Source organism: Passer domesticus, chromosome 4 (genome assembly GCF_036417665.1).
Source record: "Passer domesticus isolate bPasDom1 chromosome 4, bPasDom1.hap1, whole genome shotgun sequence".
Taxonomy (NCBI): domain Eukaryota; kingdom Metazoa; phylum Chordata; class Aves; order Passeriformes; family Passeridae; genus Passer; species Passer domesticus.
In genome coordinates this window covers 50,027,224-50,099,312 of record NC_087477.1, presented here as the reverse complement: position 1 = coordinate 50,099,312, position 72,089 = coordinate 50,027,224, and the positions used below count along the sequence as shown (strand labels likewise).

Below are 72,089 nucleotides of genomic sequence, written 5' to 3'. Positions count from 1 at the left end.
AAAACCAAAAATACTAATACTAGTTTTACCTGGCAAGAGTTTGTACTGAGGGTGGTCTGCAGAAGTCTCACACAGTGAGAAGACACCAAGGGCTGGACAGAGCCTGTTCCTTCCAGCTCCAAAACAAGCCCACACCAGGGCACTGCTGAGGCTCTCAGCAGATGGCAGCATATTTTAGACAGGGTAAAATACACCAGGCAGCAGCTGTGACAGAGAGAGAGAAGAATGACAGAGAAATGACTATGCAGACATCCAGGTCAGTGAAGAAGTGGGAGGACGTATTCCATGTGTCAGAGCAAAGAATCCCCTGCAGCCTGTGCAGGTTCTGGAGGAGCCAGTTGCTCTGCTGCAGCCCATTGATGACACCAATGGAACAATTATCCACTCTGCAGCCTCTGGAGAACCCTTGATGGAACAGGTGATGTGTCCTGAAGGAAGCTGCAGCCCATGGAGAACCCAGACTGGAGCAGGCTCCTGGCAGGACCTGTGGCCTGTAGGTGACATATACTGGAGCTGTCTATTCCTGATAAACTGTAATCTGTGGAGAGGACCCACGCTGGAGCAGCTTTTGAAAAAACACAACACATGGAAAGGACCACCAACAAAGCAGTGTGTGAAGGATTGCATCCCATGGGAGAGACTGCAGGCTTGATCAAGGGAATCTTGTGAGGAAGAAAGAGCAGTAGAGCAGGAGTGTAATGAACAGACCATAAACCATGGTTCCTCACCCTCTCTGAGCTGCCTTGGAAGGGAGACTGTGGATGAATCAGGAATGAAACTGATGTTTGGAAGAAGGGAGAGGTTGGGGAAGATGTTTTCGGTTTTGCCTTTTTTTGTCGTTTTCCTACTCTATTTTAAATTTACAATACATTGAATTAATTTTCCCCAAATCAAGTCTGGTTTGCCTCTGATCATAACTGGCAAGTAAACCCACAAGCTTTTTCATCCTGTCTGGGAGGCGATGGAGGGTAATGAGAAAGCAGCTGGATGGGTACCTGGCAGTCAGCCAAGGTCAACACACCACAATAGTTTAAAACCATAAATCTTCCTTTAAGTCACATTTTACAGTAACATCAACTGAATTATTAAAAAAAAAAAAAAAAAAAAAAAGCAAAAACGGGAAAGATGACCATGTATGTACATTTGCAGCACTTATGTCTTTTTTAAAATGTAGAATTTATTTCATACAGATATCATCAGATACATCAGTGAGGCTGACACATCTTACAGGCTATGTTCCCATATGGATAAGAAGTTCAGCATACCTATGTGCTCTTTCCTATACCCCAATTTTGTCCTTTATTGGTACCTAAAAAATGTTAAGAAGATAAGGGTATAAATCTTTCTGTAAAAGTGATTACAGCATTTACTTCTGAGGGGAAAGAAGAATGTAAAGGGTAGTAGCCAGAATCTGGAATCCATGATCTTGATGTCTTCACTGTTGTATCATACACAAGAAATTGTTCTTCTGCATGAGTTGCAAGGTTCCTCTGCCGAATTGTGGAAATCCTTTGCTGAAATGAAATCTAATTACTTTTCTTATGAATGACTATCAGCAACTTCAGAAAATATAAAGCACATGACCAACAGAAAAATCACTTGACGCAATAAAAAGGTACAATTGTGCACAGACTTCTCTATCTCAAAGCTCATAAACTTTTGCTATGACAAACGAAGAGACGGGAACTTCTACTGGAGCTACAGAAAACACATCAACAACAAACTGATCTAATCACATTGGTTGTTATAAGGGATCCCTGGAGTAATACCAACACCTCTCCATATTTGTAACTAATTCCATTTCCCCTGGACATTTGGTTCAAGGCCAAGCAGCTTCAGCATGGATCATCACACGTGAGCTCAGTCGCTCACGAACTCTGTTGGAGACACTAAGACAGCAGGAACCTGAACAGCAAGCAGAGTGGTGTTTGACTTTGAATGGATTCTCTGGCTTTTAAAATTGCATCCTTAGAGAAAGCTCCCATATACTATTGCTATGTTAAATCCTGAGATAAATGATTAGTCAACTCCTGCCAGTGCACACTGTTTTCAACATGAATGAATGTAAAATCATCAGGCTGTGTCACTGAATATCAGCAGTTACGCTACATCTGTTTAGGCGACAGGTACTTTCCTTTATCTGTGAAAACATACATAAAATTAATACTAAAATGGAAAAAGTCATTACTAAACAAGTGAGCTTCAGATGGCTACTAAGAATTGATGATTTCCTATTATGAGAACTTAAAAGTAGTTACTACTACACTGGAGCAGGGTATTAGGATGAAAATACTGCTGCTAATAAAACAGACATGGCTAATCTGTCTCTCTAGATCAAAGCCTTCTTTCAACAACATAACCAAAAGTTCTTGATCTCCTTGGAAATTAAGTTAATTTAAAAAAAAAAATCTGGGTAAGGATTCTACCAGTAATTTTTGTGTCATTGCTTAGAAAAATAACATTAGTGAAAAGGTCAAAGAAATCATATAATCTCTCTTCCAAGCAGAAAAATAATTGTAATGACTAATAATTAAATAGATTTTCTCATATATATTTTTTCCACTCCACTGTGCTTCAGAACCCTTTTTCTAAGTGGACTGATTCCACTGTGTTATGTAGCACTAGAAAGGTTTTGTAGACTTATGCAACAGTTGTTAGTATAGTATAAAAAGCCCACTACAGTATTAGTATAACTTTTGGTATATGTTTTTAAGTTAGGTTACTTTTGTATAACTTCCATGAGTATTTCAGAAAGCTAAGGACATTTCTGACTTTTCTTGCTCATTATAGTAAGTGTAAAACAAAACTTTTCATTTGTCTGACACAGGAACTGTTTTTTAGAATATATATGTAATATTTTCGGTCCTGACAAGAAAATACCCACCTAGTCGTCAGATCAAACATTAGTTAAACCTGAAAAATTGCTTAGAATTTTGAGAAGGAACTCATAAGGGTTTCCAATATTTCTTAGTTTACTTCAGTGAACTAATTAAACCTAATACTTTGGGGTATACTACAAGCCCATTCAGACACTGCCACAAATGCTGTGCTTCAGGGTGGAAAGAATGTGAATCCAGTATTATGTAGAGACCATTAAAACTGCTAGTTTTGAAAGTAATCAACCTTTAAAGAAGAGAAGAAATGTTGAATTTTTCCCTTAATAAGCAAGCTGTGTAGAAAGTCCTGTTCAGAGAAAATGCTAGGAAATGCTAAAATAACAACTGTCCCACATTATCTCAGCATTAAGGTAATTCTAAGAGAGAGATATGAGCTTTTGACTTCAGGTTAATCTTAAAAACTATCTAGAAATGGGAAAAATATGAACTAAACCCTCTTTCAAGAAAATGAACGAAAAAGTGTATTTGTTTATCACATAAGTTGTTCATCTACTTGTGACACAAACAGAAAATTTTCTTTTCATTACTACATCAATCTCAGGATGCGGAGGAAAAAATCACTACTGAAACTGGCAAAGATTTAGAAAATAAATATTTATGGACAGAAATGTTGAGATAGTATTAGTCAGTGCTATGAAAATAAATTACTAGGCTCCACTACCATTTAAATCCATTCAAATCAAGGACTCTGTGAAGATCAGTGATGACAGATACCCACTGGCTTAGAGGGGAGGTAATTTGGATCAGGAACCATATTTATCCTCATCTTACTTACATTACTAAGATTAAAGAAAATCTTAAGCATCACTATCACACTGTTAATGCAAATGTTTTTCTGTCCTAATCATGGCCTTAATAAATAAGTATTTTAAAAATACTTGGATGAAAGGGTGTAACTTATAATCATCTCATATTATCACTTTGTAATATATCATAATTTCACAACAGTCATGCTACATGTGTGGCTCTCTACCACACAAAATTCATAGCTTTTAAGCCTATTCCCCCTCAAATTCATCATGCATTTTGAGTATGAAACTAGATTTTAATTCTGCTTTCTTTGTATCTTGATTATGAAATCCATTGAAAAGACAGTGGCCCCAAAGAGATCTAAAAGCAGATGTTCATCACTCTTTAGTCATCAAGCTAGCTAGTTACTCAAACAGCAGGCATAGCTATATGTTAAAACTGATGCTGATGATGTTTTAGGGACAATTACTAGTTTAAGCACCAGTTGAAAACCTGGATGATATATGAGCTGATGCAATTATCAGCTAATGTAGACAACCAAGGCATCCAAGAACCATTTTGCATACTATATATTTGATTTTATTCAACAAAATATTGAAAGGATAAGAGCTATAGAATAAGCTGTATATTTTATACAAAGAGACAATTTTCTATCTTTTGATGGTGGGACATGAAGTTACTTTGGCTGAAATTAAGCAGCTGTAAAAGAGCAATATGTAGTTTCTCTACCCACCTATCTGTATAATTTTTTAATTTGTTCATTTAGTTGAAATTGTTTAAATGGCTTGGGGTTTTTGTTGGTTTTTTTTTTTTTTTTAATATATACACATATGCAGCTTTCACTCTTGATATTTTAAAAGTGTAGGGTTTTGCATGTGAATGTAGTCTTATTCTAGATCATAGAATAAGGCTGTAACTTTCATATGGTACATGGCACTTGTAAATAGCATGCTCAGAAGGTAGTGGTGAGGAGCTGCATTATCACAGTAGAAGACTACAAGAAGTCTTCTTGTAGGACATAACTGGAACTCCAGAGGGAGGGGAGTAAAATTTTCCATAGCAGAAAGAAATAGAGTCCTCAGATTTCTGGAAGCTTTAGTTCATCTTTTCTCTAAACACCATTCATTTACTCATTCCTTCTGCAAGCTTTGTAGGTACCTTGAACTAAAAAGGAATTCTTTATCCTCCCTTCTTAGTCACTTTGTATATATCAGGTCACTGTGACTACTGACAGCCACATGAATATCCATGTCACTGAGGTCTTTGTGTTTTCTGTTATTTTTCAATTTTCTGACTCTGTTGGAGACATTGGACAATCTAATTGTCTCCTAATGTATTAATTCTTTTTATTTCATCACATTCTAGATGTGCACAGGCCAGTAACATTCTCAGCAAAGACTTTGTCTGTTCTGGCTTGGAAAACATAACTTCAGTGTACCTACAATGGTTAGAATCTCTTCCAGACATAGTTGGTCCTCTTCCTTATTTCTTATTGTGTCACATATCATCATCTAAGGTCACTGACTTTTCTGCAAGAGTAATGAGGTCAGATTCATCCATATTTTTTCTATGGTGTTTAGCCATCAAGTAAGTCACTGCAAAATAAAATACTCAACAAAATTGCATTTTCTCTCCTTCCATGGGCTTGGGTTGAAGGACTTATTCTAAATCATTCTTCCTAGTTTAACTTTTGTATGTGGGGTTAAGTATCCTAAAGGAAGAAATGTCTAACACGGTGGTACTTGACTCCAAGTAAGATCCTTGTACAATAGCACAAGCAAAAAAAAGAGGATGTAGAATTATTCTCCTTTCATCTCTTCTCACACAATCTTGTCCAGGGAAAGATGGATCTCGTACATGTTTGCTTTGGGTTCATCTCTCATTTTCCTGTTGATTCAATAAAGAACTAAACATCATAAAAGAGAAGAAAGGAAGAAAAAGCCAAACACTTCAGACACTGCATTTCAGATGAGACAGTGGCAAATGTCTGTTTAAAAATAAGTACATTAAACACATAGGTGTTAAAAAGAAGCTTATGTACACTGTAATTTGAATGTATGTTGCTTTGATTTTTTATTATAATTTTTAAAAATATTATTATTTTATTTTTTTCCATGTTTTACCAAAGGGCAGTAGTCTTTTTTTACAGTGATGAATGCATGGTTTTAGCCATAAAACACACCCTGAATGTTTAGTTTGAAATATTAAACTCTTTGGGGGATTTATTGCCTTCTTCACATATGTCTTCAGAAGTATTTATAAATATAAAAAATGAAGATAAAACATAATTTAAATTGAGTCCCTCTACAAATTATAAATGTTTGCCATTGCTGTAATATACAGTAAAATATTATCAGACATATGGTATTGTTATGTGAACCATATGCCTTCATCACTTGCAGAGCATATGTTAAGAGTTTAAAATAAGCAGCATTATAAAAATATGATGGGCTTTAAAAATATATCATTTGTACCCAAAAAAAAACCCTTCCTTTTTTTTCTTTTTACTGAAATGTGTCTGACAAAACTTCCACCTGCCAGCTACTGCAGCTGTGTAATACTAAGAGTACCTTGTCTTTTTGCCTGCTTCCATCTCCACTGGGAATGGTTGAAATTATTTCATGTCATACCCAAAACATAAGGAAATATGTTTTATTGAAAAATCACTGATGTTGTGAAAAATAGTAGATAGGGTGCATGCATACTGTTGTATGTGACTAAAACAGGATGAAAAACATTCTGCTGTGAGTCATGGACTCCTGTTTTGGAACATGACTAGGGAAAAATAAGATGGGCAAAACTGTAAAGCAATTTACTATTGCTTCACCTTTAAACTCCTCTTGAAAAGATTTGTTCCTTTAGAAGTGGGAAGATTATGAAGAAGCTCAAAAAGGGACAAGTCCTATTCTTCCCATCTTCTCTGTCAACAGTTTACTGCTGGGATGAAAAGCCTAATTCTGTACAGACTCAAATAATTGTTCCTGTCACCATGGTGCCTTATTTTAGTTTTACTGAGTCTTATATTTCCAGTCACATGTATTGTTATCAAATCTCTTTTGTTGTGTTAACATTAGTTCAGCTGAGATTTTATTAGTGTTTAAAATCCATCATCTTTCTTCACAAAATAGGTAATTAATAATGTGTAAAACAGGCAAAAAATTAAAAATCTTACTGTGTTGCTTAATAAGCTACCTGGTATTTTGACATTTCTGAAAAAGAAAAATATTCAACCTCAACACAATCATGCATTGTTTGTTTCAGCTAAGATCCTTTTTATTACAGTTTTCAGGCTTTCATTCTCTCTTAGTCTATCCTTCTTTCTGTCTTTATTTTCTTTCTTCTTTTAGATTCTGTAGTATTACTGCTATAAAAATATTGACAAATGAGGCTTGCCATTAAGGGGAAGTAATTTGTAACGGGGAGGGATGTTACAGCAGTCCTTTGAATTATTAGAAAGCAGTGTTTCTTTTGAAATTGAAATGTGTGCAATTTCATGAAAAGAAGTGCACAATTATTTGGGTTTGTCCCTTGCTTTATCTTCCTGCATGTCAGCATTTTGAAATAAGGTTGTACAACTAAAACACACTTCTGAGTTTTTTGGTCAAATAAAATGAATGTTCTGAAAATTTTTAAATTTTTATTCTTCTATTAAAACTAGTTTGACTATTTTTTGCTTTATCTAAATTGATAGTTTCCTAACTATAATACTGATTTTAAATTAAGATATATTTTTCTTTGAAATTGTTCATTTTCTAAACTCACAACTTGGCAAATCAGCAGGAACTGCAAACCATTTCTGTAATAATAAATTCGTATTTATTATCTTTGGTTTAGGAGAAGTTATTCTAAACATTGCATTTACCTATGTGTAAGAAATCATGTGGTATAATATTGTCCTTCCACTCCTGATTCTCCTTCAATTGAGCCTTCTTCTCTTTGACTCAAATATTCATTTCTACTCCAAAACACTTTACCTTTCTAGTTTTTCTCAACTTTCTTTATTTTAGAAATTATTTGTTCAGTCAATTCCTTTATTTGTTCTTCTTATAGCATTGCTTTGTAGGTAAGTTCCATTACAAAGGCTTTAAAACCAGAATCTTTTAAGGACCTTTAATAGGCCTTGATAAAGGTCCTAACATATTTTTTGGGGGGAAGCATGCAAATGCTTTATGGACTGATGACTTAGATTTCATTAAAAAGGCACATTGGTTGTAAATGGTATGTAAAGGCATAGGTCTTACTGCAGAGAAGAGGGAAGAAATTTATGAAAGCCATGTTCCTTATCAAAATGTTACCAGATCTTAGGAATGGTTCAAAGCTTGTGGGTTGATTTTTATATATTTATTCCTGATCTATATAAATGAAAATGTAAAGTTGTCAGAAATCCAATAAAAAAAGAGAGTCTTAATTCCCATTCCTAGACATCTGGTATTAGTACATGTTTATAGAAAATGATTTGACATTTTGGCATTTTTCCATTAACGCTAATTGTATTAGGAGTAACAAAAATGTCAGTTCAAAATTCTGGGTACAAGACAGAATTGAGAATATGCTCATTCCATATGCATATGTTAAACTGCAATGTCTATTTATTGTTTGGTCCAGTGACAACCAGAGCATTAAAACTGCACTTGCAATTGCAAGCACAACATGGTCAGGATAAATATTGATGAATTAGAATGAATTGTAGGGGGAGACAGCTTGGGTGTCATCCAGCAAGGGTACACATGTAAGGATGACTTTGTGGAAAGGGCACCTGAGGAAAAGGATTTACAATTTGCTTTTCAGTACAAGTTAGGAAAAAGGAACATCACTTCTTCCTTGAATGTATGAGTGCCTACCACTTCTTCTGCCAAGAAGATGATAGCAAAAATACAACCCTAAAATCTTCAGCAATTCAGCACGGTGGGACACAGGTTTTCTCTTTCATTGCAGCTTTCCAGAAAAAGAGATTAGGTTAAATTTTTAGGTGAAATGAATTGCCCTATGCTGTGGTATGGCATTTTGAATCTGATCAATCACACTAGACTCTGTTTCCCATCAGAGAGCGTGCGTTATCATTCCAGTCACCTTGCATTAGAAAATGACATATCATGTTGGAAATTTGAATCAAAAGGACAACCATTTTTAAAAGCTGCAGAATTACTTTCCTGTGAGAGGACTATCTTTATCAAATGAGGGTTGATTTTTTAATATTTTTTAATGCAATGTTACTTATAAATTTGGGGATTTAATAAAAATGTTTAAACCAGAAAACTATTTTCTCTGTATCTATCACTATTTTTTGTATGCCCCGACATCAGAAAATACTGTTGCAAATCTTATTTCATCAGAAGCCTAACTAGCATCTTCAATACTTTTAAACACCTTCTTGTCTCTGCAAGAACAGGAACACTGTCTTCAAGTAGCACCTACTTTCCCCTTCCTGAATGTCTAATCCCAGTGGAGCAGAATCAAACTGGACATGGAAAAATTGTGAACAAGTTCCACTAAGGACCTTTGTCCAGAAATTAAAGAATTAAGCCTAAATATTTGAGTTTGTAATGGAAATAGATGTCTCCAGTTGCCATTTATTTTTAAAACTTTTTATTTTTTTGCCATTTTCTATTTCAGATTGTCTACAGTTCTTTCCCACTTAGAAAGAAGAAAACATGTCTGATAACCTATTTGACTTAGGTATAGTTAAAAAAAAAATTAAAACAAATCAACCAAAAAAAAAAAAACCACCAAACCCCAGCAACAACAACAACAAAAAACCAAAAACCAAAAACCAAAAACCAAAAACCAAAAACCAAAACCAAACAAAAAAACCCCAAAACAACAACAGCAAAAAACAAACAAACAAACAAAAAAAAAACAACAACAAAAAAACCCAACCAACCAAACAAAAAAACCAAAAAACCCCAGGGTTTATATGAAGTGTCCAGAAATTAGAGAAGGAAATACTCTTTTTGTTGAGGTTCTTACCTCTGTGGATACATATAACAACTGGACACATCAGTGTATCGCATCTTTAACTCCATACACACACAACATTGCTTTGCACTGTTCACTGCCCTGGTCTACTGAATGCATAGTGAGCAATAATGACTTTTGCTGCTCTGTACATCATCAGACCTTTCTGCAAATCTGTCATTATAAGAAACTGTAACATTTTCAATAATTAAGCAAATTGTGTGTCATGGGCTCATTGGTAACAGCTACCTTGGTAAAAGGTAAGATGACCCCTTTTTGGCTTGGTCCATCTCCTTCACTCAGGTAATCATCTCATATACTTTTACCTATCCCTCCACTGATTTATAATTAAAGTTTTTTGTAATTTTGAGAGGAATAGAAAGACTTGTGCCTGACTGCGGGTAAGGCTTGCCTTGCAGATTGCAAGTAATTTTGTGAGGTCACACCAGGAGACTCTGGGTTCTGAAAAATCCTCCCCAAAAGTGGTCTAATCTGAAATCACAGGAAAGATAAACAGCTGCTGATTTCTTGTACTGCTGGGTGCTGATTTCTCCTGCACCTGGTACTGCATCTCAGACTGCAAAGAAATACTTCCTGTCTTGATAATGGAAGAAACTATTGTAAGCTGCCTGAGTTTAAAAGCTGCAAACTGCGTTCTTTCCAAGCAGAATATTCTACTACAATTTAAATCCAATTGTTAGAAATTCTGCAGTGGTTTAAAAACCGGCTATTTCTTGACTGAAAAATGCAGATGCTATAGCAAAAGCTAGAGTCAGACTCAAGAGACAATGAAAACAAATAATTTAGATAGAGCCGTTATCACTGTTGCATTAAAAAGCACTTGAAAAATCCCCAGATCTATAAACCACAGGTAGATTTCACTCTGATTTTAAAAAAATAGGATAATCTTAATTTCTGAGCATGATTCATTGCCTTTTACAGTGTTATGGCAGGTTGCATCTGATCAGTCAAAGTGGATTACATTGCACATCAAAGCAAATGTTATCATTCCAGTCACATCAGATTAGAAGATGACATATCATGTTGGCAATTTGGAGTCAAGTCTTTTGAAGGGTAATTTTCGAGTGTGGGATTAAAATATCCATTCCAGTCAAAGGTCAATAGGTACACTTCAGATATCAAATGTGTGGTATTTGGCACATTTTCCTTCCTTTATATGCTGGGTTGATGAAGCCAGATGCAATTGAGACGAAGCAGGGAGAAATAAAGCAAAAGGACACAATTTTAAAATACCAGTGTCTAAACTACGACTAAGAAATTTGGGAGCAAGTAGGGACAGAAAAGTGAAAATTTAGGCATGGAATACATATGATCACAGAGAAAAAAAAAAAAAAAAGAGGCACTAATCTAATTTTGCAGTGATCATTAGGATTTTTTTGCAAAGCCTGTATCATACTACATATGCAAACCTATATCCAGTATGTATGCATATGTCAGCAGCCACCTTTCAATTTCACATTTTTTAAAACAATTGCATTTGAGATAAATATTTGGTATCTTGGTAGTTAGAGGCAGGACTTGCAGTCTAGAGATGGGGATGGCAGAACTGCTTTAATTGTACCTTGGTCTCTAAATCTTGTGAAGCTTTCCTGTGTCATAGGTCAGCTCCATCTCTCCTTTGAAAACTACTAAACAAAACACTTCCTTCCTTCTCCAAACTGGTTGTCTAGATCTGTGAGATATCTGGAAAAGCAATTGCTGGCAAAGTGAAAATGTAGCCCATATGGGTAGCAGGAGGCCAGGTGGATTGTGCACTGTCATCTCTGGTTTGTTCACTGATACTGAATGCTGTTTTGAACACTTCAGTGGCAGTCCTGTCCCTTGACAGTAGTGCTCCCCAACATCCAGAAATTTTAAATCTGCTCTGATAGTAGATAGGTGGGGTTTTACCCTAAATCAGTGGAATTCTACATAAATCTGGGTATCTAAATTTAAAACTATGCTTATTTAGAGTTCTGTTACAGCTGGCAGTGTAATAAAAAGTAAAATCCCATGGAAAAGTGTCTTTTGAAGATGGTGCTGACTCCTGCTCCACTTAGATAAAGGAAGCAATATAGCTTTTTTACTGCCTAAGAAACCAAAATAAAATAAAATGGTAAAATTTGATACAGAATCATAGAACTGCTGCTAGGAAGGGACGACCAGAGATCATCAACTGCAGTCTCCTACAGCATTCAAAACTCACCAACAGTAGATGAGTGCAGCATGAGTTCTCCTTAAAAAGCCCTTAGACTTATAACAGTTTCATAAACCTTGATATCTGTAGTTTCTTCAAGTCCCCAGGCAGTGTATTGCAGCCCTAAACACTATAGTTTCCTAAATTCTAGGTTGCCAAACCCTTTACCCTAGACATAGATCAGCTCTAAATTCCTTTTTCATTTCCAGGTCCTGGACAATGCAAGTGCTATGTCAGCATTCACTGCCTGAAAACAGATGGCAGGATAGGCAGTGACTCTTTCTGCTGAAGGATTAGAACTACTTCTTTCTTATTACCATGCAATTTCTTCCAGAAAATTATCATTTTGCAACTTTTTTTCCTTTCCAGTTCAGAGAAAGTAGCATAAATATTGTGAACATGGAAGCTTTTAACTGATTTTTTTTTTATCACTAGTGTTATTCAATTCAGTCCAACGGCAATATATGCTGTATTTTATTAATTGGTTCTTGCAACTAGCCTGCTTATTCCCATTGTCATGCCATTTTTAACTAATAAGCATCTTGATACAGCTAAGGTATTTTAATAAGATTTATTTTCACAGGACCTCAACTGAAAACTACTCTGTTTCTAAGGGGGACCTCAAATACTTCTGCGTCTTCTGTTGTAGCTGTAGAAGCCCAGAGTAAAATCCAGTTCAAGAAGAGAAGATCAGATACTGCTCTAAGGATTGCGAGTCCATGCCCAGACACATAGAAATCTTCAGGCTAAACATGAAGCTATGTTGAGCACAATTACCAATATTTACAGATGCTCAGATTAATTGGAATTTAATCTGAAACATTTACCTGCTCTTAAATAAGTAGATGCTAACATGGTCTGTAAAATATTACAGACTTAAAAATCGGACAGTCTGCTGGGTGCGCACAATGTTCCCCAATATGAAAAAAATACCTTGACTGCTTTTCTAATTCTGTTTTTTCCCCACAACGTCCAACTCTTCCTACTCATTTTGTATTGATTATTCTAAGGGCCTGGAATATTTGTGGTTCCATGCAAATTTCAGTGCTGTTGTAGTTATTTCGATGTTGTTTCAACTAAAAGGCTCTGTGAGATTTTCTTCTCACTCTGCATTTTCATCAGGACAGAGATCCATCTCTGAGAATGGAGATGCAATTTTGTTTAATCACTACATCTGTCATGTTGAATATATGAAAATTATTCTGTTTTTCAGGTTCAAAAAAATTTTTTTTGATTGGTTTTAGTTTGCCAGTACTTACTCTCTGACCTCTGGATAGCTCATTCCTAGATAGAGCTTGCAGAAACACTACTTGGTGTCAAATCAATATTCCATGGTTTCCATGGATTATTAAAGTTTCTTTCTGTGGCTGTATAAACTATTCTAATGGCAAATGGAAACAACAGGTAATCTTCAAGCTGAAAGGTATATGATTTCTTCAGTTTCATGTTTTCAGTAAGTGGGGGAGACTTAAAAAGACTATACTATCACAATTTTTTATATTTTTATATTCTTTATTCACATTGCAGACATCCAAGATCATCCTAATATAAGAATTCTAATTTTTTTGACCTGGAATTACTTGAGAATTTTATTTTAAAATAACTTTTAGTAATCTTGTAGAGATGCTATATATGTCTATCATATAATAAAATGAGATTTGGCCAGCCAAATGAAAAGTGGTCCTATTGAATATATATTCTCTGCAAAACACATAATACAGCAAGTACTATGTATACATAGTTAAGAAGCCACCTTTTTATTTTATTATATAAATATGTTAAAGATATCTAGCTAATTATCTTCATATGTTGGTATTTATAATTTTTTAGTTTTTAAATTTAGGCAGCATTGTTGGAGGACATATTCTAAGGTGTATTGAGACAAGTGATGTGTTCCTAGCTGAGTGAAAAAATGCAGTGAGAAGTGGAGTCAAGGTCTTTTGGGAAGAAGTTTGGTCCCTAGATATTCCTTCAAAACTTCAAAAGTCTATGCTTTGGGGATAGGGAGGTTATCAGGTTTTTTTCTGAAATAGCAATAAAAAACACAGCAAACTGTGTTCCAGCCCTGACTGTCATTCAGAAATTTCCATCAGAAGTTCCTTTAGATTGTAAGAAGTCATGAAAAAAGATACCAAGAAGTGGGTATTCCCTATTTTTTTCTTGCTTTCCCCAGCAGTGTATGAGAATGTAGTGCAATATATGTAGCAAGATTTTAAAAAAAAAATAACACTCATTACTTTTAATTGGCTATCTCCTAGGTCTTTGGATGCTCAGACAGAAGGAATAAAATACTCAATGGATATTGGTGGATTGCACATACAAATATAAGTGCAGAAAGAGCTAGCTGTACACACCATATATTTGTATATTTTAGGTATTTATAACACAATGATTTTTCAGAATCTGTAAATGAACATCATAAACTGGGAAAGAAACAGAAAAGTTTTCAGTCTTATTGGAAGGTTGCCACAAATGTACTCTTGTGAATAGTGAGGGTAAGAGTAGTAGTGAATCTCTTTTATGGTGCTGTTATCAGGACATAATGTGCTGGGTTTATGGCATGCCACCACAGCCAGTACCCAAACTGCCAATGGAAACATAATTTAGGATCTGATGTGAGATCCTGCAGTGCATCAGTAATTTAATTGAATCTTTCATCATTCCCATATCTAACCGTCATTACCTGATAATTGCTTACCCTAAAAGAACTACGGAATTCTGCACATACCTGATGGAGCTCAGTGTGTACTGAGTATTGAAACTGAACACCACCTACCACGTGATTGCTATGCCAGGGAGAGGAGAAAGAGCTCTTTAGCCTTTTGATCCCCAGGGTGAAGTGTTTTCCTAATCTTTATAAATGTTCTTGTGAAGTCCATGTTTTTGTAGGTTTTTGTGTAGTCTTTTTTTTAACACCTAAGGGCATAGGTGCAGTGTTCTAATAAACCATGTCCCCCACCAAGCTGATCCTCAGAGAGGCATGCATCAAATTAGATGTGTTCCTGCAGATATTCCCTTGGATTTTGCAGGAAATATTACTGTGATGAGTATACCAGGAGAATCTGAATAGAGACAAATGAGGACATTTTAACTCTAAACATTTTATGTGTCTCTTTGCTTTCACAGTAGGTGGTTTGAAGGTTCTCCTAACTGCTGCTGTTATGTACTGCTCAGAAGGTCAGAGCAGATGCTCGTAATGGCCCCTTGTAGCTTTATAATCTATGGATCTATACCCCTGGGGAACTGTAAGTGCTAAGAAATCTGGTTAAAAACACCAGTTACAGAGAGAGCAATCAAATATGATTGGGAGAATGCACCCCCCACCATCACTCCTAATAAGGGTCCAGAGTAGATGGGGGAACTTTGTGACACAAATTATAGATGGATTTTTTTACCAATTAAATAAGAGAGAAAATAAGCTAGGCAATTTCAAAACAACTCATAAATGAAGTTACTGACAAAGGGGGCAGTGAGAGAAGCTTTGGAAATACTGTAACAGACATTTTGATTGTAGCAGATATGCATTTTAAGGAATGACAATAGAGGAAAAGACTGCCTGATTTTTAATTATTTTGCTATCAAATTCATAGAGAACTAGAGCATTCCTGAAATACCAGCGAAAAAAACCAAACAAAAGAAGCAAGCAATAGAACTGTGAATAATCCTGAACCTATCAGATCATAAGCCTGAATTTCAACTTCAGTGGATCAAGGAAATAAATGTCAGGTGCAAAATGACCATTGAGAAGATAATGGAATGATCAGGAATTAGCAAAATGAATTTCTCAGGAGAAAAAAAAAAAAAATAGGTTTGTTGTTGATGATAAATTTTTAATTTCAGTACAAGAAGGAAGGAAAATAGACAAAAAACAATTTTTGTATTAATCCTGTTTGATACACAAAAAAAATAAATTTATATCATCTCTCAAAATCTCTTTCAAAATTAATTAGAAATTGTTTAGATAAGGACACTGTCATATAGACTGAAAACTGACTGAAGGATGTTAACAAGGGCTAATGATACACAAGTGTGTATCAAGATCTGGGGGAGCTGTCGGGTAGCAGTGAAGGGACTAGTGCTAGCTCCAGAGGTTTTTTTGACAACCTCATTAATGATTTGAAAGTGTGAGTGAACAACAAGTTAATGAAATTCACATATCACACTAAATTGGGAGGTGCTGTAAACACTACTGACGGCAAAAATTAATAAGAAGGGACGAAGCAATATTAGAAACATGGACATATGAGCAAAATGAGATTCAAGTCGGAAAAAGGCTATCTAGTAACATATGAAGTAAAATAAGCCAAAACATAACCTTGGAGTAGGAGAGAAAAATCTGGAAGCCAGCAATGCTTAAGGAACCATGGAGGTGGTAATGGGCAGAAAATTAGGCATGAATATATACCGTGATATGCCATTAAGGGAGGCCAATGAGCTCTTGGGCTTCGTGCAAAGAGGTGTCAAAGTCTGAAGAAATAATCATTATTCACAGCATAACACTCCTGCAACTAAGGCTGGAATATTGCACTGTCCTGGGCATCAGTTTACTAGGAAAGTAAATGAACAAATGAAATTAATTTCAAAATGGAATGGCAAAAAATGAACAAAAGATGAGAGAGAACATTTTAGGAAGAGAAAGCATAAAAGCCAAATTCCACTCTGTATACCTTGGCCAAATGACAACAGAAAAGGGCTGTGAGAATACTGTGTCTGTATAAAGGTTGCACAATCCAAAGGCAAAAGGAGGATTTAAGAAAGAACAAAATCGTAGCAACAAATTTAATTAGGTAAAGCAATAAAATAAAAAGCTAGAAAACTAGACACCAGAAAAGATTTTCTTGATTTAGTGGAGTTTCTACTTTATTTTATTTAGAAGAATTATTCTATAAAAATGGACATTCAGAAAAAAAAAAATTAAAATTTTATTAAGTTTGCTGCTTGAAATTTCCTAGTAAGGCATCCATTTTGGTTATTCTCTTAGTTGCTGACAACTGAATTCCAGTATAATCAGGAGGTAAAGTGATACACATTGCATTGTCTGGAACATTTTATAAAGAGCTAAATAAATCAACTCTCCATGTTTTAACAATCCATGCAAGTATTAGCTAAAATCAATAGCTGGGCAGATATATAAAGGACAGAAATAACAGAACAGATGAATAGTACACTCACAAGCCAGAAATATAGGTGGAGAAAGACCACAGTGGCTAGAGGAGTAGTAAAGGAGAAATGCTGTATTCAGTCTTTCACTGCAGTGGGGAGAATCAAAGAAGCACAAAACACTACACTCTCTGAGTGTAATTCCCTTCTGAGAATGTGGAACAGCTCTGCCCCACACTGACATATAACATTTGATATAGAGAAATAAATACTCAATTTACTTCTTCCTTTCTAGAAAGGCTTATTAAAATAAAACCCACTGAAAATAAAGAGATCCTTTTGACTGTGTTTGAAACCATCCTAGAAGGTTTTACAATGAAAATATACATTGTTATCAAATTCTAAGTTAGTGGTCTAAATGTTGCCAGAATGAAAGGGAATTTGAAAAGAAATCATTAAAAAATGAAGGATTTCACTGAAATAAAATATACAAGAAAACAGATTAAGGTTCTTAACCAGGGAAATGAAATTTGAAAAATAAAGACTTTCCTAGGTCTTCATATTTTTGCACTTAGCTACAGAAGTTTATGAAGGGACAGCAGGCAAATAAGGGTGACCAAAAAAAATCCCAGCTCCCTGTAAGACAGAAAGAGAGAAAGGATGGAATACAATTCTACAGAGGTAAATATGTAACATACTGATGTCAATTTGTTACCTGCATTTGGTTGTCTGGTATGACATCCCTTACAAGACTTTGCTTAGGAGCACCTTTCACAGATGCCTCAGACTTGTACTGGCTCTTTCTGGTGTTATTATTTTGTTTGCTAGGAAATATTGCAAGCTCTTTTGAACACTTCAATCTCTTGTGTGTTTTGGATAGCTCCTTCAATTCTCACTTTGTGGAGCTCTTCATCTGCTCTATTCTCCATACTAATCAGCTCTGCAAGTATTTTGTTGTTTATATGTATTATTTTGGTGTCAATCAAAGGAAAATCATCTTATTATTTTTGGCTTGCTGAACTAAATTTGATGTCATTTAAAACATAAATTTGTATACAAGGGTATTACACAAACCCAAATGAAACCTGGGGTATTGACAGACATAATTTCTGGCCTGAGTGTATGATGATATTTATGAGATTTCATATGATTTACAAGTCTTATGCAAATATAAAAATCAGTTCAGCTTTTCTTTTTAGTCTTTTTAGTGTGCTATGTCTTTGTAACAAATCTCCCTAGGAAACGTGGTATAGCCCATGGTATAGTAATTTTCACATGTGAGAAAGGTTACTATTTTGATAAAACCAGACTGTGACATTTAACCTTGTACAGAATGTTACAGTGACACAAGAAGATAGTGAAAAATGGCTGAGGAGCCGGACAATGACACTCTGGCATGATATGATTTATTTTTTCCATAATATGCTTTTCAGCTCTTCCTCTTCTATTTCTCATGAGACTAACACATTCACCTGAAGCAGATTAGTTAAGATATAGTTTCATTTATTCAGAAAGAAAGGGCTAATTGCAAGGGCTGTATGGCATGTCTAAATTTTGTGAAGAATGTCTTAGATAGTTTAAAGCTCAAATATGTTGTGACAGAAAGTTTTTTGGAGCAACGTCAAAAGCTACACCACTACTTGTAAGCACTCAGGAATGGGTGTAGAAAGGTGTCACTTCTGCAGCTGAGCATGACTGTTGGAAATGGAAGCTTTTTTTGACTTTGTCCATTGGTGACAAAACCAACACGAGGCAGCCAGGGCACTGCAGATGGCACAAGCCTTCAGAGGGACAGAGTTGTGCCTGTGATTGCCCCAGAAAGCAAGGGTTCTTTTCTCCCTCTTCCCTCCATCAGGGTGTTCACAGGAGCCCCCTACCTGGGGACACAGGATCTCTGTAGCCTGCACAGTGGTTCACCCACAGATCTCTCTCTCTCTGTGTCCATCCTTTCCTAAAAGGCATACACAGTATTCTCCTAGCGAGGCCCAGCATATAGGCAATGACCTACTCAAAGTCTATTTTCTACTTAACTGCTCTCCCCCAGTTCCCTATGAAGACACAGCAACTAGCTGTAGCCTCTGGGTTTGATTTAACACATGCCATTTCTTAAATCAATACAACTACTACATAGAGCCTGGATTTTCAGAAATCTAATACCTTGCAGAGATATAAGGAGATGTAACGGGAACTACTTCATGCCTGAACAAAGGTAAATCAAAGGTAATAGCTGCGTAATGAAGTGCGTAGACATTCCACAAAAAATGTGGCTGCTACTCTATAGGCTCGTCTAGCCAGCAGCCTGCAGCCTTTCAGAAATACGTACCCCTGTTTAAATTATAGGTTCATTAAATTTTGTTAAATCTAAATTGTTATGAGTAATAGACAGCTACTCAGAAGACAAAAGCAAATAAAGATAATAGAGAGCAAAGACACTGAAAATGGACAAGCAGATCAACCAGTATTTAGCCATCAAAAATCCAATGCATAATGATGCCATAAATTTAACTTTGCTCTTATTACTTTCTGTCCCCTGATCTAAGAGGAGTATTAATTTCCCCCCTTTTTTTGGGGGTGGGGAGGGGCCAACATTCTTTTTTTTTTTTTTAATTATTCATATTATTAAAAAAAAGAAGCTCCTATAAAAGAGGAAAAGCTATTTAGTTCTTATAACCTTGAATTATTATGACTGCAGAGAATACAAGCTTTTATCAGGATTATGTCTTCATACTTGTGCACAATAATGCAGATTTACTCCTTTATTGAAAAGCTTATAATGTAATAGGTAGATTTGCAAAGGCAAATCGATTTCCCATTTAATTTCTATATGTATTTAGAATACTCTTCCTGAAAAACAACTTTGTAATTATAGAAGCCTCAAAAATGTACTAGTTTGCATGTCCTTGTGATGGAGAACACAGGCTGCAGGTAAGAAGGGTCTGGGGAACTCAGTCCACAGGCACAAATGTGTGTAGAAGGATGCCACATCTTTATTGCACATTCATGACAGACTTTATAAGGAGACATTGACAAACATCATACTTTCTTATGATTAATACAGCTGGTGGGCAATCCAGATGGCAGAAAGGCATAAAAAGCATTTTTAAAATCCGACTTATTTGTAATTAAAAAATAAAAACAGAAGATCAGAGAATCCCACTTTTTCCTGACTCACACAGTTCTTTTGTACCTTTTATAGTGTGTAAGAAAGGATTTTATGGAAGAAAGGTTAGTGAGCTGATAATAAACACTTGAGAGAGTATACTTAAGGAATTTTTTGGTCCAAGTTTAAATGTGAAAAGCAGATGTGACAAAGTGGTAGAACAACAAAGGCAGAAAAAAGCCCCACAGAAGAACAGGAAAAACAACAGTAGGGAAAAATGAACATTAAAAATACTACACTGGATGGTATTACCAATTAATTGCACATAAATTAGAGATTCTCATTTGTTTCTTGCAATCAGAACCTTTACAGACAAAAGGAGCATACTGACAACTAAAACCAAGTATTTACTGTTACTTCAGTTAGAGTCATATCAGTTTAATGGAAGAATTCTGATCCCTTCCCATTTTTTGGTGGGATGTTCAACCTTCTGGGTCCTAAACGCAGCACCTTCACTGTGAGAAGAGATGTTTAGAGCAAGTCTCCAGCATCAAAGTCCTTCACTGCGATGAATGAAATTTCTAACAAATGATTAATATTTACAGGTTTTTTGCCTCAACCCTTGGATTTTTTACATGATTTTGAGACTTTTCTCCTATTATGCTGTGGGAGTCCCCCAGGAAGGTGCTGTCGGGGTGCCTGCCTTCCTGAGAGCATCTCTGCTTTGGGCCGCACAGACAGCTCCCAATGACATTAATTATTAAGTCCATGTCATATTTTTACTTAATTTGTTAGAAAACCAAAATCGTCCTGACATTAAGTGAAATAAACTGAATATTCACACAAGAATTTCTTTAGAGTTCTGTAATAAAACACTGAGAGAGAGGGGAAAACATATATACTTGTAACAGCATCAGTCAATATTGGTGTATCATTTTACTTGTCATTTACCTATGTTAAGTATACAAAATAACAAAATCCTAGAATACAGTTTTTTCTTTCAAAGAAGAGACTATAATTTCTGATTTTAAAAATTAAATTCTAGAAGAGTGACATTTCCATGGTTATTGTTACTACCACAACCACTTGAAGTGGTTCCTCTGGATGCTTTAGCACTGCATTTCTATTTGCACACTACAAAAAGATTTTATTCTTGCATTTTCAAATCAGCAACCACATTCTTGGTATGTGTGAGAGATCTGCAGTCTTTGGATTGAAGGACAAATTTGAGTTTTCTTGTGAAATTGCAAATTCACTTGAGGTTCTGAGTGAAATTACAAATACTCCATGGGGTTTCTTTCCAAATCTAGGTCTTTAGAAAATTGAACATTGAGGCTTACTACTTATTATTATTATTTTTACATTAAAGCTGCTAAAATATAAGCTCTATTGACCTAACCATTCCAAAATAACATTAAAAAAATCTGGTCATATTGGGTTTTCTCTGCAAGTGAATAATTTTTCTCTTGATTGGAAGAGAAAAAAACTTAACAAATAACTGTCTGTGAAATTAGGAAAGCCATTCTAAGAGGCGATAGGCTATTTTTTTTGTAATTTTTTCTTTCTCATAATCAAGTTATTTCAAGTTCCCCACTGTATGCAGAAAAACATATGTATTGATACCAAATTTGGTGGATGTATGCCTTTGAAATATGCACCAAAGTTAAATGATTTATACTCTAAAAATACTGATCAAATTATAAAAAAGAAAAACTACTAATTTGAAACAGTGGATTTTACATCAAACCCATCCTCACTGTTGATATATACCTGCATGATCACCTTAATTCTGTCAATTTAATTTTCCCCTCAGAAAAGTAGAAAAATATGAGTTTTCCTTAAAGCAAAATAAAGACTCAATTAATTATAAAGAAAAATGCATGTGGGTCCCAAAAAAAGTGAAGGTAAAGGGTGTGTGTCATGATGTATCAGTATTTAGTGTCATCTCCCACTTTTTTTACTATTTTTTAATTCTGGTTTAAAATCACATGATTCTGAGCTCAGTAAAATTCAAGTATTCCTATGCATAAAGGTTGCATTTACACAAAAGAAAAAGGAAACTTCTTTTTACGTTCTAATATATGACATTTATTAAGATCCCTGCTTTTAATTTTCCAGTGACAAGTTCAATACAATAAGTATACTGTTGATTGTCAAATATGTTATTTTTCTATGGTTATTTTTTTCAAGATACCGTATTATTAGCTAGGTTTGGTGGCCAATTTTACATTGTTCCAAAGACTGATAAAATAATTTAGACATTCTTTTAATGTTTTGATCTTGATTCATAATAGGGAACAAAAGTACTAAGATATGATAATGTCACATCAATCTTCAGATGTTGATTTACATTTCAAAGGATGAACAAAGGTAGGAGAATGAAAAGACAAAGTCGTAGACAAATTTTGATATTGAATATTTCAAAATGTCTGGTGTGGTCAGTGGCTGTGATATCATGTATCACAAACAAGACAACAAATCTAGGCTTGCTTCAGAATTTTTTTTGCCACTGACCCTGTAATATATAATATTACAATACATATCGTGATAACTGGTAAAGAAACTAGAGAAGAGTGTTTAGAATTTTGTAAGGGTTTAGACTGTGTCAATTGCTACTCTGAGCAGAACCTGAACCTCATTGCCAGATTAAATACAGGGTGTCATGCATGCTTAATGTATCTCTTTGGGATGAAAGGGCTCTGTAGCTGTGCAGCATTGACTCTCATGATCTTTTTGAGAGCTATTTCATTTATTTCTTTGACAAGAGGGAGAAAGGACAAACAAAAATGTCCTGTTGGATTTCACTAGGTGCAGAATCAAGGTCTTTTGCAGACATTCCAAACTTACTATTAATCCATTTGTACAGAAAACCAGGGTGGAGGATAATGAGCAAGGAAATTCTGAGAAGGAAAGGACTGCTGTATCTGAGCTTCTTTTGACTTGCCCACTTCATTTTACTTGGCTTAGTTGCAACAGCAATTTCTCTAACCGACCATGTGTCCATTTTTAGTTTACTTTTGTTTAGTTGTGTATTTAACAGCCACAGTTTTATACAGATAGCAATAAGCAAAGGTTGCTGTAGGTAAAATGATAACTTTAGCATGCACAATGATATAGTTTAGAGATGCATGGTGCTGGGAGCCTTGAGAAGATTGAAGGTATGGTGTGTTTGAGCAAAGACATGAGGTGATAAGAGATGGGACACAGGCTTGACACTGGAAATCTCTGGACTCACTATCAGCAAGTTAAAAAAATCCCCTACACATGAGAAGAATAAATCTGGATGTAACTGGTTCTAGGAGTGAGGAAAAGAAAGAAATAATGTCTAACATACATGGAAAGGTACCACATATAGTAAATTTCAGTGTAGTCCAGGCCTGTGGACCAGTGAAGAAAGAGTAGTTTGCATCCTAGCAAACTTATATAAATGAACCAAAGTTGAAATGGAAAAAAAAAAAGGAAAATCATTAACAAGAACATCATATTTCTCTTGGCTAAGGACTGCAGATAAATTGCAATTTTAACTATATTATTGATAATACTTTAACCTTTTATGTACCTAAATAGTCTAAATGTAATGTTATTCTTTGTTTTACTGTACTAATTAAATTCAGAGTAGTGATGATTCCTTAACTACACTATTAAGGTTTTAATTATGATAACAATAAATTCTTGGCTATATTTTTAGATATAAGATGAACTTCTTTTCCACATAAACATATTCTTAGTTTAACTGAGAATCCAAGAACTCCAACATAGAGAAAAAATACAGAAATTTCAAACACATGGTGAACAAACAATTCTTTAAATAACAGGAATATTGCTCCAAAATGGCAACATGTAGGAAATACTACCAGAAGCATATTGTCCTAGAGGTAGCCAGGCAGTTGAGCTGTGGGGAAAAAGGGAATTTTGTCAGGGGATTGCAATAAATATGTATTTACAGGAGCTGTACAATTATCTGTACAGTAAAGAGCAGAAAGCAGTGTCCTATCTAAGCATGAACCCAATTAATCAAAACCTTTATCATCTCCTTCTGAGCAAAATACAAATTAGGAGATTAGCAACAATTGGATAAAATTCTGTTTGAGGCTAATAACACAGCAATGACTGTTTTCAGACAGCTCTTTTTGACACTGGAAAAAGTGTTAACAAGTTATGTCTGAAATACAGGGGCTAATGAGTCTTCCTAGGATTTTCCAAATAATTTTGGATAAGCCAAGGAGAGAAAATAGAACTGAAAGAATGGAAATCTTAACCAAACACTGTTTTTGGAATGTAAAAAATGTTCATATTTTGTGTTATGAAAGTCCTGGCTAGAGAATCTACACCAACCATAGAAATCTTTAATCTGCTTGAAGATTACTCTTTAATTCAAATTCTGGCTTGTATATCTTTGGCTATGGTCTAAAATGTCAGTTTCTTCTGTGTTATAACAGTGTTTTCCAAGGTCTTTATATTTTCATCTACTAATGAGACCAGGGTTAAGAAGGTTGATACATTTCACCTGCAATTTATTTTTCGAGAAACTTCAAATTAATACTGTTCAAGAAAAAGCAACAACAACTTGCTCTGAAAACTGTCTAAATGTAATGGAGAATATGCAAATAATTTTTTTTTTTTTTTGTAAGCCTAAATAAGAAAAAGGATATGACATTACAATAATTTCATGTATTATTACCTTTTAACTTAGCTTCAATTCCGGATATCATACTATTTATTAAATATAAAAAAATTATTATATGCTGCACAATATGTTACATATTCACATATTCTATGCATAATATTAAAATCTAAATATAAAATATATTTTTAATTTTTTTCCATCTATAATTCAGTTTATGTAGCATCAATATGTTGAGGTATTTTACAGGAGCTACACATAAACTTCTTATTTTCCTTGATATATTTATACTATTTTTTAAAATATTATTTATTCATTCGTCAAGGTAAACATTGTTTTCCTTTTCTGGAACAATGTTTAGAGTTAACACTAATGAATTCTGACAAATAAAATGTCTCTTGTTGAGATGTACAGCATACTCAAGCCCATGCCATGTAAACTGAGGTAAAGGGGAGCAGTGAAAAGAAATGTAGTGGAAAGAAGAGAGATCCAGGATAAAAATGGTCCTGTGGTACAGAGGGATTGGGTGGCAGTTCCAGGAGCCGAGGTAAACTCAGAAGAAAAAGAGAAAAAAAGAGGAAGAGAAGGAAACACTTTGCATACAGGTTCTTTTGGCACAGTACTGCTTAGAGTTTGCAAATCTCAAGCCTATATTCCAAAATTAATCTGAAGACATTTATATATCCTGTACAGGATTATGCTGTTCTGCTAAAGTTCTGCTTTTCTTTCTGCCAAGAACTGGAGAAAAAGCATACTCAGGGAAGCTTATTTGAAATTCAGACATTAAGACAGCTTTCAGCCAAGTTCTTAAGTGACTTAAACTTTTATAAGTTATGCTTATATGTTAAACATATGACATAAACACATAAAATAAATGTATCTATATATGCCCTGTGCTTTACCACTCACCCAAAATTTGTTTGAATGTATTTTGGCAAAAATTTTATTACAAGCTAATCATTATACACGTGAAGAAGGAGTTAATCCTGTGGCTTTAAGTACAGTAATCACCAAGACTGGGACACTGGTCCTGCTAAAACACTGACACTTTCCCCCAAACAGAAAAATAATCATTGCCAACTGTGTGAACACACAGCAGTAGTTATGATACTAAAGTCTTTTAGATGTACTTAAATCACGCAAGAATAAACTGATTCCACTGAAAATATGTATCACAAACTTAAAATATTTCCATTTTGCAATAATGACCTCTCAATGACCTCATTTTAACTTGTTTTGTCAGAATGACGGTCCCTTTGTGACTAAGAGGGTGTAAGATAATGCAAACAGATACATATCATCTACAGAACTAGAGCTAAAGGTTAGACAATCTACAAACCCCAAATCTGATTCGTATAGGACATGAAGAGCCTTAGTAAGGACTGTCCAACATGTCTTGAAGTTCCTGAAACAAATAGAGACTTTTTTCATAGGAAAGCTTCTAGAGGAATTTAGAAAGGAAAGAAGATGAGTGGCTCTAGAGCCTATACTTATATAGCTACACATTATATAAGCTTTGTTCAAGATACGAAAGATTAATGGTTGGAAATCCAAATGTCCTCTAAAATATAAAGAGTGCGGTTGATAAATATGGATAAATTATATTAAAACAATTGCATAATATAATTAAATTACTTAAGATTTCAGAAAACTTTTCTTTCAATCTCGGCTTCTGAATTGTGCCATACTTTTGGAGGAAAATTATTCACACACCCTATTTTTAGAATGAGTCAAATATAAATATTAAAACATGTGAATATGTAATTGATTGATTCTGCCTTTAACAATTGAGACAGATAGAAATTTTGGTGGTGTTCTACTTTATTCACTGTTGGATTACTTGATAATCGTTTTGTGTATTATACTGAAGATGTGCAGACATCTAGGCACAACATTTGCCATCCTGGCATCATTTGAATTTCACTTTCACATTCAGCTTTGTCCCAAGAGTTTCCATGGTCATAAGCCATTATCTCCAATGGAAACAATAGCTTATGAGGTTGCAAGCTGTTTCACCAATATACCTCATGATTCTAAGACCTTCAAAATGAACCCCATAGTGTTCTTAATACACATGCACATTCATGCATAGTTAGAAATGAAGAAATATCTCTAATTTTAGAGGGTACATCTTGCTGAATTTTGCATAACGAACGTGAACATAGTACATCACATAAATGAAGGGAAATAGCTTTTAGTGCAGTGTTCTGTCACAAGAAAATAATAAATCAACAACCTATGAACTCTAAGTCAATTTGAAGCGTATTTAGAGCCCTCATTAACCTACAGAGGCCAGTTTGAATAGAAGTCATTTAATGAAGACACAGAGGGGATTTTCAATAATTTATTATGATGGAAGAAATGGAAACAAGCTAGAAATTGAAGTGATTATCCACATGATAATGAAATACAGAAGTGGTGACATAATCATCAAGAATCAGGCAACAAAGATGCTAAACACCAGCTTTAGGGTTGTAGCCCAACAGCAGGAAGTAGTAATTTCCTTTGCTATGGCAAGGTCCATTTTTCATTTTCTCTTTGCTTTTTGCCACTTAATTTAATGGAAGGCCTCCTCAGTAGAGAGTATAGGATTGAAATGTGTCTCCTCTGTAGTAAAACAAGCTATTATAGGCCAGGTGCCACACATTTATATTTAAGTTGACAGAAATACCTTCAAGATAAAGACAATATGATTTTGTGTCTCCCTGCTCCAGGATCACAGAAGAAGGTGGAGTATTTCTTGTCAGCATATTTTAGTGTAAAAACATCCATATGTTGAATGAGTAGTGAAGGAGCTTTTGTAAAGCTGCATATGGTGTACATTATCCTGCTACATTAAGATATAGTTTAAATGTCTTTGCAGACAAAAGAACTCTTTACACCCTGAAGACATCCCAGAGCTCTGTTGATGCTCATGCTGAATAGAGGTGAATCCATTCTGACAGGCATGGAAGGAGGAGGGGGCTGGCTCAGACCAACACTGCTCTGAGTTGGGAGTGATGTGTCCCTGTCTTTAACTGCCCCCGTTGAATAACAGCAGTTTCATACTGGGAAAGCTGCACCAAAGTTCACTGAAGGGACTGGGCTCCTTCCCAAAGTGTCTGCCACCACTGGATATTTGTGGTGTAGTCATGGTTTTGTGCAAAAAGGGAAAAATAATTTCAGAAGCTAAATTTCTTCTGTCTCACCCAAGTGCCATGACCAATAATTGGCATTTCTACCTTTTCTTCCTTTATCATCAATGAAGCTAGAATTCTTTGTTTTCTTCACGGTGATAAAATTTCTACAAAAGTGCTTGTGAGTGTCTTTTATTTCTGCATCCAGAGCACCCCATAGCAGCTGCTGTATTATAGTCCTCTGGGAGGTAAAGGTTTGAAGTTTGTGTCCTATGTGCCCAGTGAGGCAAGTGCCTTCTTCTGAAATGGTCACTTTGTAACAAGCTGCTATTGTGACCTGTTATATTTTGCAAGATGAGAATGAACTCTGCTCCATTTATGGAAGCAAAGATAAAGGTGCCACACAATCAAAGGAGACTTCAGCTTAGGGATTGGAGCTGCTTTCTAATGAGTTTTCAGTCAGGTAGGTGAATGAAGGGATATAAGACACACCTTCATCTTTTTCTTGATATTATTTATCACTTCACAACTACAAAGATAGATTTTACATGATCAGCAGGCTTTTTTCACTGTTGTCCTCTATACACATGTAAAAGTCAAAGGCACCTAGGACAGGATCTATTCTGAAGGATGGAGGTTCATTTTGCAGCATCAAAGTACTCAGCTTTTGCTAACAGAAAAGTGAGCTCAGTTTTGGATGCTTGGTGTTTTGTAGAAATAAACGCAATGTAAGTAACAATGTAATTAATGTAACTTGTACAGTTACATTAAAGTTTTCTAACAAGCTTCCACAGAGTTGCAGAATTTGCTTTATTTATTTAATTTAGAATTTGATTTATTATCAGCAATTTATTGGGTGAAAACAAATTTTTGAAGCTTTCTAAGTTCTGTTTCATTTGTTGGCATTGTATATTGCCCCTAAAAGTGCTTAGTTTCATGCCAGCAGCAAAGATTGCGCTTAATTCATACCAGTTTGTTTTCAGTTTTTGAACCTGTCTATGCTTGGCTTACAGTAACCAATCAAATGGACACGGATCATGAAGTCCTGGGTTTAGCGTCTCAATGCCATATTTAACTTAATTTACATTTGTCTTATGCATTGAAATTACTGAAACTGACATATTCAAATGTTTTTGCTAATTGATGGAATAAATGAACCAAAGAAGCTCGGAAAGAACAAGAAAAAGTTATAGTTCAGAAACTGAATTTCTTCATAATATTCAGCATGACAAAGTGTTTTAGTTCATTCAGCTATATTTATGTGAAACATTCAGCACTACAGGAGCCCAGCAGGTTTTAGAAAATGCTCTGTCTCTCCATGGTTGAATATTTATTAGAAAGTTGGTGATACTGATCTCAGTCCCGAGAGGTAGCTCCTCTTTAAATAGTTCAGTATTCTAAGCTGTAGCCAAAAATGATATGCATTGCCAGTAAGGTTAAATATTGACTTGAGTATTCAAAAATAAAACATTTAAAATTAGAGAATTTGAACATCCAGTCAAATAGGTGCTTGAATAGATACTAAGTGTTGCTAATCAATACAATTCATTTGGTTGTGTAAATACATATGAAATGGTCTAGTTATCAGTGCAAAACATTTCTCATGAGGGAAAAAATCTGAAGTAGACATTTTTCAAGTCACTCTGATTAAATTCTGGCTCTAGGAAATAGTGCCATATGAGCTGGGGTTTAGTCAATCAGACTGAGATGAAATCCATATTACAACTTTCCAAACAATCATCTGGATGATAATGCAAAGTTTTGCCTGAAGGAAAAAGAACAGAAAAAAATGATGACATGTGGTATTTCCATGGATATTCATGCTCTAATGAGAAGAATAGCACCTGAACTACAACCTCTTTTTTTTTTTATTAATGAGGCATAATGGTTTATGTGACACCACCATCACCACAGAATAAAATTTTAAATAGATATTTAAAAATATAGGCTAAATGCTATTAATTTCTGGAATATCAGGTCTCACTTTTAGATACCTTTATCTGTACAAATGCATCCCATAGCAGAGATTTTGTCTGGCCTTTATCTTGGCACATAAACATGACTGGTCTGTAAATTTAAAATCACCTCAAGTTGTAACTTCTTATTTTTGTACAGCAAAGTGCAACCATCCTCTAAGTGATAGACTAAATAGATTACCTCTGCCTTTAAATGCTTAGAAGTGTCTGGTTCCTGGTTTCCATCTATGAGGAAATGTTTGAAGTGAAACCTGAAGGAAAATGTTGACTAGCTAATAAATTTCCGCTCCTTGAAAATTTCTGTGAATGTTCAAAGTCACTGAAACCTTTGATTTTGAAAAACAACCACCTGTTGCTCTTTTGATATAAAAGATCAAAAGTAATTAGTGTGAATTTTAGGAAGACTAGGAACCCATTAGAATATTCCCATTTTCTGTGTTGCTTTTGAAACTTTCATACTGTCCCACTGTACAATAGCTTCTTCAGGGTAGCATTTTTAGAGATTGAATTGCTGATTTGATTCCAGCTTTTATTGAGTAAACTGAAAAGTTACTGTAACGTGATATTCAGAGGATATTGTCTTTCAGACTGACTTTTGCATCTTTTTCTTATAAAATTCCTACAACTCTTTTCTTATTGCCAGAACCTGAAAATCATTAATAAATTCTCATCTCTTAATATCAAAGTGGTTTCATGGACTACAAGGGATGTCTACCAAATTAAACTAGTGTATGTTTTACATTTGTGTTCAACTAATAAAAAAGCCAGCAAAAAATAGATAATTCTATTTTATAATTTTGTTTGGTTTTTTTTTTAATATTTCTTCTAAATGTAAATGGAGTATACATCATCTAAACAATATTGAAGTAAACATTGATTTGTCAATTCAGTATTATAAGGTTTTAATTTATAAATCTTCAGAGAGGAGATCAGGTATTGTTGTAAACATTTTATATTACTCAGGTACAGGGAGTGGCTGCTAACTGGTAAAAGGGAAGAAAACGTTGTATCTCAGCACCATATGACCACTCACAAATTGCATATGATAATGCTGTAAGGAATATTTCACAGGCGTAAAGGCAGTATCACAGAGATGTTATAAGAATGTGAGTCTCACACACTTATTAGTTTTAAATTCATACTTCTGATTCTTTAAAAAAACAAACAAACAACAAAAAAAACTTTGGAAGCCAATAGGACTATGTATAATATTATGCAATAAACTTTTCAGCTATTGTTACAAAGAGATGCATATCCAGCAAAAACAAAAATTTATTTAGAAAAATTTTTGACAGTTTTGTGTAAATATGATTAGGTTTGTTTAATAATTATCTTTATTTTATAGGTAAGGCTCATAATTAGGTCATTGATACTCACTTTCAAATTGCTTCTGAGAAGGCAAAAATGCAATAAATATTTTTTTTCCTCTTTCCTATCAAGCAAGAGGTACTACTGGTCACTAGCCCAAAAATTGAAAAAGCCAGCATACAGCTGAGCAGGATTTTGTTAGAGCATAAAGAAACACATATTTGCTGCAGTCATGCATCTTCATGGCTTGTATTCAAACACGTAGGTGAAGATCAGGAGAGGGAATAGGGCAAAAAACAGTTGTCTCAATATTGAATGATTCAAAACTGTTTGTGGAGTGGGTTCAATTTCTCTAACTGGGCCACTAAAAAAATGTATATTTGAGGTAAGGTTGGAGACAGTTCAAAACAGATAAGTTCCACTAAAATACAAAGGGCTGTAAAAATAAAGTCATTTCAAGGAAGTAGCCTCAGTGATAAATTAGTCTAGTAAAAGCACATTTTAAACGGTTCTAATTCTTTTGGACATCCAAAGCAGGTTGTTATTTTAATAACAAATAACAATAAAAAATATTATTTCTACTCAAAAAATAAAATATCCTCAGTGTGATATTTAATTCAAATCATTGTTTTTAGAAGAATATGTAAAAAGCTCTAAAGTATCAGAACTGGAACATATTAAGCAATGCCAGCCATGTTTTGGAAGAACAGGAGAAAATATATACACTCATTTTTATTGTGATACCAATGTATTTGACAGATTTTTCTTTTCGCTCATGACCTATCAACTATAATTTTTCCTTCATGTGTTAATTTTGTATAAGCAGCAAAGACATAACATCAGAGCTCTTTACGCTTAAGTATGTTCTAATCCATTGAGCATCTTTTTATGTTGATAAAAATATGACCTGAAATGAAGAATATTTAGAAACCTTATTATAATGGAAAAATACTTCAGAAATTACAAGCGGGTACATTTTCATATAGTCACTCTGTTTATTTCAAATACTGATTTTTATCTTGACTGTTATGTGGCAGGCCTCTATGTTTTGAGGACTCTTAGTTAAAGTGGACTAAAAAAAATAAATTTTTATACTGCGTTGCCCTTAATGAATAAATTAAGAACTATTTCAAGTAACTGTGTTTAATAAAAATTGTACTTTTTGTGAAAATAATGACAATGAGAATGCTTGGTGATTTTAATTGTGGGAATTGAACAATGCCATTTGAGAATTGTCAGAATTGGAAAGAAATATATTTTTTTACATAGTGATTTAATGGATTTTTTTTCAAATATTGGAATAATTCCATTAGGTCTGAGCTAGTCTGGATATTTTTACAGTATTTTTGGTTGTTAAATAGGTATTTTGATAGCCATACGGTCTTCCCAGACAGTCCTTGTACCTCCATTTGCTGGTTTATAGATGTCATGAAGGACAAATCTTGTTATAGTCTTCAGTCTTATAAATTGCCTTTTAACATCTCTTTAGTAGGATTTATGTGATTAATCATGTTCATAATGATGACTATAATTAGTGGGAAAAGAAATTAAGCATGGCCATTCCTTTTGATAAAAGATTAAAAAATGGACAATTTGAAGCGCAGAAAAACCCATCTTATTTTTGTCTCTTTGTATCTCTCTCCACCCCCAAACGCCATCCAGGGTCTTTTTATGCAGTGCTTTTGACACTAAAACTTCGAGTGCTTTAAAGAGGAGCTAGGCCTTCCACAAGAGAGGAGAATGATACGGCTACAAATTCTGCTTTTTAGCTGGGCCAAGAAAATTTTCTTAATTAGTTCACACTTTTCTCTTCTGAAACATGGAAATTAACTTTTTGACTTCTGTCACTATGTTCAGCTATTGTTAGAGATTAGCTGTAGGAATGGCTTTCATAATTTATAAAACTCAAGTCGCTTCAAAATTTATTTTACTCTTAGGAAAATAAGTTCATTTCTGGAATTTCTTTAGAACTTTTACTGCTGAAACTAACTTTGATGATCCTAAATCCCAAAGTGCATTTCCAGTCTCGTATTTTTAAGCACAATTACCTCAGTAATTCAGGCAGCTTTCTGTCTTGTTGTTTGGGTTTTTTCAAGAAAATTTGGCCTATGGGTGTTTGTAGAACATCTTGATATTCCTACACATGAAAATAATGCTTAGCTTAGTTGTTAAAAAATACTTGCAAAAATTAGCTAACCAAGTAATTACATTTTTGACTACACTGGAATAAATGTGAGATTTAGCAGTCTGGTGTTTGTTTCAAATCTGGCCAACAAAGTCCATTAGAATCTAATTGGTCCTACCATTATTTTTATTCTCCAGGACTCAAGATTTATTTTCATCCTCTTGACTTAAAATTGGCACTCGGCAAATAAGTTAAACAAAAAAAATTTACTTTCATGCAATGATGTAATTCTTGTGTTTATATATATATGTATGAGTGTGTGTCTGTGTATATCTATCAATCTATATCTATATCATCTATATCTATATCTATCTATATCTGTATATATGTTCTACTAAGAAGATTGTTAATAACAGCATCCAAATTTTTGAGAAAATATTACATTAAAAGTAGTTTCCAACACAAATGGATGACTGTGAATAGCACTGCCAATCAATGTACTCCAGGTCTGTTGCTGAGCTATTCAGTTCTACTTACAGTTTTTATATCTGTAGTAAGTTCAGGTATTATTTGATATCTTCTATATATATCAAACCCAGGTTGAAACTACTTTCCTCATAATTTCTGCAGAATAATTTTGTGATTATTTTTTTTCTAATATTGTTGAGCATATAAAAAGTATTTATGAAAAACTTTATCTGAATTTTTTTACAATAGTATATGGTACTGTAAAATAATTTACAATACACAAAACATTTCTAAATTATAGTAATATTTTCATTATCAAACAACTGAAAAATATGTTACTCATAGAAAACAACACAAGAATGTTTAAAAATGCGACAGTAAGTGCCAAACAGATTGTAGATAAATTACATTAAATCAAAAGTGCAGTAGTCATTGCATTCAAAAATATAGAAGCTGAAATTAAGACAAGTGTTCTATTTCTCAGTCCCAGAATTAACCACAGGCCTGCTCATGATAATTTTGGTTTTTTTACTCATGTTTTCTCCTCTGAAAGCCACACAAAAATTTGTTTTTTCTTAAAGAGGAGACAGTACTAAACTCGTGAATGATAAAAAAGGAGCCTTAATAATAAGGAAAAGCTAAATACTTATTAGGAAATGTTTTCTAGTCTGTATGTTGTAAGAACAGAATGGAGAGAGGAGTTAGTCCCTGAATCTCAGGGTTTTTGACACTACCTATTTTGTACTTGTTCGTCATTAGAAGTTTAGGCAAATTTTAGGCTGGATTTGTCTTGTAATCTCTTTCACATAATAGTCTGAAGGCATACAGAAAAATTTGGTCAAAAAATTGTGTGATTATTCAGTTTTATCAAATGTGCATTAAAATGAATTAGCATATGATTTTCACTTTTTCTAAGTTTTCTTTTATTAAAGAATAGTCAATTCCTTAGCATAGCTGCTCTTGTGAGGTTTTTTGGGCACTAAATTAACCAGGAATAAGAATCTTCCAGTTTGCAATCCAGTAAGGAACCAAAAATAGGAATAATTTGTTGTGATGAAGAACAATAAAAAATCCAAAATGTTTTTTTTTTTTTTTTTTTACCTTACATATGCTTTCAAAGAGTCCCAAGTAAATTAAAAGTTCACTCAATGCCAATTCAAAATGAAAAGTGTGGAACTTTCATATGACTGCTTTAATCTCACAAAACTATTATAGTGTGAACTATTGGAGCATCCTTCTATGGTTCTAATTTTCCTCACTTTCCTGGTGGATGAAGGGTGGTATAGACATACAAAGAAAGAGATATGACAGAGACATGGGAATCAATACAGACATTTTTATTTACACCATAAAAAGCTATTTTGGTTCCCATTTCTTTCATGACAGGTAGAATGAAAAAAATTAATAAAGGAGACAGAAATATTTACAAAGTCCTAAAAAATCATGTCCTTCTTAACTCCACTGTAGCATCTTTAATGCAGGGATTGCAATCTAGGATGTGCATCACCATACACTTAAGTTTTGCAATCTGTTCTCACAAATCAATTTTACACAGCTTGAGAATATGGGCTAGTTTGTATTTGTTCTATAAAGACGTTTCAGAGGGGAAAAGAATGAAAACAGTGTTGTAGCTGCAAACAAATCAATTGGACTGTATTAAAACTAAACTCATGATGTCAAAGATGAATGTAGAGACAGAAACAGGGACAGAGATTACCATGGGGTCTAGACACATACAGTGATTAATCATCACACACATCTGGAAAAGAAAAGCACAAGAAGAAGGACTTTTTTCTTCTTTGTCTAGACAGTTTAGAAAGAAAGAAAATTATATTATGTTCTCTATGGATTAAGGAAAAGATGAAAGAGATGTTAACTGTCCTCCATTTGCACCACAGTGAAAATCTATCTTTCAGCTATATCTTTTATTATTTGGAAACAATACCATAATTCATTTTTAAACTCAGTACATAACTGTATGTTTCTTTTTCAAAGATTCATTTCAATTTTAAAAACATATTAAATAATTATATTGAGTTTAATTTAGCAAAAAATAAATTTAATTAAATTCAGCATATTTGAATACAGAAGAGATGCTATACAGGGATTTTTTTGTATTTTTTTCTTTTTGATGGGTTTTGCAATTACAGTCTAAAACTTATTCAGATATAAGTATCACTGAATGCAATTCTAATTACTGGGAACATGACTTTCTTTGGCTACACAGGATAAGATAAAATGAAAAGTCTAAATAGACCTTTTTTTCTACATGCACAGAATACTGAGACAGCACTATAGTGCTCAGAAACTAGCTGATGAATTTTTCAGCTTAGAAGACAAATTTCACCTTCATACAGGGGCTGATAAAACAAATATGTTTGCAGTGCCATATGATAAATAGAACCCATTAGTATAAAAAAATAATTCTGCAGAAATATCTGTGAGGATTAGGTCATAGAAGCATCTGCGTGTCAGATGGGAACAATACACCAGATTTATTTAGCATTACTTGATAGTTACTAGGTTCATGGAGTGGGGAGAGGAGGAGAAATTTATCTCTTTTTTTTTTTTTTTTCCCTCTGTATAAATTTCCAAATACTCATTTTACTCTGCTTTTGCTATAGCAGGTGGCAACAAGTGCTTCGCTCATTTCTCGTGCTTGTATAATTGAACATTCAGTACGATGGTCAGCATGTGCCAAGAACAGAAAGATTTTTCAGTCTATTCCTGCTGGAGATATGTAGAGATCTACTCCTGAAACTGGCTCTTATTAGTTGGATTCTCTCTTGAAGTGGTCATTGCCTTCTGGACTTTTATCTGAGTTGACTGCTTACAGAAACTGCCATCCAGCCTAATTCAGGTTTCTTTTTAACCTTAGGTAACTAAAGAAGCAGCCAATGTTTTCCTGTATTTCCTGAGAGTGGGGAGAAAAAAAGTATATGTGTGGAAGTATGTTGGGCTTCCTTTCATGTTTGTAAGAATCCAGGAGAGGACTTTAGTCCAGCTGAGTTCAGGACAAGATATATAGGGACCAGTATAGGGTTGCTGGTCATTCTTTTCTTATGAAAGCATTATAAAAACTTTGTGATTATTTACACTATTTTTCTTTCTCCTACCCTGCTCCTGTAGCTTATGTTCTGTTAAAGGAAAACATGATTTAAGACTCATTTTAAAATGTCTCTAGGAATGACATAGTCATTAGAAAAAAGAAAAAGCAGTGCAAGCCAGGTGGAAAAAAATAGGATGGTAAAATGAAATACCTCTGAGGACAGTTTTGTTGTACAACATTTGGCCCTAAATAAATGTATGGACCTGCTTCTGAAAATATATTACATTTGTCAAAGGAACAGTAATTAAAGTGCTCCCTCTAAGCCTTTTTGATAGGCCATTTTCAGAATGAATGGTTGAGGCTGAGAAAGGGCACTTGGCATTTAAGAACTCTACCTTTAGGGTGTTATTCTCCTAGCTTTCTCATGCTCACACAATTTTTTTTTTTCTTTTTTCCTACCATCTTAGAACAATGCTAATAGTCACTGTTTTTGTTAGGGAAGACCTGTAAAATATGAAATAGTTGTCATGTAAATGTAATTGATATTGTAATTAAAATAAGAGATCAGTTTGTCACATCTTGCATTAAACCTGAAGAGAGAAAGAGTTAATCCTGGTGAAAATGGCAAAATATGCATTTGTCATTTATTAATGGAAACTGACATAAGACACATTTAGATCACTCAAAGTAATTATTACCCTCTTAAAATGGTGTTATGATGAGTAAGTAATAATAAAAAAGACAGTCTCTGACCAAGTTCCATAATGTATTTCTTCAAATGAGATAAAAAAATGAGATGTGATGATGTGATGAAGTGACACCCTAACTCATCATTCAGGAAACTGGCAGGTTCTAGAAACTTTTTCCAAAAATTGATGTAACACAATTGATGTTCAAAATAATTTTTTGACCAATATTATTGTTTCATATGACCTGTATCTGGGACCTATATTTCTACATTATAGTGATGATCACACTTACAATAACATATCTGTATATAAGAAGAAAAGTTAAATAAGTAAAAAGAACTTTCATTTCCCTCAACACAGAAATTTCAAGAAAATAAATTGCAACAGAATGAGATAGATAAAGTTCTGTGTTATCTATAGAAATTATTCACGAATTCACAATGCCAGGTGACAGAAAAGTCTTCACTTTTCATAATCTATTGCAGGACATATTTTACATTAATTCAGACAATTGCATCCCTATTGAAACAATTTTACACTTTTGTGATATTTCTTTTCTGATTTGTGTGTAGCATATGGCAGTTCATTTCCATGGACTGCAAATGTGTATTTCCAATCTGCCTAAAATGAATACTCATGTGTCATATTTACAGCATTAAGGTATTTTATTTCTTTTTTAAAAAACTTTTTTCCAGTTTTCAAAATCTAACTGTAGGAAGATTACACAGATAAAATATTTTTTCCAGCTATGAATGTAAAAAAAAATATCTGTATATTTTTATTAATTTCTGATTTTTGCATTAAGATTCTGAGGATAATTGTTTTTCTTTGTGCTGTAACAGTAGGTATTATAGTTTGTATGTTTAAACTGTGGCAATAATAGAATGCCAAAACATTTCTGCACAGATTATAGCATTTTTGTGGCCATTTTAGAAACTTCTGAGTTTTTTCCATTTTTCTCTTGCTTTTGAATTATTTTTCTGAAAAACTTTGTGGAGTTTGAAAACTATAAATACGGCCAATATGCAGTTCTTATGGATACACCATAATAAAAATTAAGCCATGTTTATTTGTTAATCAGAAACAAAGGATATCTGAAGAAAATCTAGAATGGAATGTCTTTGCTGTTACAGGCCTTACAGAAATAACCAGAATGAAAGTCTTATAAAAGAGAACATACACTGAAACTCAGAAAAAACAAATGGAATTAGAATACCAGAAATGCTAACAACCTAGGTGTTTTTTGTCTTCTCTAGGAATATAAATGTTCTTCCAGTTGAAGCAAAACAATACAGACTTTTCATTTCTCTTTTGAAAAATTGCTTCATTCACCATGTTTGGAGTGTGATAAAAGGAATTTATGGAATTTTTCTGCAATCAGACAAAAAATGTAATTATAAAGGGGAAAATATATAATAATTCTTAGGAAGTAAGTTATTTGGCCACAAAAGGAAATATTTTACGTTTTCCCATAGGACAAGTACAAATTTCTGAAACCTTATATTCTATGATTGCCACATGATATGCATCTGCACATTTGCTTTCATGAGAACTCTCACAAGTTCAGCAACTGTTTTACAAAGTAGATCTGATCCAGTGTCATCTGATCCACATAGTTCCTACATTTCTGTGAGCGATGTTAGGAAGAATTTTGTGACAAATAAACATATTCTTCTTCCATTTCTCCTTTTCAAAATCCCGGGTGCAATAAGACAATTCAGACCAATAGTTCTTACAGTTACTCATTTCTGATTAATTTACATGGAAATACTTGGCACATAGAAAGTCAGGATTTTTAAAAAAATTTATTTGTCTTTTCACTCTACATAAACAAATGCACGTGTGTACTATGTGTAAAAGTGGCTACTTAATGATGTCTCTTTTTTTTATTAGTGCAAGTCAATAATTAGGTTTCTTTCACTTTTCACCATGTAAAATACATACTAATAATTATCAGCTTATTTTAATAAATTTAAAATATATATACATTTATCAACTTAAGGCTGCCTGCGGTTAAATATTTCTCATATGGTGTTCATTTGCAGTCTAGTTAAATATGCTTGATTTAAGGCAAATGCTTTAATCTCTCATTCTGTTTAAATTAAAAGTAACATGCAATTTGGTGTCTCAGTGAAATGGTGACAGACAAACATCTTTAATAACTCTCTGCTGAGAGTTTCCATCTTTGTAAGACTAAAAAGTAGGTACAACTTAAAATGTCACAAGCCAATGCTTATTGCCAAACTTTGGTATGAAGAGACAGAAAGATAAGCCACAATGCGGACATTTACTGCAGAGCAAAATATCCTCAATGATATTTGCATGTGTCTTGGTAGACATTATTGTCTGTGAATCACTGTTAAGAACTAAGCTTGTTTTTCATTATATTTTTTAAAATTGCCCTGGTTATTGTCCATTCTTTTGAGAAAGGAGGAGTGGTCCTGTTTAGGGCTAGGAACTGGACTCAATAATCCTTGTGGGTCCCTTCTAACTCAGGACATGTGCTTCTTTGATTCTGTTGTTACAATGCATTTGTATTACTCCGTAAGTTGGAAAGTGGAAAGCTATGAAGTTAAGGCTCAATATATAAATTTATTTGGAAATAACTATTAGATTTTTCTCTGCAAATGTTCTGTGCTCAGTCCAGAAAACAAAGAGTGATCTTTTGAGAGGGGATGAGGAAAACCGTGGATTTTTTAGCCTCCAAGCATGAAGAATCAGTACAAATGGGAGATTAATCATGTGCACAAACTATACAGAGTGCACACAATAAACATAACTAACTGAGCTTTGAAAATAATAAACCTCCAAACCAAGGAAATAAGGTCAAGAGGAATCAAAGTAGCAGCAAATATTCTTCATGACATATACTGCATTCTATATCTGCAGTCCATAATTTCTCCACTGAGAAGAGAGTTGCAAAGCCACTGAAGACCTGTATCTCCTATCCTAAATCTACAGCAGTACCTCCCTTGGTCACAACATCCACTTCCTGCTAGCATGGAAGAGCATTAAATCCTTTTTTGAACTGCAGGAATTCTCACCAAAGGCCTGAGGAAAAGAATGGATTGATGTCTTTGCACATTGTTTCTACAGTGGTTTCAGTACTTTCCAAACAGGTAGTTTATTTCACTACTTCTAAATGTATGAAAGTTTAGCTGCAGTAAAAAGTAATAATTAAATGGCAATAAAAATATTAATTAATTAGTAAATATTGATGGTGGATAGAAAATTGCATAACTGAAAATGATAATAAGGTTTTCAATAACTTTTAGTGAAGCTTGAATACTTAGATGCATATTTATTTCTTCTAAATTATACTAATGGCAACATTTATTAAAAGAAAATCTGCCAGCAGGGACAGCTGACCACAGGAACAGTTCATACCATATAACACCATGATCAGTACATGAAGTGAGGTGAAGAAGAAGAAGGAAGCAGGGAGATGTTAGGAGTTATGCCATTTGTCTTCCAAGTCACTGTTAACACATGATGGAGCCCAGCTTTCCTGGGGATGGTAGCTGCCTTTCTATGGGAAGTGGTTAATCGACAAAGTAAGATGTGCTTTACTTTGCTTGCATACAGAGTGTTTTACTTTGTTTTTCTTATTAAAATATCTCATCCCATGGGTTTCCTCACTTCTACCATTCCATTTCTCTCCCTGAGCCCACTGGTGGGGGAGTGAGCAAGGGGCTACATGGTGCTTAGTGGATGTCAGGATGTAAACCAGGACATTGGGTTATAACAATCTGACAAATAAATAAATAAGAAACTTTGAGAGAAGAAATAGTTGCAATGAGATACAGAAAAGGCAGTGAGATGCCTCTCATCTTCTTAAAAGTACTTTAGGACCACAGGAGGATACAGAATTAAACGTGCTTTGGCGTGTCACACACCAAACCAATGGAAGCAACATTCAAGGACAGAATTTAGCAGTTGAGATCTGGAGTGGACAGTTATTTTATTAAATATATGTTAGATCCTTAATTTAAAGTGGCAAAGCACACCTCAGGATTAAAGTAAAACCATGCCCACCAAAATCAATGGGGATTTCATTAATATACCCTCACACAGTGCTTCAAAACCATGATTTTAGGTTCCCAAAGCAGGAATGGATGTGTTTATTCAAATAATGTTAATTTATAAGACATTACATTACTAACTTACAATAAAATCAGTGCTAAGACTTTTGACTTTGAAGATTTAGTGGCAAGTCTTTTAGGTGCAGAATATTAAAGTCAAAGAGCAGAGTAATGTGAATCAGAAAGAGATGATAGAGGAACAGTAAATAATGAAGGAGAATGTAACCAGATAGAAAATATAAAGAACATTTTAAAGACTAATAAATGACAAAGCCAGTTCAATGCAGATAAATGTAGAACAGTGATGACTTTGATGAGTCTTTATAACACAACTGTGCATGCATTATAAAATAGGAAGAACAAAAAGTGTTAGAGTCAAAAGAAAACCGTGTGTCATTGATGTAGGAAAAGAAAGCTCGCAGACGTCTTAACACATGGATGAATGATGACTTTGAGAGAGTCTGTCCTTATGAAAAACAGAAGCCTGTTTTTCATAAAGTAGAAGTATGAAAGAGCAAGACCTAAAAAAATAAGAGAGGGGGAGAAAAAAGACAAATTCTACATGGAGTTTAAAGTATAAAAAAACCACAGCAACGTCTCTGTAGAGGAAGAAAATGATGTAGATGAATTGTTCTCACTACATTTCTAGCACAGATCTCACCATGTCCATTACACAAAAGTAGTATTTACAGGAAGGATTGCCTCTCTTTGGCCACTGTGCAGTGATTATTCTCAAGTGTTTATTTTTCATGAGCAGTAAAAATACAGTGACAAGGATAATAATGTTCACATACAAAAGACACAGATGGGGAGAAAAATATATGAACATTTTAAAAGGTATGCAGGAAAGGAAGAGAAAGGATAAGAAAGGTAATAGAATGAAGAGACAAACAGAAGTGAAGTTGAAGCAAAATTTATTCAGAAGGGGAAAAATTTTGTAAAATACATCTTTGGCTCAGATTTCCCAAGCCAGCTTTAAACAAAGAGGTATTTTGGGTTTACTGCAATATGTAAGCTCTCTGCAAAACATCTCTACAGTGTAGTTGAAATCAAGGACTGCACATTTCAGTGTCTCCTGACTGACCACTGGGACCAGCCACTATTCATTGCTGTACTTGGATTCCTTGTCCTCTCTCCCTCCTAGGCTGTTGCTCCTTCTCGTAGGGATATTTGGCACAATAACGAGCAAGAGCAATCAAACTGTGTATCTAACCCATGAGATTCCTGAAAGTCATTCCCTCACCTAGTGAATCTCCAGCTTTTTGAAGCGCTATGCAAAAACTTCTGTCAGGAATTGTCCCTTCACTTAAGCAGTTCTCATCACTGTGGAGGTAAAGGGTACAACTGAATACCTGAAGACCATAAAGACCACCTAACCCAAGCTCAAGTTTGGGTTTTTTTGGGGGTTAGGTTAATGTATTAACTGGCACTCTGTGGGATTTTGATGTCAAACTGGTGTTAGACCAGATAGCTAAATCCAAAATATGATTGCCAGATTAACACCTTCAGACCTTTCAGGTACAGAAATTCCATTTTGTCTCTAGCAGAGTCAGAAACTGCTTGACCTTAAATAAAAAGGTGCACATATGGCTAGGATTAGACCTCAAGCAGTTTGAAAATTAAACATAAAATGCTAACAGTTGTAGAAGCGCAATTTTTTTAGACATCGAAATAGACATATCAATAAATATAATTTTGGTTTTAGGCATCTCACTTCTAAGAGCATCCCAAGCTATGCCCTTAAATAAATCTAAGAAGGTCACAACAAAAAGGGATATGTCTTATCCAAAAAAAATACTGAATTAGGTTCCCTACAGAGTCACAGCTATTACAAATTAGTTTGCATTATAGTTCATAATTTCAAAGACTTTTCTCATAGAGAAGAAAATAGCTGAAAGAAAAATTGGAATTCTAATATTATTGCATGACTCTGGAGCAAACTTGCCTTTTTTTTACTGCAGTCTAAGTCTGTGTAGGAGTCAAAGAAAATCACCATACTAAACTTATGTAAACCAGAATGCACTATGGTTCCATTTTGGCAGAAGTGACTTTCTGTTGAGTCTGGATCAGTGGTGTTAAAAAGAATTGGGTGCCCCGAGTGCATACTATCCTGGATGCTAAAATATTTGCTAGAGTTTCTGTGTGTTTAACTTGCCCTGGAGTATAGTTGGTGTGCTTTAGTTCCAATTTTTTAATGATACTACTACTCCTGCCAGTAATTTTTATACCAGCTGCACTGGACTAATTATGTGCTTTTCTCAAAAGCCTATTTTTGAAATTACGGCCTTTGAGCATGTAATAGACAGCAAGATTTGGGTAGAGAGGAGTAAAAAACTTTCCATTTGAAGAGAAAGGATAAAGAGGTGACATATCATTGTTATATTCTCATTTTGAGTGAATAAAGCTGTACAGCATCTCATGGTGCCTGTCTAATAAAGCTTTATGTCCATATTACTTCAGTTAGATTTCTGGATTAAAATAAATAAATAAATAAACAAATAAATAAACAAATCTCATTTACTGCATTTTGCATGCTTCTTTAAGTCAAAGGAAATAAACTAGCACAGCTAACTGTAGTGTAGGATCATTAATAGTGCCTTATGGCCAGAAGATTCTTTTCTCTTATCTCCCTTCCTGACTTGGAATTGCTGAAGAGCTGAGGCTTGTCCCCATCCATACTACAAGGTCACCTCAAACACCATGCAAGGCTGTCTGCAGCTTGAAGACTATTTGTGAACAGTCTGCTTAGTTGCTGACTTCTGTTATTTTATAGAGATTAAATGAAATATGGAAAATTATTATGTTTGTAAAGGTTTATTCTGGGGCATGTGTAGGGGTATATTTCAGAGCTTTGAGCTGGTCTAAGCCACATGATTCTTTTAAAGTTAATGAGAAAGTCACAGCTAGAATGGCATGTGATAATCTGAAAATTTGCCCCTTACTGCCTCTTAAGATTTTCTGTGTCATATGTTATGGTAATAAATGGTTCTCAGCATGAGGTTGATTGAAAGGGGTACAGCTGCATGAAGCAAAGAACTTGTCTTTTCTTCATGATCTCTAGATAATGTTATTAGCATATGCAAGATCAGCTCTGAGAATAAGCAGCCTTTGTGACCAGGGAGCTCGGAATTACATCAGTTTGAGTGAACTTAAATGTACTTTCATAATTTTTCATTTGGAGTTATGTCCCTCAAAAGGAATTGAACAAATATATGGAGTTTTTTTTCTGTATTATTGCTGACTACTCTTAATGTGGCCATGCCATAGTAAGTTTCAGGGTCTGTGGTTTTCAGATTCTTATAAAAAGTCCTTGGTCTTGGAAAATGTCTAAAGAATATATCAAATTACATGGAAAAGCAATTAGGAGACTCTAGTCAAAAAGCTTAATGCATATATGAGCATAATATTATTTTTGAAAAGTTATTTTCAAATGTAATATTAATTGTTGAAGTAGGGAGGAGCCAGGATTAATTCACATGTGTAGGGGAAAAAAAGGTACAGTTGAAAAGGTTCTTGATTTTTCCTCCTATTTAAAAATGTTTAAGAAAAGCCAGGATGAATAAAATAACCATTCTTCAAAACAATGCTGCTTTGCACAGATTCTGTTTATTGTTCATACAAACTAGTTTTAAATTGACAAGGATACAGGTAAATTAATGAAGAAATAGCTTGATCAATACTTTCTTGTACAACTTAGGAAATATCTAACAATGTAACACACATGCAGAGAGGGTAATGCAGAAGAGAAATTCTAGTTCTTTGGAACTAAATGTGCCTATTTAAGAGTTTCTAAATTTAGCTGCAGAGATTTTCAAGGCATTATTTTAGAAAATCTGATCACAGGGATAATACAGATAAGAAGCAATATCCACCACTTTAGTTCTCTGAGGCCTTTTTAACCTACCGTAACAGTGTTAATAAAATCAAAATATGTAAATAGTACAAGACCTGATTCTGGGGAGTGTTCTCAGCATCCTATTTAAAATATCAATATGAACACTGGGGTTTATTTTACTGAAATCTACAGCTTCCTATACCTACAGCTGACCTGGAATGGTGCAGCTCAGTGATGTGGTTTTAGTAGATTATGGTGATGCTGCACTGATGCAGCACTGATCAGATGGACCTGATGATCTTAAAGGGTTCTTCCAACCTTGAGAATTGTATGCTTTTATGACTCTATAATTAATTTATATTTCTATACATCTTTTCATTCAAAATTTTGAAGTATTCCTTAAAAAAATCATTATGGACAATGATGAAGCAGGTAAAGGAGTTTCTAACATTAGCATATGAATTGGCAACTGTGATAAAAGCCACTTAGAAATAATATTCAGTTATGTACTATCTAATTATATTTCAACAAAATTTTCATTTTTCTATCTAATACAATCTTGACTACCATCAAGAGAAAAAGAGACAAAAATCAATAAAAATTAATAACATTTTAGGACCTTTCATTAACAGGTCAATGGTATAATATCTGTGATTTAACAACCTGAGTTCTAACAGTCCTAACTGTTTTTTAGGTGAGACTATATTACTCACAGCACTCGCACAGTAATAAGTCAGGCTTGTGTTCCTGTCTCTGCAGGTATCTCGTAGTGCATCACACACCAGGTCACAGGTTATGGTGACACTGGTTTGTCCTGTGCCATGAATTGTTTAGGCTTTACCTTGGGCTTCCTTTCCCTTTGTACCTCACCTAAAGGAAAGAGATAAGCATTTTTATGATCTTTGTATGATTTCAGTGACTACACAAGACATTGCTTTGTTACTGAAGAAGAAAATGAATTAGTTTTTATTCAGAAAATGTTAAAATTCTAAAGTAGGATATAGTTACAAATCAAGACAGGCAGTTACAAATACATGTGCCAGCTTTGGTATGAAAGCCATCTTGCCAAGTTAGGTCAGGCCTATTCTTGGATTAATAAATGCACTCAAGGGAATACATAAATTATATTGAGGATGACCTGCTCACACTTTTATCTACAGTTCTAGTCATCTAGAAGCAGCTTCATATTGAAGAGCTAAAAGACTGTAGATGTGTTTCCTAAGTCTTCACTTATTCTAGCCTAGAATTACTGTTTTCTGTTGCTTCCAGTTTGCATGGAAAGGAGGTAAACTGAGCTTTCAACTCCTCAGGATACAGATGAAGTCAACACCTTTCTAAACAAACAAAATCACTCTTTTCACATCTACTTATCTTCAGAAAGGTCTTTTAATAAATTAATTAATTTGTCTGAAATCAACTGAGAATTGGTTTCTTTCAAGGGCTGCATGCGTTCCAAAGAAAACTTAAAAAGCTGGTTTCCAAAGTTTTACTAAACTATATTAAATTTGTTACAACACACATTCAGTTTTGATGAAACATCACAGCTCAGTAACTGCATTGACAACAATTTGGTTGGGTCCAATTTACCCTTCTCCTAGTTTATTATGTTGAGGAAAACCTTTAAGAAGTTGTAAAGTTGACAATATACTTTATACAGCAATATTATTTACTTAAGACCAACCCTAATTTAGTTTGATATTATTTTAATAACTATGCATTACATATTTTTTTTAGAAAATAAACATTTCATAAGTGTTTTTTAGCAAATAGAACTTAGTGAACTTGAATATAAAATTAGAATGTCGAATTTCCAGAGACAGAAGATCTGTACAAGTTAGACATTTGGATTTCAAAACCTAGTTTCAACAAAAATGTCGCTTACCTAATAAGCTCAATCTTTTTAATGCTAAAGGTACTAATCAAAAGTGCCTTATTAAAATCTATTTATGTATAGAAAAGCTGTAGCAGCTAGAGTATTGTCTATCAAATTCTCTACCCCACTCCAACAACACTGTCCTCCTGTGTATTTGTGTATCTCAGAAGCTTATGGAAACATAATTGTCTCCCTAGAAAATGGTGTCTTTTTTCTCTTGTTCTTATTCTCTCTCTCTCTCTCTTCAACTAGAGTTATATTCCAAAATGTAGTGCATCATTACCTTCATTTCAAAACACAAACTCATGGTAATTAGTAAACCTGCTCTTGAATTTGTACTAGTAATGCCCTAAACCACAAACTTCAAGTTTTTTTTCTTCCAGCCGTCAAGATTTTTTTGTTTGAAACAGTTTGGTCTTGGTTGTGTTATTTCATTTAGTAGTATGTTATATGAAGTAGCATGTAATAACCCACACAATAAGAATCAAGAAAACATATTGACAAGAAGGTCCAAATACCTTTCTTTCTTTTTCTTTCTTTCTTTCTTTCTTTCTTTCTTTCTTTCTTTCTTTCTTTCTTTCTTTCTTTCTTTCTTTCTTTCTTTCTTTCTTTCTTTCTTTCTTTCTTTCATCAACTTTTTTGACTTAAAATGAGCAGATTAAATTTTATTTTAAAACCTCAACTTATTGGTTGATGGAAATCAAACTTTGCTTACTCTTCCCATATTTATATTGACTTCAATTTAATGTAAACCAGACATAGTCTGGTTCTCTCTGAACAGATTTAGTAACTCTGTTACCTAATCTTTCTTCTCTGTTGGCCTCTTTTGTGTTCTTTTTGAACATGGTAACCCTAGGAAAACCTAGATGAGGTGAGAGAATTTTTTTTCTACCTGTGTTCGTTTTCCCATTTCCTGTCTCTCTTCTCATCTGTAAAAGCATCAGAAAACAAATATTTTATGCCAATTATATTAAATTAACATCCTCTCTTACTTTGTAAAGTCCATGAAATTCCCTTTCTTCAGTTGCAAACCCCATGTCCTCTTGCATTTCCAGTCACTCTCTGTTTTATTGGATTGAAAAAAGACTTATGCCAAACTACTTGGTGGTGAAATGTGATTTTCACAAGAATATTCCCTTTGGTCTTCAGGGCTTTTGTGGATACAGAAGAGCTACTATCACAACTTTAATAAACTTGTCTTTGAAACTATTGAGTTATGTCATGTGAATTTTCCCTTGGGTCTTTGGGATTTTAGTAGAAATAGAAATGATACTATAACATCTTTAATACACCTGCTTCTGAAACTACAGAATTATCTCCTTTACCAGTGTGTAATGGTGCTGATATGTGGAAATAAATGCCTAGGTTGATGGGTTATCCAGGAGAATGGATTTCATGCATAAAGTAGTCAGCATTTACTCCCTTGGGTTTAGTGTGTGACATTTTTTCTGTCTCTGTGTTTGCTAGACCAATTTGTGTTCACTTGCTTTGCTTGAACAACTGGTGACAGTACTCCACAAAGACCAGAAAATCTTTAGTTTTCAAATTTTGCTGGATCTAATTTAGATTTGATCTATGCTCAATAAAACTCATTGAGGCAGAGAATTTCTTATGTCCTTATATTTTGGTAATTCCACAGTTTCTTGCATATGGAAGGATTAATAATTCTTTTTACAATTCAGTAAAAATGTCTCTAATATTCACACATCATTGTTATCTTATTTCTCAAACACTTGTCTTTGCTGATTAGATTTCTGTTCTAAAGTTACATGAATTGTGAAGGAGTAAGTATGGTTGTTTTTGTTTTGAGCAACTTGAAGTAGTTTTTTTGATACGGATGACATATCCAACCACTGCTTCATTACCAGGAGCTGTATTCCCATCATAGGTGTTTAATGCAAGTCCATTTCATTTTAATATTGCTCTTTTATTATGCACTGTGTCTCATTATATCATGATATACTAATTCTTAAAAACATCATTTAAAATCAAGTGGTCTTTATTGTTTTCTTGCATTATCAGAGCTTCTGGGAAGATCTTTGTTTAGAAAAAATATCAAGGTTTCGATATATTCAGAACTATAAATTCAACCATATAGCTGATCAAAATAAATTTAGCTGATTATTAAACATTTTATTCTCCTGTCAGATTACTTATTGCTATGAAATGATTTGATTGTGTCTCTTTATCATTTCCATGGATGCATCTTTCTTGACCCTCTCTCTTGCTGCATAGCTTTGTGGAGTTTTCCTTCATACTGTGTGAGTACTGAAATAATCATGAAATCATCAACATACTGGCAATGATTGGTAAATATTACTATGTTTTTGAAAATGAAATTATTCAGGTTGATCTGCTTTTTTTTTTTTTTTTTTTTACCCAAGATGAAAACTACATTCACTGCTACCATTTTAAAATAACATTCGGAAGAGAAAATGGACAAGGTAAGAATGTACACAAAACATGCACTTCTGATTACTAAAATGTAAGAAAGGATTAGTTGTGTGTTCTTATATGATATGACTTTTATACAAAATGCTAATGGCTGGTAACCATTATTTTCAGACCAGTACCTAGTTCTGATGAGATGGAGTATTGACTGTGCAGTTAATCCTGTGCACTACTGTGGAGATTCACTGTTGAATTATGAAATTATATGGATAGTGAAAGTTCCTGAGGAATTTTTGTCTTCCTCAGGGATGAGTATACAAAGCCTCTTGATTTATACATTCGAACAAAGGAATGTGAATTTCAGAAGAATCTTAATCCTATGGTTTTTACATCTTTGTTTTCTTCAAGGCAAATATTAATTCAATTCTAGAGATCCGAAAAATAAAAAATAATAGGAAAAAACATAGTACATCATGCTCCAAGAAATATGGAAATTCCATTAATACAAACATGTATAAACTCTTTCTACACATGTTTGATGGTACATCCTTTATAATTTATAAATCAGAGAGAACTGTGTATGTAGCTGATGCAGTTTCAGCTATCCATGACATTTCTGATTTAAAATCCCAGTCACAACAAAATTCAAAAGACACAACCTACTCACGTCATTCATAGACCAAAGTTCACGTACAAGTTATAAAAAGGCTTCAACTGAAATTGCTAGGCACCCTGTTAATAAGAGTAGGACCAGATAGAAGCACATGCAGCAGCATCAGTGTGGCAGCTTAGGCTCCAGTGAAAATAAATATTTCCATAATTTCACAGGTGACTTTGGAAGTCTGTGAAGGCACAATTTTCAAACTAGCTTATTTATTGCCAGCTCAGCTATTTCTACATTAATTACAATCAGACATGGAGTAAATGAATATGAATCAGTACTACACAGTCGGCAAGAGAAATGTCCTGTGTGTTATTTTGAAAGTATGATTAGCAGATGTATATAGTTAGAGAGAATTATAAAACTTTTACTGTAGTCTTTGAAATGATTGATAGTCCTAGAGAAAAGTGAATATGAGAAAATCTAGAAAAAAAATGAATACGAGAAAAGACTTTGATTCTGTACTCCAGAGCAGATGGATGGAAAAGATAACAAGAAAATGAACATGAAAGGAAGGACAAAAAAAAGGTAAAACAAAAATGTGCAAAGTTGATCAAAAGTGATGAAGACAGAACAAATAGAATTTTAAGAAATCTACAGCACACAGAAAATGAAAAAGCCCCAGTCAGCACAGTTGTCATATTTACTTTGTTGGAGAAACATTCAGGAAACCAGGTCAGGGAAGGTCGCAGGCTGCTTCAGAAGTCTGTGGAACTCAAACAGACATTTCCTTTGTTCTACATTTTGGACCTCGATTTAACATGCAGGTTTAAGAATCCATTTCATCTAATTAAAATTTGCACCAACATAAATTGAAGACACAAGAGTGTGTATCCTCCCTTCCCACTGATGTCCAGCTGCTTCTAATCCTCCCCAAGCCTCTTCAATATCTTTTATGAATTTCCTGTTGGAGTGCTTAAGGATAAGTATTAAGCTTGTTCAATATGCCCTTTGCTTTGAGATCTACAGAGAGATGTAGGAAGAAAGCAAGACCACTGACTGTTTTGGAAGTCAACACTTATTTATATGGATGGCCCTAAACCAACAGTCAAACGATAAGGAATAATAATATTGAATTAATAAGATTAATTTAATATAAAGTAGAATTTTTAATATTTTAATCAAATAAATTAAAATGTTTAGTATGCATACGTGCCAGTTGATAGAAAAATATTATTTTTTAGAAAAATTAATGTATCTGTACCAGAAACAAAAAAGGGCATTTCTATTGCCAGCACCTCCTTCAGCCGAAGTGCATACACAGAGAAAAAATAGAGAGCTTTTCAAACATGTCCTTGATAAAATCCATCTCATTATTTCAACACAAATGTCAATAGAAGTACAGATTTTGTACTGAGTTCTGCATAAATTAAAACAAAACAAAACAAAAAATATTGTACTTTAAAAAAAGAGTTGGTCTTAGAGTCTATCGATGACAGAGAGAAAACACAATTTCTATTGGGAAAGAACAGGATGTGCAGATGTACAATTTTCTCAGCTGCATTCACGCCCATTCAAGGACTTCCTAGCAGGCTACTTGCTCCTTGATACATCCAGCATCCATTTCTCCTCCTGACAGTGGCCACAATGTCATCTTTTTCCCCCACCCTTCCATGACCGTGCCAGGACTCACTGCTGTGCTTGCTGCACCTCCCCCCATTCATATCCTATCCCTCCCAACACACACCATGTTCCAGGAGAAGGCTCTGTCTGCCTAACTGCTTCTAAAGAAAAGAAGCAAGACATTTTTCAGATGGGGTAAGTAGTTAGGGTAGGGTTGCTCTGATTGTGCTGGATAGCTGAACCCATTCCAGGCACTTGAATTCCTGGAGTCTTGTGGCCAGAGCGAAGGTAGTGGGGAAAATAGCTGGTAGTGTCACAATACCTTCCTAGGGTTCTGACTGCACGGAAAAAAAAAGAAAAAAAAAGAAAAAAAAAAAACCCACAAAAACAAAAAACTCCAAACAAATTATTTTTCTCATCAATTCTTAAAAGCAATCCATATGTTGTGCATCTACCAGAAAAAGCAAAATAATTGTATTTTCCTAGACAGTTTTAATTTTGTCAGACTTTCAAAACAATTAATGAGGAAAAACGCAAACAGCATAGCTGAATGTTACTTCAGCATAACTAGAAACAAACAAAATTCTGCCTTAGCATATGTGCTTCAGGTGAAACTATAAATAAGAGAGAAAGTTGCCAGGGAGTTTTCTGTTCTATTAAACTAGTACTTCTAATTGCAATTTTGTAGCATTTGTTTCTTTTCTGTTTCATTAATTGTGTGACAAAGGAAACTTTCTACCACAAAATAACACAAAAGCATCTACATCATTAGGGACTTTTTAAAGTAGTGCTGGGAATATATCACTGGCTTCAAACAAAAAGTAACTGATATAGAAAGACTTTTTCCTGTGTTTTCCTTAAAGTTTTAGACTCTCTCTTAAATGTATTTATTACTTAATGATTGGCATAAAGGCACTTATTTGCACAGCTGGGATAATGCCGGTTTATAGGGAACCAGAGTGATATATTCTGCAACTGCAACTAATCTATTTTGTCTAAGTGTTTGTTCTCAGAGGCCAATGTCTGTCTGGAAAGTTCTTGTGTGTTAGAATGAATGTTATTTCTTTCAGTGGTTTCTATTTATCACTGTGCTGTGAGACACTACTGGCAATTTAGAAAAGAATAATGCCCTCCAGGTTAGAGACCAACAGCAGGAGCTGCTCCCATAAAGACAAATGTACTAAAGATTTATCTGTTTACCTATGTAATTTTTCCCTCTTTAAGATACCAAGGGATTTTTGTGCATCATTTAGTACTGATTTGTAAGAGGTTGTTGTCTAAAGTAAAGAAACATAGCACCTTAGCCTTTTCATACCAAAAATACCTCATGTTCTAGACAACTTGAAGAGAACAGAAATTATTTTATAGTGAAATATATTTTCAGAGCTCTTAATGAACCTACTAAAACATATAATTACCTTCCTGCTCCTGAGTACATTAATGGTTTGATTCTCAATATAATTGGGGAGACAGGGAGGGGGAAACAGCTGTCATGTTTCCAGAAGCTATTCCCCAGTACTAAAGAGAGGCTGTGAATTAAAAACTTCCATTTACAGAAAGCAATGATAAAATTCTAAGAATTAGTGCTGTGTTGAATTAATAAGTTAATTATAGACTTAATTTGTTTTTGTATACTGAACTGGCATATGGAATCCTCATTAAATGTAATGACAGGTTGTTTTCAGCATATTTGCTAATAAAAACCACAATAATGAATGATTTTAGAAAACATTTAAATAAATTTTAAAATTTAAAAACATCAGCAATTGTAGATTTTAACCTGTGGGCACTGGCAGAAAGTTTGAATGCAAAGAAACTGTTAAAAACTGACTTTAGGTGTAATATTTTACATAGGTAACTTTATAGAGAGAGACTTGTATGCGTGTGGGGGAACATATATACAATTACAAGCAAAATTCTAATCGATGATGCAAGAACAATAAATAGTAAATAATAAGAATAATAAAGTTATTATACATATCTGCCCAACTGGTGGCATGAGTATATTTATGAAAGACATATTTCTGGGTGTTGATTTTGAGCTGCAAGTTATGATACATGGCAAAAACATTTGATCAGTGCCAAGTGAGATGCTTCTGGAAAGTAAAATAAAGAACTTATTAAATAAACCTGAACAATTAACTTCTAGATCAGTCCTAAAGAAGCATGATGAGGTCTCCCAGGAAGAGATTTAGGTTTAGAAGTTGCAACTCATCAGTGTTTTTCTACTGACTGAGTAAAGCATATGGGTTTGTCTGTCTTTCAAAAAGTCTGCTTCCAGAAGGAAGTTCCCTAGCTTCTCATATCTGAAATTTTGCTAAAACAAAATGGAAAAAATATCCAAAGTAGTGTTTTGTTTGGAAGGGTGAGTGAAAACAAACTAACTAACTGGAGATGGAGGAAATGGGGAAGGAACTCTGTCAAGACCCCACTATCATTCAGAGTGAGTATGAAACAGCCAACTTACAGCAATTACAAAGAACTCACCAGTTTTTCAGGTCTTTCATAATAACCAAATTTAGACTGCTTCTAACATGAGTCTGGAAATTAAACTTCATAGGTTGTCTCAATGCATATAAGTAAGGGAAAAATTAGAGTTTATGTCTTCAAAAGCCAGGCTTCAATTTTTCTTGCACCTCTTGCATGGGTGGAATATGATGAAAATTATCACAGTTAAATATCTGTTAATTATTTCTGAATTTGGTCCTTAACTCATGTAACTAAAATGGTCAGTGGTTGCTTGGTTATTTGCCCCTACAGCTGATATTAGAAGTGCTTTTCATGATTCAAAATAAAAGCTTTAACCTAATTAAAATCTGCTAAAATCTATGTGAATAACTGTATCAAGTATCAAACAAAAGTTTTATTAAAATTGATGCTCGCTTTCATAATGTTCCTTAATGTAGAGCACTTAATATTTTTTTCCAGTGCAATGACTTAATTGATTTTATATCACTGTATTCTGTTGAATGATTTATGTTTAAATATCTTGCTGTCCAATTAACAGTATAATAGATTTGTAGTTCATCAGGGATATTACATCCTGAGCAGTGTTATCTCTTCTGAAGGTGAAAGCCAGTCTTCATCAAGCAATCATTTTTAACTGATTCAATCCTCAAAATTTGACAACCCAGCTGTAAATCTCCAAATTCCCTTTACAATTTTTCACTTTAGTCCAAGTGGTCCAAATAATCTATCAATCTTTATTTTGATGATAGGAGTCAAGAAAGTAAAAACCAGTAGATGGCAGATGTAGGAACATCTATTGATAAAATTAAAAACTATATAAAATCAACAGTAGTATGATTTTGGAAAGTAAAGTGAGGAAAGCATAAAGTGATATAAAGAGGACACTGAATTCTGTGACTTCCCCCCAAAAAATTGGGTTTGACAATTATGGACCAGAAGACTAAACCTGTACTGCAGAGGCTTAATAGATCTTTAGATAGGAGAAGAAGAGAATATTTTATTTTAAATTAAAAGAATTTCACATTACTTGGTGAGATAAGATTCAAGACATTGTCTTTAGAATTCCATTGGTCTTCATATTGAAATTACATTTCAAACTTGAATATTTATGGGGAAAAGAGAAGGATATTTACACTATCTTCCAGGGAAGTTGTTTGAAAGTGCAGTTAAGGGAAAAATGTGGAAAATAACAATATTCTATACAAGAGAGAGAAAATAAATGAAGAGTAATAGGAAGACAACAGGCAGGTCTTGAGAACTTTTTTGAGATGGTGTAATGCCACTATCATTTGCTTTAAATAATAAATAGTTCTACAAGCACTGCAGCTAATAGAGTAGGGTTTTCAAATGATTTGTGTTTCATCAAATGGCTTTTTAAATGAAGTAAACTAAGCCTGAAGCATGTTTCCTGTCATTATTAAACACTAGAGAACTCATATGTGGAGGAAAGGAGAGAAAGAAAATGAAAGCTAGATAGTTTCTAATAAAGTTCAAACTTTGATTGAAGCTTTTCCAAGAATTAAAACATTTATAACCTCTCCCTCCTATCTACACTCTTCAACACAATAAATGTGTATATTCAGTAATGGCGCAGTTCATACTTGGGTCTTTCCCTCAGTGTAGGTATCACTGTAGCCTTTTTCTTGCCCCTAGCTAACAATTTCACAGAACTTGCAAGAGTAACATCTCAAAACTCCATCTCTCTGTCACATTTGATAGAAATGGGCTAGCCAGTTCAAAAGTGCCAGAGGAACAGAGACAGCCATGCTCTCAGAACAGCACTGACTCATGAACACCCTGACTAGCATGAAATTTTTTTTCAGGAAAGAAAGGGAGAAAAAATAAAGAAAACAGAAATATCCCTTCGGAAAAGTTTCACTAGTTTGTTCATTATTTTTCTTTGATTTTTATTATGAGGACTGAAAGAAAGTCTTGGTTTTGTGTTGCTTAGTCCTGATTTGTAATTCTTCCTTCTGGGGCACTGAGCACAGAGATTTCATTTTGAATCTGTTTAGCAAAGTATTAAGTTGCATCCCTGGCCAGCCGGTTTTCTGGTTCTTAATGCACTTCCATTCTTTGCTACTGGCTTGTTTTGCTACAAAAAATAATTCTCTCTACTGGACCCATCATGTATCAAGACATTATTTCTGACAAAAATATCTGCACTTTTCAGTAGTCATAATTTTTGGGGTGCACCTTGGAAGTAGTATTCAGTCTAGAATGCCTGCTCCTTGGGGAAAAAAGGCATCTTCCCATGCTGAAGGACTAGCTCTCATCTCCTAACATACCTCAAGAAGTAAATAAAATTTACTGTTTGAGATCAGTTCAATTTATTAAAAAGATAGCAGAGGCAGGGGTCCTTGACAATGAAGAGAGTTTTTCTTGCAAGTATTATACACATTGAGGCAATGAACAAAGGTAGATGTAAGCCCTCAGCTGGAGTGGGTGTGGGAGGACAGGACACTGCAGTGGCATTGTGCCAGCCAGACGATGACTGTGGAAGTGACCCCAGAAAATCTGCCCACCCACAAAGGGAATGGCTGTGCACAAGGTCTCTGAGGGCATTTCAGTCATCATGGACATAGCTGCATTTCTGCCTGACCTTGACAGTTAGCTTTGTTCGCTTTCCATTTGCAAACTCCTACCCCCTTGCCTTCCTTCTGAAACCATTTTCTTTTCTGCCCTCCCACTCCCTCCACTCTTTCCTCTTTCATAGGAGATTCTCCCTCTGTTGCCATAACAACAGACAGCAACCTGGCCCTGGCTGGGCACTCCTGCCCTTTTCCTTAAAAATTCAACCTCATGTAAAAACATCTGTGTTTCATTCTCTCTGAGGAATCCTTTTCCCTCTGGCTTTAATAGGAGAAAGACTCACTCTGCTCTGCATGTGGCCACTGTCCTCTCTTTCACTATTTCAAACCATTGTTTTCACACCTCAAAGAAACACAGATTTGATGTTTAATTATCCCCTACTGAGCTCCCTATATAATGTACTCAGAAGGGCATGGCACTTTGCAAGCTTCACTGTGCAAGTACGTTTATCTTTGCCATCCTGGTGCTCTTCTGTGCAATCACTGCTCTGCAGCTGCTGCACCTGGACCAGATGCAGATTGATAGAGAAGAACAGCTCTGCCTGGACAAAAGGATAAGGAAATGTGGAGAGCTGTGCCCCAAAGTTATCATATCAGATAGTAGCAACAAAAACCTCCTCTCCCCTCAGGTAATCTATAAGACTAAAAGAATGATGAGGTTTATGTTTTTCTGGCCATTGACAGTGAACAAATCACATGATTCTTCAAAACTTCTGAGATGTCTCATTTTGAGTCTTGATTTATAAGAAATCAATTTCTCACCTGAACACCAAGATAGATGCAAGTCTATTGACCTCTATAAGAGTATTTAATTTCAGTTTATTCTAATCTTGTAGCCTAATGTAAATGTGATTCTGGCACATATGATTTATATGTTAATAAACCTTTCAGCTCAGTTCCTCTTTTTCCAAACCAAATCATGCGAAAATGCAGATGGAAAAGTTAACTTTGAATTCACCCATTGACCTCTTACCGTGTACCTGGCATACTGAGAGAACAATTTTCTGGAAGTCTTCAGAATTTTAAAAGTCTCCAAGCCTTGGAGCACTTATCACAGCACAGTGAGTATAAGCTAGCTGAAACAGCAGGCAAATAATGTCAGTAGCGCAGAACCTGATTTTCCTCACAATTTTTAGAAACTCTCTAATGTTCCAGTGCTCAGCTATTACTGGCATGGAGTTCAGTTCTTCACAGTATCTACCTGCTGTCCCAGATATAACATCTCTAGACCACAGAGAGCTGTGGATAGAGAAGGAACAGTGGAAACATTATTTCCTTTGGCTGGAAATTTGTGCCAGTTTTATACTGACACTGCGACCTCCATGACTCTTTGGGGGAGACTTCCATCTAACTCAGCATCTTCTGCTGAAACTACATCTTGCAGAAAAAGGCCTCTGTAGGAAAACTTCATGTGTTAAATAACTGCACATATGGCAGTCCTGCTACAGCTCTCCAGTTTGTGAGACCGTGCTAGAAAAGTGCAAGGTATGTGTTCTATGCTTTCTATATAAATCCATTATAACTGAATATCACTGAAGCGCATCTCATCAGAACTGTTTTTCTAGTAGAAGATTAAGATGCAGGTAGGCTCCACCTCCCTGCTGTACTTTTCAGATGAAGAAGACCACATGAGTAATGAATGCTACTGAGTGATGTGAGCTGACACAGAGGAATGCTGTAAAAAGTAAAAATTCACCCACTACAATTCCATGTTAATCATGAATCCAAATGAACTATTGAAGAACCAGTAGCCATAGGAGGCTCTTAAATTTCTGGTACAAGGAGAGGAGAAAGGGATATTGCTCACAGTTTTTGTCTAGGAACTAAGAAACAGCAGTGTGAGTTTCCTGTTACCTTAAATGGAAACAATGGTTGGATTTGCAAGACAGAATTTCTGACCATCTATTTAACCAAAAATCATATGAGGGAAGGAAACAAACATGAGAGATATAAATATCTACCTCACATAAAAATTATGCAGTCTGGTATAATCCCACATTCTCCTGGTAGGATACCCAGTTTGTTTTCAGGAATTTTAGGGGCTTAGAAGAAATAAGAAAATAGCTGTAGAATCTTTTATGCAAATAAGTAGAGACAACTTTTATATTTGTGCCCATCCTTTCTGCTGAGAATTTCACACTCATAGCTCTCTTTTCTATTTAGCTACGGTTTTTGTAACATTGAAAGCAATAATTGATAAAACTCTGGCATTGAATTGGAGGACTAGCTTCAGATAGTGACAGAATAAAGTCAGATTTCTATGGTATGGTAGATTAATAGAAAGCATGCTCTGGGATATGTAGAGCATTTAGTTTGAAGACCTCAAAGTGACTACTGTACCACTCAGATTATACAAAGAGGAAAGAATCCTGAGTCAAAAGGTTTCTGTCCCCCAAAACAGGTCTGACAGCCCTGATTCATCCAGTGTCTAAGTCCTAAGCACAGTCAACATGAACTTCTGTTGCTGATAATAATGTTTAACAGGGCTTCTTTCAGAGCTTCTCCAAACTTATCATGTCTGGTTCTCACTGAATCATCTATGACTACAATTCTATCTCAAGGTCTCCAAATTCAGTTTTAGAAAAATTAAATGTGTTTGTTGCACAGCTTTTATTTCACAACAGGAAGGAAAAAGTTCATTTGCTGTTTCACTCATTAATAAAGGAGAATTGGTAGCAAGGAGGAGAAAAAAGACACAATGACTTAATATAAGGTAACAGACATAGATAAATTGTAAATAAAATTGCGTATTTATTGAGTTCACAAATGAAACTCTGGGAAGAAACTGTGTGGGTTGAACCAAAGAAGTTTTGGTTTTTTTCCCCTACAGATAATAATAATAGCAGCAGCAATAATAATGATGGTTCCAGTGAAAAAGTTACAACATTTTTACCAAACTATTCCATGTTTATGAGAAATAAATATCACATTGTTTTAATATTAAAGACAGCAAGAAAGCAGAAGCAAGGAACAGGGTTATGAACAGCTCCAGTCTGCTTTATTTGTCTGCACTTGATTTGAATTTTCAGTCATGGGTGACATAAATTTTCCATTTGCTGTTAATATATACCACATCTCATACCACACTAATCAACAGTTCACTGAGCTGACTGGCCTCCAACGTACCTGTCACCCATCACAATTAACTACAGTCACTGTCACAAACAATTTAGTAGATACACATCTGTGCTCAGTCAGTCAGTCCCAGCTGTGTTGTGCATATGTCTCATTTGATGAACCTAGTTCAATAACAGGATTCTTGAAAAAAGTGTTAAATACAGTGACCTGAACTAAAGACAACAATGTTTAATCTGTTGACAAGTGCATCAAGTTTTCCTACCTTCTTAGGCTTACAGGCTTCAGAGATACACTGCAGTGCCACTGGGTAATTCTCTTTCTTTGATAGCTGTCCATTGTCGAGAAAAAAAAAAATGCAACTGAAAAGAATCTCATAGAAGGCAGTGAAATAACTAATGGAGTTGATAATTATTACTATTGGTATGGCATACTTGACTTGTGATTGCACTTGAAGAATGCTGATATATGCACACATGCACACACTTAATTGTCTGCATTTTGCTGCATTTATTGTTTTGCTACATTTATTATTTATTTGTGTTGAGATTAAGACCTTGAGAGCTTGATTCTAGCAGGAATTAAAATTTTCAATAAGGTGTATTCACCCATGTGTTTGAACTAACCAATCTGCAATATAACTAGAAATCCATGTTCAGTATCTGGCATACAATAGTTTCTAAACTACTGCCAATATCCCAATACCTGATATAAGGAAATATTTTTACTTATTGGAAAAAAAAAGAGAAGGGCCTCGAAATCTTACACAATGTATTAGTACATCAAGATTTTAAGGTTGCATAGATTTTAAAAGTACAGAGGGAAATATGTCAGACCTGCAAAATGTATATCTGCATTTAAAAAGTATTTCCCCTAAAGTACTACTAAAGAATTGTTCCTATCATACACCCTCCACTCAGAGGCTGTTCCTTTGTTTTATAAGCATGCTTGACATTTCAATGCTTTTTTTTATGTTATGCTGTCATATACAGCTGTGCAAAATTGCCAAATGAAAATGGCAGTATTTCATAATTCATTTGTCCAAGTAAAAGCAATTACGCAAGTCACAAGACAATGAGCAGTTAGTCTCTATAAAGGCCTGCCTGAAATGAAAAGCAGTGTGATACTGAAAGAGATGATATTTACTCTTGCTGAAGTGTTCAAAACAGTTTTTTATAGGGCAGAAACTACTATCATCAGATTCTCTAGTCCTACTGGCCAGTAAATCAAACAGCCTTGATCAGCCTGTTTTGAGGCCAGACTTTGCCTGCCTTATTTTAAATGACATCCAGTAATCAGTAAAATCTGGTGTTTTCCTTTAGCTCCACATATCTACTCTCCCCCATTTCAAATGCTGCATTACTGGAATTAAAAGCCAGTGCCACCTTTATAGCTTTGCCACTTCCATGAATAAAGTGAATAAAGTAGAGTTGGAAGACAGCAGACAGGTTGCTGATGTTAATTCTGGGGTGTGCCATAGACTGGGCTGATGTTAATTCTGGGGAACTTCTTCACTTTTTCTAGTCACCGGGAACTTCACTTATCTACCATAGCCTCTCAAATGTGGTGGTTAGTGGTTTAGCCACTTTATCCATCAGTTCCCTCAGAAGCCATGGATGTATCTCATCAGGTACCATGGACTTGTGCACTTTCAGGTACCCTAGATGGTCTGCAAACTGATCTTCTCCTACTATGTGGAATTCTTTGCTCTTCCAGTGCCTTCCTTTGCCCCCAGCAACTTGAATCACTTGCCTGTGAAGACTGAGGAGAAAAGAGTACCTCTTCTGTATGTCCTGGGTAACCAGCTCTCTCATTTCTCTGTGTCCCAGGTAACCTGCTCTCCTCCGTCCAGAGTGCATACAAAATGAGTTCTCTAGCTCTACTTTTTTAAATTGACATACTTCTTTTTGGTATACTTTTGTTTTTTGGCTTTGACATCACTGGCCAGATTTAATTATATCAGGGCTTAACTCTCCTACCCTGATCCCTGGCTGCTTGGACAGTTTTGTTGTATTTCTCCCAGGCTTCCTGTTCTTACCTCTATCCTCTGTATGCTTACCTCTTTTATTTGAGTTTTTCCAGGATTTCCTTGCTCAGAAGGAGCAGACAGAAGAGATCTGAACAGACCTATTAAAGATGTTGTCAGCAAGTATGTGAGGAAATTAAGTAAGTCTAGATATTCTTCACTTGGTGAATACTTCTTGGTTCAGACTAATCAAACTTGGCTTCCTGAATCTGAAATCATTGTGTTTCATCTCACTGAAGTCTGCCCAGAACAAGAATAAGTGGAAATAAGGGTGCCAGCTTAGAGCTACTGAAGTCAAGCAACAGTGATTTCTCTGTTTTGTCCAAAAGATGGATGGCATCACATCTGAGCAAGGCAGTGTGTGTGTGTTGAGATGAGTTGTAGGTGTAGATGATCAGTACATACAACCATTTTTCTGCTGCAAACATTGAGTGCTCATCTGCTGTAGTCTACATCTAATGAAGTCTGCAATTTTCTGCCTCTACTGGAACAGACAGAAAATGTTTCCTTCCACTGCAAAAGTGGACTTTAAGAATAATCTTATAAGGAAGATCTAATAGAAAATATATACAAGCAAATGTAGGAAAAAAACTAATTAAAAGGCATCCCCATGCCTTGTGAGTCCTGCGAAGGCTTCTGCAGAAACTGCCTCAGCCATACCTCTACTTACTTGTTAGTGGAAGGAACAACGTATAAGTTTTGGTAAAGCTTTTATGGATTGCAGAGTTGTTCACCTCATGTTTTATTTTCTAGATACTCAAATGCATTGCACATTTCCTAAGAGATTCAGTATACAAATAATTTCTTGGTTCATGGATCGTCCCTCTTAGAGCATGCAACCAGAGAATAAAAAATTCAGTCTGTGAAATAAATGATTGCTCTCATTATTCAAATACTATATTCCAAAAATAGCACTCTCTGTTAGCTGGGATTTCATAGCACACCAAATATTTTTTTTAAACTGCTAGATAGCCATTTGGTAGAGATACCTTAAATAGTTTATGGGAATTTTCCAACGGAAAGAGGACAGATTGTCAAGATAAGGTAATACACCAAATTTTTAATATGAAAAACAGCAGTAGAAGAAAATAGCATGTACACAAGTGCAAATTTTGTGAATGCAAAAGATTCACATGATTCACATACTGTACAAGCTACCTACAGTGAATCAAAAATAATTAATTGCATATTTTATTCATTTTTATCTAGAAAGATTTTCCAAAGGGTATGTTATGATTAAGAGGACCAACCAAGTAGCTCATGAATTTCTAAAGACCACTTGCCCATCCACTAATTTGCTCTTAACCTGACCTAAAATTACAGCTTTAAAATTTATAAATCTATGTTTCAGTCTTATATGCTATGTATATATATTGAACATTAATAGGCAGTGTTACTGATAGAGAATTTATGATAAAGCAGTTGTTACTTTCATCAAAGATAGAATAGTACAAGGTTTTCTGAACTCTAGCTACTAAATGCTGAGAGGATAGTTACATACTCTAACCCTTTCTTCTGCTGCAGTTTCTTCTTGTCCCCCTATTTATCCCTTTAAGTTGCTTTAGTTCTCTCTGAATGTTCTTAAAAAATAAACATGGGATATTGGGTATTGCAGATTTACTCACACTTAGTGATGTCATTTAAAAGATGGTGCTTATGTTGGTACAACGCCAAGGAATCAGGAGTCACTGTGGTGATTTCATGTTTAAATCTTCACAAGCTCAGCTTTGGGTAGAAGCCTATGACCAAGCCAAGACTTTCAGTTCTACTCTTTCTTTTCTAAATGAGGTATACTTAATTCTTTAGGGATATCTTAAAGAAATTGAAATTAACTGAAAAGCACACAGCTTTGCATTTTTTCCTATTTAAGTTACAACTATTACTTTAAAATTAGAACTGCTGAGGAGAAGAGAATAAAGTTACAGTTAAATTTTCTTAATTGGCCACATTTAGTACAAACTAAGATCCATAAAATGCAAATGCCATCATAGATCAGGCTAAAGTTCTATGATCTGACATTCTGTCTACTGTATTTATTTCTACTGCATGCCTGTATAGAATGGATATTATTTTCACTCTTTCAAATTACCTTATTTTCTCAATGAAGATGCATATTTTTCATTGGAAAAAATGAATACAGCAATGTTACTGAGACCTATTTAATCCCATAATCTAATTGCAAACTGGCAGTATTTAAAAGATGCAACATAAACTGGGGGCAGAAGAAAGAAAAACCCATATTAGCAGATATCAAAATGTTCTTAACTCCTGAAGCATCAATACCCACTAACCTTGAGCCGTGTGCTATTGACTGTCACAGAGGAATTCTCTTGGTCACAACTCACCTGCCAGTTGTAAAGAGCTGTCACATCTAACATACTTCTGCATTTTTGTATTAGCTGATGGTATCAATAATTTAAGTACAAAGAAGTTTGATGAAATGAGAGACATAAAATTTCCCCATCTGTCCCACAAAGGACAAGAAACATTTTGTTGATTTTACAGCATAAGTACAGATTATGAGATCAAGTATTGTGTCACTACTACTAGGGCTATATAATGGGCATTGAATTTCTGGGAATTGCAAACAACACTTGAATTCTGAGGTGAAGGTCAAAGACCTTGGGACTTCACTCACATGAGAGACGAAGTAAGTACTCAAAATTTCATACAAAATATAAATTATATTACAATTAGAATAAGAGTTCATCCCCATATATTTATTATTAGCATAGACCCATTTCATTTTTCATAACATACTGACATTAGACATGATTAAAAGTAAGTATCAGAAAAGAAAGATGTACAGTCTGTCTGAAATAACCCTGTAAGGGTTGAAAATTGCTGCAAAACTGCAAAGATCCACTTATTAAATGCAAGCAAAGGCTGGAAAACTATTACCTGCAACCAAAACAGTACCTAGATATAATTAGAATAAACATTATTAGGTAGTTTACAAAGTAATTTATTAAAATTGAACTGTCAATTAGCTCATAAAACCTACTTTCCTAAAACAAATCAATTCAGTGAATTGAAAAGGACTCTAATCAGAAAGGGGCTTATTACTGTTTTTGAAGGAAAATAAATGCCACTGCTTCATATATCAACATTCACTTTACCTTCTGTCTATAGTGCAAGGCGTATTTATTGTAAAAACATATATACAATACATAGATAACAATTAAAGGAAACAGATTAAGCTATGAGTTCCTACAAAATAAAAAACAAAACAAAACAAAACAAACAAAAAAATAACCAACACAACAAAAAACCAACCAAGACAAAGCAAAAAATTCTATCAATACTTTTCATTTTCATAAGTTGCAGGACTAACTTGAAGTTTTATCAGAAATTAAATGTTTTATTTTTTCACATTAGACTTGCATTGTGCTCATGAGAATTATTAGGTTGCTTCCTATTCCTTCTGAAATTTTACTTTTATGTTCTTTCAGCTGTAAATGCTCAACAACTGGAGTTTTATAAAATTACTCAGAAAGTATCTAAACCCAGAAATATTCTCGGAAACAGAATTGTCCTTTTACGTCGTGGTTTAAAAGGTCCTTCCCTCAACATTTTCTAGAAATTTTACCTTAGGGAGACATTGACTGAGACAAGCAGGCAACTCTGACTCAATACTTTTGTGAAAGGATGGGGCAGGAGAGAGGAAGAGATCCCTTCAAAGGCTTTTGCCAAGACATAAGAGATCAGAACTCATTCACAAGGCTGAATTGAAAAGAACAATAGAAATGTTCCAATCTTGGGACACCAGGTTATGGAATATTTCCATTTCTGGACAGATTTGTTTACTACTACTATATAAGAAAGAGAAATCCAATAGATTTTTGGTGTGGATGTTTATACAATAGTTAGCTCATTGACTGTTCATCCTACAGAGAAGTTTTCAGTGACCCCATTTCAGAAAGAAAAGAAATAAAAACCTATTTTTAGTTATGTATGTGGGTTTCCAAGCTGCTAAGAAAGAATACATATATATAATATAAATATATATATATAATGTATTGCTGCATTGGTTTTAGTTTGTTCTTGTTTTTTTTATTCTTTTCAAATATTATATCTATTATATATTTGGGACACATATTGTAGCTAGGTCCTCATCTATAGACCACTGAATGGCATTTTTACAACTTGTTCAGTGAGGTGGATTTTTGTGTTTCATTTGGGTGGTGGTTGTTAGGGCGTTTTTTGTGTTATTTTTCATATCAGAGCATTGCACTGTGGAAGACACCTGTAAATTTTTTTGGGGTAAACATATAGCTCTACACTAACATGTCCATCTTCTGCTTTCCTTGAGCTGGATCTTGAGGAGATATATACTGCAACATGAAGCAATTTATTCTGTTTGCGAGTCTCAATCTTTCAGGAAAATTTATATTGAGAATGGGTAGGGAATACTGCTTTTCTTTTTTATCAGTAACACCCTAAGTAATATTAATTTGCTACAATAGCTTCTGATTTCAGTTATTTTTCTCAGCTGGTTTATCCAGTGTTTCTGACAATATCAAATGGAAATATCTCAAAGTTAAGCTACTGTTCTTTATAATTGTACGGTGCGTTAAAGAAAGAATAGGTCCAAAGACAGATGACAGAAGTTTAACAGAACTATACTATAGGATAAACTGCTGGAAATAAATGTACAAACTGTAAAAGTATCAAACAATTAACTTTTTGGACTGCATTGTGATCTACCCTTAGGGTAAAATAGACCAAAACACCTGTTAAATAGCATAAAATCTAATTTTACTTAATGGCCTTTATTTCCCTAATTTGCTTAGATCTCAGGAAAAGATGTGATCAGGAAAAGTATTTTATTCCCACTGTGGAATGAAGTGCCAATTTGTTCCAGTTCCGTTCAGTGTGCATATTGTACTTATGCACAAAGAGAAATTCATTTGCAGATGAACTGTATAGCTCCAGGAATTTGCTACAAGAACTATGATAGAAAAAAAAAAAACCTTTATGATGTATGCATATATGCTCCTGGGAGGTACACTTTTGCTTTTGTTGGGGTGGATTTTAATGACTTAGGCCAATAAAAGTACAATAGGTGATGTTAAAATCATTGAAATTAGTCTCCTAATGTGATTGAGTCTTTACCAGCTCAGAAATGCCTAAAATGAACAGCATAGTCTTCTACACACAAAACGCAAAGTGTATTTTTTGTGTAGAAGAGTATTTCAATCTTCATCATTGATTTAAGTCTTAATATAGTAGAAACCAACCCTTCCATTATATTTTGTCCTTCTGCTCTGCTCAGCACCCAAGTTTTTCTGTAAAAAGTTAACTGATCTTCCAGAAGTAAGTCTTAAATATCTCACCCACACAAATCTTGATTTCTATTAAATCAAAATAGTCCAGCAAGCCCAAGTGTTACCTCCTAAGTAAGGTGACATCAGGAAGACTTTGAAAATCAGAACATAAATTATTTTTCTAGGACATTATTCTTTTCAGTCCATTTCAAAATCCTAGAGCAAAAGTGGAAAAGAAATGTTTACCCATTCAAACAAAAAGAAAGGGATTGAAAATATGGGAAATTATCTCCTTGAATGCAAGTAAAATACTTATAAAAGCACTGCTTCCAGGTACACTATCCAAAAGACAAAAGAGAAGCACAGGAAAAGGGGGTGAATATTAAAGCTAAACCAGTTTTAAAGCTACAACTTGTTAGTTACATGGGCATTTGGTGACCCATCTATTAAATGGCAATACAGAGGGTATGGGCAGCATAAAAATTAAGTCATAACACCTGGCCTCAAATGTATAATGCAGGGTAAGACATAACTAACAGAAGAAAACAAATCACATACAAATGAGTCCCACATCATTCATCTGTAATAACAATTAAGTTCAATTTAGGGTTTATATTTCCCCACTCACCAACAAAACTGACTCGAGATTATTTTTCTCCTTTTTCTTCAAAACAATTACAATCTATATTAGTTGAATTATATTATCACATAGAAATAAACACTTATATTCTCTAATGATGACAATCATTTTCAAGAGAACAAAAGGTTCAGTTGCTTTTGTTTTTGGAGTTTTTTAATATAAAATGTATCTTTGTCTATAATAATCAGCCATTATTTCTGGCAATATCCCTGCCGCTCCCCTGCCAGCTGGAAGGGAAAACAATTATATAGTTGGCATTTATTTAGGATAGCAGCTTCAGAGTCACTGTACAAGCAACTATTTTCATGAGTGTTATTTAGATACTTAAGAATTACCTTCCCAATTTGTTTCAAGAGGCCATTTTCATCCTTTGAGATTTAACCCAATATGATATTTGATAGTCAGAAAGAAATGCTTGCATCTGAAAGTCACACAGATGTTTGGAAGTGAGTTTCAGAATGCTTTATGGCATTTACCAGTGATTTCTAGTTGTGTATGGAAGAGGTTTCAGGTCTGAGAAAAATTTATCTAAGGATAGAATGCCCCATTCCATTGAAAGAATACTTGAATGTCAGTCCCTCTTTCTATTGTGTTTTAATACACATCAGGTTTTGTAAGTAGCATTTGCTAGATATAAAGTAAAAAATAACAAATATGAATGAAAAACCCTTATGAAAAAAACATCCCCCAAAAGGTAAAGTTATGAAACTTTACAAAACCAAAAAGAAAACAAGCACAAGCCTTGTGGAAAACTGTATCTGCTGTCATTCTTAGCTGGCTGATTTCTTTTTCGCATCACAGAAGGTCCTCAGGGAAAATTGTGATGTGAAAGTGCAGAATGACCTCTGGTATGGAAAGAGGCAAAAATGTGATAAATGAAAATTATGATATTGTAAGAAGAAATCTAATATTGGTAGCTGGACTTAAGAGGTGGTACACCGCAAACTTACAGTACAATGCAATGTTACAGTGGTTTGGGGAAAATCCTAAGAAAAAGCATAAAAAGCATTGAGAAGGAGGAAGCAATGAGGAAAGATTCAAATGCATAAAAAATGGCAAAATTACAATGTATTTAGCCAGGGACATCACTTTTAAGGAAAGGAATTAACTACAATAGCTGTATTTCATGCTGAATAAAAAAGATAGTGTTTGTGGGTGAAGTCAGAAAATATCTTAAGGACATGTATAAGGTGAGGAGGGAAAAGAGATGACTAACAATTGCATATTTAAAATTTAATGTACTATTACCCCTGAATACAGTGTTATATGCTGTATGAACAGCATCAACATAGGTATAACAAAATGCCATGGATTTTTTAGGTGTCAGGTTGTAATATAAGAGACAGCAGGAGAGAAAGATATTACAAAAATGCTTATTAAAGACAATAGCAGAGGAGATATAGCTAAATCAGTTGCAACAATCTGATAAGTGGATTGGGAGCAGCAGCTGGTCTAAAGAATGATACACCATAGCAGTACAGACGATTTTGTACTGTTACCTTTATTTAGTAATCTTTCACGTGGCAATTTACTGCTGTTCTGTTAGCAGTTCATAGGGATTACTTTGTGCTTCTTCATGTCTTCAAGCTCTTCTTTTTTATTCAGAGGTGTGAAATTTTCAGTGTTTGAGTAATTTAGGAACTAAAAGACAGACAAGATTTGAATTTGGATTTGGATTCAGGCACCTATGTCTTTAGAAATCTGCCCTTAGAAACAGTAACCCCACACTTACTTAGTGGAATTTTTATTGCTTATGGAATTTTGTATCCTAAGACATGCCCGTATTTTTGACAGTTGGGCCCATAGGCAGACAGAATGATACATATCAAAAAAAGTAATTAGATGTGATCTGGGGTCATCTGCCCATGGTTTAAAACTGGCTGTGAGTGAATTATGGTCCATGTATTGTAAACTGTAAGAGCTTACCTTTCTGTGCAAATATGTAGATCTTTTCAGGATAAAGATCTCACCATTTCACACGTGTGACTAAATGGCCTTCATAGTGCATCTCAAAAACCTAAGACTGAGGTCTGTTTCAACTTTAAAGCAATTCTATACGTAAATACCTAAATCCAGAATGAGGTACATAGTAAATTCTTTTTCTAGGCAAAACAGCTGAATATGATCCAATAAAACAGTGGAGAAACTGCTCATGCAAGTTAGCATCTTAATCATGCCTCTTACCGTGCCTAATGCTCAGTGAAAAACTGCATACAATTACTACTTTTAGACTGGCCAGATCCCTAAATTAAAGCCTGGCACATTGGCAGGCACTACACAGCTTCAAAACAGATGTTCCAAGAATTATACAGCCAGTTTGTATTTGGTTTTTATCCCTTTTCTTCCCACACCTTCCACTTTTTCTCATTCAAGTGTGTAATGCCTCAGTAGTTGATGATGACAGAAGTAAAACTTCTCCAGATTTCCATGGGAGTCATATGCATAAAATATAGCTCAAGATGCAACCATTACATGAGGCCTTGTTGCCTTATGCTCAGAAAAAGGGAAAAAAGAGAACAAACCATTTCTAAATGTATTATGTTCTGCATCCTGTCCCATTCCATGCTTTGTGTTGTAGGTGAAGGTTTTTGCTTTGCAACCAACACTCTGCCTTTCTCATTAGATGGGCCCTTCACAGTAATGAACTGCATTATTAAAGCCAGAAATACTAGGCAAAACAAAATTAGTGGCAAAATAAAACAACTAGGCAAAGTTTTAGTTTGCTTCCAAAAATCATTAACTATCCAGATGTTTAACCATAAATAATTAATACAGTCATTTTGGCTTTCAGAAATGGACAAAAAGTTGTCTGGGAAAATCTAGGCAGCATTTCTTAAACTTCCAGATCAAGGTGTGGCTGCAGCTGAGATGCTTTAATTCATTTGTGGCCAACAGGCTGAGGGAGGTGATTCTGCCCTATACTCCGCACTGGTGAGACCCCAGCTGGAATGCTGCATCCAGCTCTGGGATCATTGACAGGAGAAGAAAATGCAGCTCAGAGAAGAGCCCGTGAAGATGATCAGGGAGAGAGAACACCTCTCACGTGAGGACAGGGTAAGTGAGTTGGGTTGTTCACTCCAGAGAAGGGGGGAAACTTTTTAGTAAGCTGGGATAGGAAAAGGGGCCATGATTTTAAACTAAAAGAGGGCAGATGCTGACTAGATATAAGGAAGAAACTTCTTATGATGAGGGCGTTGAAATACTGGAATGGGTTGCTCAGAGATGTGGAAGATGTCCTATCTTTGGAAACATCTAAAATTAGGCTAGGTGGGGCTCTGAGAAACCTGAATGGTTCTAACCCATGTTCACAATGAATTACTGTCTTTTTAGTTTCTGAGGTTTTTGCTTCTTTAGGAAAATCTTCACATTAATATTTTTTTCTTTACTATCCTTTGCTCTGTACTTTCTTTTTACCTTTTTTTTCCAATTTGCTTTTCCCTTCTCTATCCATTTCATGGTCACTTCTTCCAAGAAGTCACCAAAATAATTCATTTTTTTCCCTTCCTTTTCTTGATTTCCTTGGGTCCTTAGGCCAGTAGGTGTGTCTTTAGTGTTTACAGTATATACTGGACAGAAAACCACAATTTTCTACGTTGTTAAAATACTAAAGCAAAGAATATTTTTATTAAAATAATGATTTCAAAATAATTTCCTTCTTCAGACAGATAATTAATTTTACATAGCCCAATACAAATTAGAAACGCCAATTTCACATCCACTTCAAACATGATATAAATAGAAGAGGGCAATAGACTTGTACTCTACAGCAGGCATTAAAATTTTCTTTTTGCTAGTACAGTATTTAAATGACATCCAGTAGTGCAAGTCTGTCACAACAAATTAAACTTCTCCTGGACTACTTCACATGGACTAGTTTTTTGGGTTTTTTTTATAAAATATGTCCATATTTTTAGTTTATTCTGCAAGATAAGAAGATTCAATATAAGGATAATGCAACAATAATACAAATTGGAAAAGCTTATGTATTTTCCCCTGTAGATCATGTAGTTTACTTTAAATTAGAAGCTTATATTCAGCATTCTTTTAATCTTGTATCACGTGGTATCTAGAAAACTACTGAACCACCACAAACATTGAAATCAGAGAACAGATGAAGAAATTTTTACAAGGTTTAGAAGCCACTAAGGAAATGTACAAAAAGTAAATGCGAATTTCTAGATACTTTAAAAATATTTAGAAAAAAATAGATTAGGAAGAAATTTGACTTCAACAGTAACAGTCAAAGAAGGAAACAAAAAGAA

The 72,089-nt window shown here is 34.5% G+C and overlaps 1 long non-coding RNA gene across 1 annotated transcript; it reads left to right on the top strand.

The window, feature by feature from the left end:
• The first annotated feature begins 28,125 nt into the window (after positions 1-28,125).
• LOC135300000 (uncharacterized) lies at positions 28,126-40,841 on the top strand. The gene is made up of 3 exons (XR_010361856.1): positions 28,126-28,202; positions 40,389-40,473; positions 40,710-40,841. It is a non-coding gene; the product is annotated as an uncharacterized LOC135300000 (long non-coding RNA).
• The last annotated feature ends 31,248 nt before the right edge of the window (positions 40,842-72,089 follow it).